Here is a 63,392-nt window from a genome sequence, read left to right on the forward strand (position 1 = left end):
AGCAATATATAACATCCAGAGCCTTAATATAGTAAATCCCTCAGGTAAACACTGATAGCGCTGTCAGCATTTTCGTCTTGTTTGTACCCTTAGCGCTGTTAGCACCGTCAGCTACGAGCCGGCGGCTCAGACGTCGCCCTGTTGAGAGCTGTTGAGATGCAATCGAAACGCTGCCAATCTCGTATTAGGCCCCTTTAATGCCAACAAATAGAATTTTCTGTCTATCCTTAATGCATTTTGTATGTATGGTATGGGTGATACATGGGCATTGTGGAAAGTACCACTGAAAAAACTAACACTTGGACACTGATGGGGAGTGAAGCAGTCAAGTAAAAACTGCAGAAGTTTACATTTTATGATGACAAATACAAGCAAAAGCAGGTTAACATTGTGTAAATTTGTGTTTTTTGTACAGTGCAGGTTGGAGTTAGTTGAACATCTTTCCTGTATACATCCTCTTTGCTCTACACTTCAGAATAGTTGCAGCTGCACAACTCCTTGGTTTTAATGTCAGAAATGTAATTTTCCTGTCCAGCCTTAATGTATGATGTATATATTACATGCTATGGGTAATAATTGGGCATTGTGGAAGGTACGAGGTCAGAGTTCACAATTGATCCTCTCACTCCTGGCAGGTGCAGCTCACAGGAGTGAGAGGAGGCGGCCCCTCGTCTCCCGCACCTCTTCACGCTGCTCAGCGAGAGAAAGGGAGGAGTGTAAATGAGTGCACTCCAGAAAGCCATCACCTGCTCCCTCCACCCTAAAATCCCCACTAACTCTGCCAGACAGAGATATCCAACAACCCCAGCTCAAATTCCTCCAACTCCGGTTAATGACAGAGACAGAGAGAGAGAGAGAGAGAGAGAGAGAGAGAGAGAGAGAGAGAGAGAGAGAGAGAGAGAGAGAGACTGACAGACAGAGAGAGAGAGGGAGGGAAAGGGAGGGAGGAAGAGAAGGGGAATTAAGAATTTTAACTATCAGCATCCATGCCGTGATTTAGTTTTTTCACCTGTTTTGTTGTTCCGAGTATGAACGCATTCATCGGCAGCAAAATGTACATTTGTCATGCCTATAGAGGGAACTGGAAGGGGCATTGAGTTTGTGCGCACAGAGAGCCCAAGGGTGAGGTTGTGTATTGATGGGTGCCCCTCCCAGCTTCTCCCAGATTCCCCCTCTATTGTGACTTTGAGTGAATGTATCCTCTTGCTAAGGGCACTGGAATGTCTTCTCAACTCGTGTGATGGATGGGGCCTTGTTTTGCACTCCTCCGCCCCTCCCTCTGAATCCCTCTTTCTCTCCCTCAGCCTTTGACTCTTTCATCGCATCCTTTTATTCGGCACCAATAAAAGTCAGTGATTCTTCATCAGCCGTTGTGCAGATCTGAGGGCCGCTGTTATTTTTCATCAGGAGTGTGTCACACATCACCATTCAGCCCCTCCGTCACACAAATTCAGACACTGGCACAGAGGCAGAAGCAGGTGGAGATACACCATCAATGAATTATTCAAATGAGACACTGGGCATATCCTTTAAATTAAATTTAAATACTTGGTTAATGTTGTTGCGTGGGTCTCTATTGCCATTTATGCACGAGGGTGATATACGGTTTTAGCTTGAACGAGTTCTAATAGTAGGAGTAGTAAAAAAGATATACTACGATTAACAACAGTGACAATAAAATAATAATAAAATAACAATGAATACAGATCACAAAGAGACAAATCTCTCCAAAATGGCATACACAATAATCAAACCGTAATGCATCATATTCCACTGTTCAGTAATTACAAGGCACCAAACTACAATATAGGGGCATAACTATTCAATTCAAGATTTTACTTAAGTAAAGAGAATAAAAGTATTAACTGCAAAATATACTAAAGAGTATTAAAGTAAAAGTACTTGTTGGCCAGAATGTTCCCTTTAACAGTTATATCATTGCAATATTATTGCTGACTCTTTCACACGTAAGCAGCATATTAATGTTCCAGTTGGTGGAGGTGGAGCACATTTGAGCTACTTTATATGCTGTTGGGTAGTTTAAGTACGGTACCTCAAATTGTACTTAAGTACAGTACTTGAGTAAATGTACTACTTTCCACCACTGCCCCGGGTCATTTGAATGTATCACATCACCCTGACTATAATATAATATCTACCTGAAGAATAATACCATCAAACAAAGTAAAGACAGTTTTGAAAGGATTTCTTTGAACATTCTCTTTAAAATTGCACATCCAGAGACACACTTGACATTATTCAAATAATTTCCATTTAGCTTTATGCATTACAACCCAGTGCAGCACTTCCTGTTTCATCATAACATATTTACTCACTCTGCCATTCACCATGAAAGTATGAAGGCACCAGATGTTTGCAGGGAACCTGTATCCCTTGTCGCGTATCATCCCAAGAAGACAGCGAGAGTGTCTCTAAAAAAGTATTATTCAACGGAGTGTTACATAAGAAGCTCCAAACAGGAGTCAGTGCCTCGCAGATGAATCATCAGCTCAGTCATCATGTCAAACAACGATGCTCTGGTACTTACAGCACTTTATGACATTTTACACAATCTAAAAAGACTCATGCACACCTAAATACAAGCAGAAGTATCACTTAGACAAATATGAACACATTTCACTCTCAGCTTTATGCGTGGACACGCAGAAATGTCAATACTGATAGCACGTAAGCAACCCATTGTGGTTATTGTCAAATAAAATGTATCAGGTTTAGATTCAGTTATGGTACGTTGATCACAAGTACAGAGTACTTCAAAAACATAAAACATTTTTGAGAGGGAAAAATGTAGATTGTAGATGTAGTCAACATATTAGAGACCACAGACAAATAAATCCTGTAACCGTACTTGAAATATTGCATCATAGATAATATGATGATATTGCAATCACATACCTGTCGTTAGTTGGAATAACAATATTTATAGTTTATCTGATGAATTAAGCTTATTTATTACAGAAAGGGAAACTTATGTGATTGTAATCTTTTCATTCATTTTACAGACAGATTTGCAGATTTTGGCGTCTCAGTGTTTAAAATGAAGCGATGAATTTCGTCAGCTGATCGGCTTTGAGAGGTACGCATCTCTATCAAATGCTGCCATCCACTTTCATGTGGCTTGTGAGTCCATGCAGCCAGCTCCACTCGAGTAGATGCAATGGAAGATGTTACGACACTGTCTGACTTATTAGGCCTCGATCACCTTTGAAGTCATTAGTATTTTAAGATGTTTCTAATATTCTGTTCAGCGTCATAAATTCCCCTCAATAGCTCAATTTTAACTCCATAGCCTGTTCCAGTAGATAATGGCTCTGACTGAAGACGGCTCTGGTCTTTGCACTCGTCACCCTGCCGCCACTATCCTTCCGCATTATGAACCGATTCAGTGTGGGAGGTGCAAGCCCATTCAGGACCTTAAAGACGAGGCAAGCGTCTGCAAAATGTTTAAAACGAACGAAATTAAATAAATTGTAAATCTTTTCAACTACTTGTGTAATAATTACAGCGATTGGGCTTTCGGTCAAGTGTTTTTACTGTCTTTTTGTAAAGGGACTCACTTGGTTTCAGAGTTGTCATGCTTGCTTGTGACCAGCTATACAACAGTTTGGAATGTGGGAAAAGATCACAGCATGCATAAAGAGTTTGGCTGCTTCTGAAGTTATGTATCTTATATGCCTAAAGTTAGCCAGGATGAATTTGACAGTACCGGCAACCCTTTCAGCAGGCTTTTTAAATGACAGATTTCCTTCCATATCATTTGAAATCGGACACCAGCTTGAGCTCTTCTCCTTTCACAAAAACATCAGGTTGGTGAATCTATGTTTCCTTGTAAAGGATCAATCTGTCATTTGAAACAAAAGTGAATGTGATTGGATGACTTGGGACAACAATTAGAGCAGAAAGTAAAATCTGTCCGGACTCTGCAAGATGTGTGATGATGACACATAATTCAACAATAAAAGAGGCACTTTTAAAGTTCTATTATTATTTTAAACAAATGTTTATCACATATCAATAATACCTCTTCCTGCTTGGTAATACTACATGTTGAGATGAACAGCTGCACGTCCAGGTGTAATGTGGGCTGTTATTATTCCAGCACTATGATACAAAAATGTAGGCATGCAGCCACACCAGTTGCAACTTTTTTTGGTGTGTATGAAAAAAAAGTCACAGCGAGTGAAAAACGTACACACACACCAAGCAAGAAAGACAAAATGAGACAATGACATTTGGTGTCAGGGATGATGAGGTAAACTGCTTATTAATGTATAACCTGCACCGGCAGGAGAAGATCATGATGGAGAAGCCAGCCCCTATTTAATTAAAGGTCCATAAACCACAGAAAGAATTGGCCGATGTGGCAGGTCAAACTAAGTCAGATTAAGATTTCACATGAATGATTCTCTTCTCTGTAAAGTTGTGAGGTGAGTGAAGTTTGAGGTTGTTTAGCAGCAAGTGAATAAACACACTGAAGTCTTAAGAGATGCAAGTTTACTCAAAGAGTGTCAACTAAAAAAATGTATTTTCATAATGTGGCACATTTACACATGAATCCATGCATTTGTGATGAAATAACTTTAAAGTATATTCATATCTGATTATAATTCTATTGTAGGCTTTAACCTTATTGGAAATGTCGTGTTTTTTACGACTTAATACTGATTATACGGCTCTTTAGTTGTCTGTTTTGAATCAAGGAAATTAGCAACCAACAACATCAAAGAGGCCTTACAACCAGATATTACAGAGAATTATATGAATTGTTAATCTTGGAAGTAATATCTTACCATCACATTTATTTTATTTATATGTTGTGTGTCAAAGTGAAAAGAAATATATTTCTTTTCCCATTTTCTGATATGAAAGCACAACATGGCCTACTTACTGTACACGGATCACAAAGAACTAACCTTCACTAGTGTCTCATTGTATTTTTACCAGCGCCCTCTGCAGGCCAGCCACGAACACTGAACAGTGTCGCCTAAAACGTTTCTCACTATTTGTTGGCCATTTAATAAAAGTTTCCTTAGAGATAACAATTAAAGAAAGATTTTTAATCCGGTCTTGAAATGTAAACGCAAGACTAAAAAACGTCAACGATGTTTAAATAAGTGGCGGGATGGATAGCTTACGTATATGACAATGAAGTATATAAATATAATCTATTTAAATCTTCAGAATAAGGGTATGAATTTTAGGGGGGGAAATTATTTTTAAAAGAATCCCTTAAACAAAAATGTAATCCTTAGAATTACATTTTTAAATATAGCCACAATCAGCTTCTGTGCATTATTTTATTTCCTAAAATAACATTTCTTAGAATGCAGCTGCTACATGATGCATTATGTCCTGGTGAGCTCAATTGCAGTTCAGCATTTTAAGTTGTAACTGCTCTGTCGAGTCTTTTCTTTATTGGTGTTGAAAGCAACGCAGCAGCATTAAATCTGGAACAATGGACTCATATTAGTTTTATTGTGCCGCCATCCTCCTCTTGCTCCCACTTCACATCGTTTTGCTAACGGTTGGAGGAACGACAGAGGAAAGGGATGACGGATTGCTCATCTTGCCGTCTCCGCTTCAGGTGCAGAGGATGTTAACTGTGCGCACGAGTTCAGGATCTCTGGTGTTGTTTTGTCACAGTGATGTCGGAGGGTCACATGGAGGCAGGGAGCCATCAACAGAGATTTAGTATCGCCTCCCAGCAGCTGCCTCTGTTGCCTCGGGCTAGAACGGTCGCTCTCGCCTCAAACTTCAAATAGCTTTCTGCTTTTTGGCATCATTTTCTAAACTTTTAATGTCTAAAAAAAACAATCTGGATTTCCACACATTTTTTTTTACTGTGTAATTTAACTTACTCACTTCAATTTAGATTTGTTTCTTCCTGCTTTTGAATTGTTCACCTGTTCTCACATTTGCACAATCTGGCATTATTGTGATGGTTTCAGAATAATATATTTTATTGATGTGCATTGTACACTATTGTTTTTTAAAATATTACTCACATAAAAATACACTATGCTGTAGTGGTATTCTTAATGTAAGATCAATAAAGTAAATATCCATCACTTTGTAGATAATTTATCCTTGGTCTAAATATTTTCAGTGACTTGAATAATCATAAAACATAATTTGGGATTTTATATATATATATATATATATATAATATATTATATATATATATATATATTAAATGTACTAAATGTTTTATTAAATCTTCCATTTCATCGCCGCAATGTTCGGGGCTGTGATTGCGAACATTTAAATCTATATTTCTAATTTCTACAGATACTGTTTGTGGAAAATAGTTTCAAATTAAAACATGAATCAAACAAAGAACTAAACAAATGGCAATAAAGTATCTGAATATTATTAGGACGCAATTAGCTTTTGTTTTAGAGGAATATTAACATGTGAAATGTGATTTCTCTGGTTTACACAGACAGTATATTGTAATTGAGCACAAATTCTAATTCTTAAATAAATAAAAAGAATCCTCTTGGTGACAGTAATGTTATTAATAGTTGTTTATTTACAATGTTGTCATTTAAAGATGATATTGTCTAAATTACTGTTTAAACCTAACCTTTTCCTAACCGACATTTCAGGTGTAACACTTCACTTCACACTTCAGTTGTTTAGGAGGATGACTGACGGCAGGCATATCTTACAGATGTTATAAATGACGTGTGTACGTGTGTGTGTGTGTGTGTGTGTGTATGTGTGTGTGTGTGTGTGTGTGTGTGTGTGTGTGTGTGTGTGTGTGTGTGTGTGATTGTGTATGAGGCAAAAATCTTAATGTCCATGTTTTTAATCAGTCCTAGTATAACCTCTTGAAGCACGGAAAATGGCAGAGGCATTAAAAACATAAAAGGGAAAAAGGGCAGTAATGAATTTAGAGGAAAATGGACATTAATGGTATTAGCATTACTCATGTTCCATGTAACAAATTATTGAAAATTTGACAAGCACACCAAATTATCTCCTCATGGCTGACGGGAGTGTGGTGAAGTCCTCTCTACCTGCTGAGGAAAGACAATTTCAGCTCATTTTACTATTTTTAACAATAGAACCAACCCATTAAGACAAATTAATGTCATTATCAAGTCTCTATGAAAATGACAAATACCACCGTTTCGAGCAGCTTTAGAGGCTATTGACAATAATGAAATTCGCTGTACAGGTACTGAAAAGAAACACTCCAAGTAATTATTTTCTAGTAGCTTGTTTGTCTGCCATCCGTTCATTTGCTTTCAGCTCAATTATCTGACTCTGTGAGCATGTGGAGGCGCATAGTGCTCTGCGGCCCACAGAGCGAGGGCCCTAATTGGGCAATTACCGTTCTGTTTCGGGGCTTTTAGCTCCAGTGGAGAGTGGAGGGAGACCGCGGTGTGTAAAATCATGAGGACCTTACGTGCACAAAACCACACATATACACTGTTTAAACAAAAACAAAACCCCGCGTCCTCTATACACACAACACAGACCTATACGGTGCAGCTTCAGCGCAGCTCGTGCAACAAACACTAAAAACAGAAAAGTGACACAAGCCGCATGCCAAAACACCGTCCTTTCAGTGACACATAATGCAGGCGCAACACCGAATTATGTGTAACTTTTCAAACACCTCATGTACATATGCATTCTTACAGGTCAACAGTGGGTACCACTTTAAAGTGTAGTGCATCATCACCAAGCTGGAAACTACAAGACTCATTTCACAGCTTAATAATCAGGCTTCAGCGATGCTTTTGCCATTCGCAATAACTTCAAGTGCAAGTAAAGAAAAGTCAAGAAACTTTGTGATGGATTCCTCTGTCGCCACGTCTAAAACCTGCACAACTTTTTGGACACCAGAGAAACACAGAGAGCGACAAAATGAAAGGAAAGACCTGACTTAATGAGCAGGGAAACAGAACGAATGCAGACGGTTCCACGCAGGATACGAGGGGTCAGGAATCAGATGATGTCTCCTTCACAGTCTTCAGATCTCAACCCAACTGAACACCCATGTGTTGGTTAGCACTCTCCACAAAACACAGAAACACCAAATGAGGGGAATATCTTTTGGAAGAATAGTGTTCATCCCCCTACAGACTTCGAGAACGCTTTAAGAAGACATGTTTCCTTTAATCGTGTTCCCCTTTTACTCTGTTACAAAAGCAACCGAGCCAAACAGAGGACTGTAGGGTGGATTCAGTTGGAATCTTCCTGTGCCAGAGTCTATTGCGACAGGAAAATGACCACAAAAATCGGTCTGAAAGACGGCACAAATGTCTTTGAGTTATAAAAAAGTGAAGCTATAGCTTCTCCTGTAGCAACATGTCAACTGGAGATTGATGGGGCGAACAGAAACATTACATCTGACTGAAAGTGGTAATCCAGATGATCAGACCAGAGAGACTCTGCAGTTTTGTTCAGAATCTGCATTTCTCTAAAGTTCTAAAATAAACAGCTGGAAATGTCATCAGCGGCTCCTGGGCTGTTTTGGAAGGAAATAAAAAGCGATTTGATTGTATTTCACTTTCTCATCAAACCAAATATTGTTGGGACTATAAATATACAGTTTGATATTATCAAATGACATTCTGGGTGTAAGCTGGCCTCATGTTTGTGACGCTCATCCATAGTAATGTGCAAAAAACAGCAGCAAATTCTAGACTTTAAACATGTGAGATAAAAGTTGGCACCCTGACCCCCCCTTCCCTCCCCACCTCACCCTCCTCCTCACTAATTTTCATATTATCCCTGCGCTGTGCGCTCTCCCCCTCACTTTAACATTCTGTCACGCGCTCCCTGGATCATGTAGCTTGTGTTAATTAAACCCTCTTTCAGATCATTTTCTTGCTCAAGTGGCCTCAGTGCAGCACCCATTAGGCAGAAAGCTCTGTTATCTGAATTTCCAAATGTAGCTCAACATTTATTAAAGTGAAATTCATCCAGTAATTGCCCGCCTCGGTATGCCCCATGTCTCCCTCTTACCTCCAGGGCCACCTGCTCAGAGACACCTCCAACTATTTACCAGCATGACGCAGGGTAATTAGACCTCTCCGACCCCGTCCACTAAGAGCGGTAATTGCGTTAATAAAAAAAAATTAACAGCAACAGCATGAGGATCATTCGGTAAAAATACCCGGTAATGAAGCATTAGCCTTGATTTTATTTGGATTAAAAACAGCTGTAGGCATTTAAAGGTTACAATGTCTCCTAAAAAAAATATCAGAGGAGAAAGTTGTTTTTTCCCCCATAAAATCTCTGCAGCAGACGAAATAAAATTTTACCACAAATATTTAAGATTTCCTCACAACTCTGCAACGATGGTACTTTTTCACGTGAAAATGTTTTTCAGACGTATAAACGTCTGCTTTAGCAGAAAGTAGGGAGCAAACAATGCATGCAGGTGCACAAATGAATTGATGATGTGGCCTTTAACTTGGCATGGTGTGTCTATCGACACCGTTTGGTTATCAACAGCCTGCACATTATTTATTTTGAAGGAACTCGTCCGAACCTGCTCCACATTATCCAATGTTCAAAAAACCTGATCATGTCATCGGCCCACTTTTCAGGATGACTAAATAAAATCACTTCCTGTAGTAATAGCATGTATCTACAGTGGCAACTTCATATGCACTCACACCAGTTTAACCATTTCACAGAAGGTTCAGTGTCACTCTGTTTCATAGACTCAGGAATTTGTTGATTTCATTTGTTGTTTCGGCCTATTTTCTTTTCTCACTATGCACTGTATTATGGCAGAAATGTGTATTATCAGGGACTGATGTAACTATGGGTTTAGTGGTGTTTGATGTAACTAATTGGTGTTCAACTTAACATCAGTAAACTTGGACCAAAGCTATATGGTCTGTTATGTAAAGCCTCTTTTACTGCACTTTGATGGATGATGATCAGTTGTTTGCTAACAGTTTTGAGTAATATAACATGATTATCTTACAAGTGCCACTAAGACAATATGGTGCTTCATGATAGGCTGTAAGTTATTTTGATTATTTCACATAAGTGTTACACGTCTAAATGTAATCTGAGTTAAAACCAGATTGTGTCATGAAGCATTGTACATGTAAATAAGTAAATTCATCACTAGTTGTATTAGGCTAGAATAAAGTACGAATGACTTCATGAGAAACTACCAAGTTTGATCAGCACTTCATCAACTTGCCAGACTGTGAGAGATGTTTTAAGATCATCATCTATATAGTGACATCCAATGGACAAATAGTGCAACTGCAGTCACTCTGGGACAAACCTGATCACCGAGAGAATATGCCGCCAGTCTGTTAAACTATTAGTAATAACTCCACACTGATGCACTCACAGCGCTGCCTGAGTTGCTTTTGACTGCACCTCCAATCTGTTACTGTTATTACAAAGTTAGAGGAGCAAAAAGCTATGCAGGATTTTGTCAAAACCTATTTATTGCACTGTAGCATTTCAAAAAAAGATGAATTTCCAGCTAACTTTTTCAGAATAAGCTCTGGTCATTTACAAGTCTGGTGGCATTAACACGTTGTGGTAAAAATCTCCTCTTTGAATGTGTTCTCGCTACGTTAAGCTCGCTCTTGGTAAAACTAAGCTGCATGTCCTCCTGGTTAAATCCTGTTCTCTGCATGACCATCTAAGGTCTCTGAGAGTTCAGATGGGACACATTTTCTCTAATTACCTGGTAATGAAGCATACCTGAAGCTAGATAACTCGAGCAGCCTTTTTAAACTCAGATACAATCAAGACTAATGCTTCATTAGCATATGAAGGTATTGTACATAATGATCCTCACACTTCATTTAACATCAGTCCTGCAGCTCTCGACAGGCTGCCTGTGGTTTCTCACGTCAAACTGAAACCCCCAGTGCTCACTCATCAATGCTCCACACAGTTTATAAGACAGTCATTCACTTTCCTCTGTCATATCACAGGAATTCGTTACAGTTTCAAGACACAGGAGAGGCAGAGGGAGAAAAGAAATTGGGGGATTAATACGAGACAAAAGGTCACCAGTCAGGCAAAGATGTACCAGGACATAAGTCTTTTAGGTGTTCCTAAAAAGGAGAGAGCAGAAGAAAAGGTTTTGGGTGAGCCATGCTTTTAGTTTTTATGGTCCAAGCCGCCCGAGTACCCAGAGATTAGCTGAAAGTGTTTTTTATTATGCCACTGCACCGGCGACAGCCGTGGCCGGAGGCATTATGTTTTTAGGTCGTCCGTCGTTCCATCCGTTCCAGTGAACGCGATATCCCACAAAACACGTTTTTTGACCATAACTCAGGAATTCCTTAGCGAATTATGACAATCTCACAGAAATGTCTAATAGATAAAATGATGACGTGATGACATTTTGGACAGACATGGATGTTAAACTGCAACTTGACTGGTTGGCGGAGACATACGACCACGAGGCGGCAATTCCAGTATTATTATATACTTGTTTTCAACATTTCATCTATCATTTCACTTTTATCATTTAGTTTTTTCTTGTGCATTGGTCTTACAATGATTTACCGTTCATCTCTGAACTGCCTAATTATCAGCTTGTCGGTACCTGCAGAGAAATTTGAATTGCACTAACTTGTATAAAAGGCGCTATACAAGTAAAGTTTGTTGAGTTGACGTTTTGTCCAGTCCATCGCCAGGACACAGTGGCTCTGACCATGCAAGTGTTTTGGTGCCGTTGGTGGCTCCGGATAATATATCAGGTAACCAAACCTGCATCTCATTAAATCTTTTTATCTATTATTTATGAACTATCTTGAGAAGGTCATCTGCTTGTCGTGGTCCCTTTATCATGAACATCTTTAAAAAGTTACAAACAAGATTAATGCGAGATCAATGACAGTTCGATTCTCATTTTGTCTGTGGGAAATGTATCTCTTTTCATGCGTGTCTTTGTTGAGGAACAGCACTGTCCCCCCTGTTCAGTTTCTTTGGTGAAATGGTTGAATAGAGAGCTGGGCCGTGGCCTCACTCATTACCAACTGGCTCCGTTAGTATTTACAGCATCATGGCAGGTCGACCTCACAGTATTCATGTGGCTTCACACCTCAGACCCATTCACTGTTGGAAAACAAACACAGGCCGCATTGGCCCCCGATAAAGAGCCGCTTCCTCTGAAAAGATACAGAAGGTTTTGTGGCTTGACTCGTCTTTTCTGTTGGTGTGTTGCAACAATGTGGGATGCAGCAGAATCCAAACGCTAATTGGGAAATGAGGAACATCGCCTTTCCCATGTTGAATGCTCTTTCGGGCATCTTTTTATTTCTGATCGGTCAACCGTGCACAATCATCCACCTGCTACCTCTAAATGATGGACTTTTTTCTTTTCAAAGATTCTTATTAAAAGAATTCAAAAGTTTTTTTTTTTTTTAAAGATGTGCACTTTGTGCCCAACGGCTCGGAAAGCACCGCGAGGCCACTGGGGTGCTGGATTGTTGTGTATGGCGGCCTATAAAAAATGTAAACACTTTAGTGAATGCTCTTTAATACAGAGTTGCTTTGATATGAAAAAAGATCACAATTTAAATCAGTCTAGGCAATTTAGCAAGTGATACAGAACATGGAACAAATGCAGCATTATGCTTGACGTCTAACATTTGAAAGTAATCCTTGTAGCGCTGTGATTAAAGTATCTTGTTACTAAAGAATCCCAAAAATGTGTAATTCAACTAATTAAAAAATAATCTGAATTTAAAAATAGTCTCAATATAGCAAGCTACAGTTAATCATAATGGAAATATTTCAGTTGATTTATGGCTGTACTGAGAACATAATTAATTCTGATGCTCTCTGAGCCTCAAACCAAACTTCTTAACAAGCTTCAACCTACACTTTCTACAAACTATGAAGCACAACTCTGGAGGAGAGACTCAGTGAGAAGACACCTGTGTGACGAGCAGGTGATGGCGCTTCATTTAAAAACAGTTGTTAACGCACTCCACTCCACTGCTTGAAGCTGAGGTTAAAGCCAAAGAAGAAAGCAAAGATTAGACGACCTTTGTGTCGAGCAGCATTAAACATATTTATCTTTTGCTGTTCATTTGACTGTGAAATCTTTGGAATCACTGTTTCTAAAGACCAATGAGTGAGGCTTGTCATTCAACACGCCTCACGGAAAGTTTACCGACATTTGGAGTTCCGAAAAAGTGGCAAAATCGCAGCCCGGCGTATTATCAACTGTAAATGATAAAAATAAGATAACGTGTTTAAATGTTTGTATTTCAAAACATCCAAGTTAAATTAACAATAGCCTCTTCATTCAAGCCTCTAAAAAGGGGCTTTTTTCCTTTGAAGGCCAGGCTGAGAGAAACAATTCTGTCAGACCCCCAGCCCCAGCAAAGGCCTACAAAGGGCCATTTCTGAAAGGACGAGGAGTTCTGAGAAATAATGGAAAAGCAAATGTTGAGAAATGAGAGCTTAGAAGACTAGAAATTGTTATAGAATCTGTAGGGATAGTATTAAATGCCATTCCCAGGAGAGAACATGAAAACAAAAGGCCAGCAGAGAGGGGCATCGGCTGAGGTCAAATTGTGTCAACCTGAGTTACGTTCAGATGAGCGCACTGAAGTTGACCTGTGTACCAAGTGTAAGCCTGCACCGGGCTGTTTAAAAAGCCCGCTTTCATTCCACTCCCTTGATGTCATTATATCTCCAGTGGGCCATGTGCCTTTAGTTTACAGCCTCCTGGTTTAACGACATTTTTTTTTTTTTTCTAAGCCATCCATCGGTGAAAGCGTCCCCAAATTGGCCGCATTTGTGAAATGGCACATTTGTGATCTGGCAACAAATTAGGCCATTCATAAATTTGGAACAATGAGAAGAATTCCTGTGTTTGGACTATACGTCTCAATGGCCTGTTTCAGTGAAAGGGCGCAGACATAAATGACTGCGTATGGAACAGTTTAGATTGCTATTACAATCTGTAAAAACAAACCTTGTTACATGTCTTATCATCTTTATAAACGGAGTCTGCATTCGCAGGCAACGCAACAAGGTTTTGGTATTAGAAGCATTCTGGTTTCCGAGTAGCATTGACCAACTCGAGCGGGCTTTGGTTGAATGCAGGTAAACAGTCCGTGTAAAGAGGCCGAATGCATTGTCCGAAATTTAATCTGGGAACCCACCAGCTATTGTCCGACGATGATTTAGCTCCTTATTGGTTTAAAATGTAAACTGGCACTTTTTAAAACAATCCGGTCGTACACATCGTCTCTCAACCCCAACTCTAGTCTCGCGTCTCAAGTTGCTAAGTTGTCCGACAATGTTTTTCTTATTCTTTTAATGTTTAATTAAGATGCTATTGGTGTTCAATAAAGAGCCACAATAACTGTCTGTCTAACTCCTGGCAGACAGAGGTTGCACCTGTGATAATTAAACTGTTGACATGTCATTATTCTAATGGGCATGTATAGAAATGCCAAACACTCTCCGCTACTGTGATTTATCGCTACCGTGGCCTGAATAAGAGAAGACAGACGCATGCCTAGAATATTTGGCAGGAGCTTCAGAGACAAAGATGAATCATTTTCTGGTTTTATAAGACATTATGATGGCATGTGTTGAAGTGAAGGATATCATCTCATAGTCAAATTCAGCTGACTGAATGTGTCAACCCAGCCTCAGAGTTTATTCTCAGGCCAAAGAAATTCAACATTTTCACATTTTTCACAGATAGTTTGCTTTGCTCATGTTGCAGGAAATCAAATTATTATCACATATAATCACTTTTACTGTCGATCAGAGAACCGTATGCTGAACGGCCAAAGATTTGTCCTGTTTTTGTCCCCATCTCAAACTTTCACTAATACCAATTTAGCTGTTAAGTGCAGGAGGTATAATGTATTGTGGTTCACACATTGACCGAATCCCTCTTTGCCAAGTGTTTCATGCCTTAACAAATAAGCCACAGAACATATATACATTTATATTCATAACTCCAGTAGCTGAGGTTTACATACACTCACAGATTATCTTAAATACCAACGATTCAAGACAGACCTTTCATTGCATCAAGACAAGTACAGGAGTCTACTCAAAATTCAGTGGGACTCTATTGTGTATTCTATTAGTCTAAAAAACGTCTTGCAAAACAATGTATAATTTAAGCACCTCAATTTCCAAAGAGTAAATTAAATTCCATGAATGTATAATAAAAGTAGAAAGAAGAACTGTATTGACTCTTAGCCATTTGAGTTACTGTATTAATATATTTTTCTGAATCAACATGTAGTACAAGAAGATAGGAAGTGATGGTATAATAAAGGAACACTTCCACCTGATAATGATGCCCAATTCATGAAGTTAGATATCCACCTTGTGGTTAGAAAGCAGTACTACACCATTTACTGTTTGTTGAGGCTGCATGTCAGCATGTGGACATATTTTTGCATATTTATCACTCCTACAAACTGAGTTCTTGGTGAATATTGCCAACAAATATCATCAAAAAAATATTTATCAGTGGCTGCCATCTTGTATTGTCGTCAATGGATCTAAATACCCAATTCAACAAGGAAGATATTAAATTATGACTGTATAAATGTTACTGTTGCCTCATAGGCAAAACAGAGCAGCAACACATCTTCAATCACAGTTAGTTTGCAACACTGATCTATTCTGCTGGAGTGCAGGAAATTAGACTTTCAAGTCTGCATGTCTCTCATATTAATGTGAAAAAACGGACAGCATTAAATGCTAATGAAGCACATCGATAAAGATGGTGGCTCCTGCTCTTTGCTTTGATGTCATGTCTTGTACCATTTGTAATTTGGTTCATACATGTTAATGGCTACACGATCTGCAGTGACACACTCAAAGCAATCGTCGCCTCTTGAGGGGAACAAACATTTCATTTGTTCGTCCTCAGAGACAGGATTAGGGAAACATTTTGGCTCTTGGGCTCAGGAAACCCAGGATTTCACACTTAGTCTGAAAACATGGCGGCTGTTCCAGATTCCTTAAATTGACATTTTGATCAGACGAAAGCAGAGTCTTGTTTGTTTTACGACTGAGTGAACACAAAAGTTACTCAAGTTTACTTTCCTACACCAATCTAAGTTGGGCATTAAATACTCACTCGCCTCTCTTTATGTCTCTATTAGAATTGAAGTGCTTGAAACTCTCAGAGGCCTCGCGTGGCTGCACTTCATGGCCTCGTCTGCTTTGCAGAGATACTGTCCTTTCTTACTACCGCACAACACACACGATGAGATTCCTCGGCGCACACAGTCACACAGGCTTTTAGACACTCATTAGCCCCTACTAATACAATAAGTGTCGCCTTCTATTACATGCTGCTGGGTTGGATATCAGGATTGGAAACCCACCAAATCTCCACACAAGGGTCGCTACCCCCTCATGCACGGTATTGTCTTTCAGCCACAATGTCGAATTGTTTTCTCTTAGCTCTTTCAAGTCTAAAAATGTTGCATAAATGTGGAAACTGAATATAGATACATGCACAAACTGAAAATGATATACATTACATACAAACAATCTTACAGACTATCTTTGAAGCGGAAAGTTTGCACATTCCTTCGTCGTGTGGATCTTCATGTGAACTTTGGGTTTTGTTTCAGCAGCAGGCAGCTGTTTAAGGATCCACCGCACCCCCCCCCCCCCCCGCCCCATTCAAGCCCTTTGTCTCGCAAATGAACAGCACATGCAGAGTTGTAACAAATCTTTATTAAGACTCCTAATTCTCTGTGCCGTCACCAGACCAAGGCTGTGCGCTCACGTGAAGCGCGGCTGAACGCAGCACGGTGCTAAATGTTGTTGGACAGGGACCGGCGTTTTTTTCTGGGCTTTCACAAAACAGGGTGCAAGGAACATTCGCCCACAATCTTCAAATACAAAAAGGGTTTAAATCAGTGAAGCTAAAATATTCTATTGGCTGTATAAATTGCTGTGCTGAAAATATGGTGTGAAATTGGGTTGGTTTCTGCACATTTTACATTCAAATAGCCATTTGAGTAACTAAACTGTCTTGTTTCGAGAAAATATGGCGTTTGACTAAACATGACAATACATTACTTTCACATTTTTCATTGGTGGTGTTGGATCTTAACGACAAACACGCTATTTCACTTCTACAGCCTCTAGGAGAATCAGATCAATAGTTTTCATGCACATGTTAACCCTGAAGAAGACTTGCGACAGATGAGTCGAAAATAAGCGTGACATGTGTTTGAACAGGCGAAGCCCCGCAACACTGACATTTGACAAGATGATGGGGCGTAGGCAATCATTATTGTCTCCGCTTAAGCAAGCAGTAAATATTCAGGGCTGATTTCTGTGAAAGCAAAAGCCATAATACAAATCAGCCTGAACAGATTTTCATTAATGATGGAGGTGCTTGAATAGATCGCGATCACAGTCAAACACGGCGGGCCGGTAAAGTGAGATGTAGTGATTAAATGTGCAAATAGCCTTGTGGATCCATACTAAAGACATTAAGACAACTGTTCGTCTAATTTTACAATGGTTTCAACAATAACTTCATGATTTAAACTGCAGGTGTCCGAGTTCACGGATTCTTTCCTTTAGCCACTTGTACTCGTCTGCACACCCCAACAGACCTTCGACCTCGGTCCTTCCTGCCTGACAAAGGTGCCAACGATGGGGAGTTAGGCATGGGGAGGAACATGCCAAGGAGGTGCAACCCTCCTCCCCTCCCCCCTCCACCCACCCTCCAGAACCATTTGGACCACAGGGAATGGGTTAATCACATTAGAGGCCCAGAAGAGAGATGGGAAGTAGACAGTACCGTGACAGCCGGGGTAGCACTGGCACGACTAATCCCGTTAGGCCGAGGAAAAAGGGGGACGCCATCGCGCCTACAAGGCTGAGAAAGAAAAAAACATTTTCCCAGGAATGAGTTCACCTGTATGGTAACACAGAGAAGTTGGCCTGTTGATGCCTATTAGAAGAAACAATTGCACTTGGCACATACAAATGTTTTTTTCATGCTGGGCACCACTTTATTGTCAGCGCGTCAAAAATAAAACAACCCAGCAGCAGACAGTGGCATCGCATGAGATCCTCTTTCATGCCACGGTGAAGCAGCCCCTTTCAAGCCGGTGCTATCAGTCTCCCAAACAGTGAGAAGATGGGGAGGGGTGCTGTAAGAAGGATAGGGCTTACTTCATCTGCCATTGTAAGTGCACCCGAGTTCAACCTTAATGTAAACCTTTGCAGGCAGGATATGAATAGGATGCTCTCTATAAAAATATATCCTGCTGGTTAATCCGGCAGATGGCCACAGCGGCGGACACCACAAGCGCGGCGGGCCACTGCAGGGGTAACGGGGAACGTCCGATCAGCAGCCACTCGTCAGCCTGGGGAGATGTGGAATCAAGATGCTTCACTCCCCTTAGCAACGCTGGGAAACAGAGCCGTCAGTTTGGATCCATCAAGTTTCTACTTAATCTCGTCCGCCACTTTTTTCTCTCCATTTTCGCTTCTTTTTTTTTTGCATCTTCCCCTTTTGTTGTGGGGATTAAGCCAAGTGGTAAAACAGTGATTTAATGATCTTTCCATGGCTATGTGCACCACTTAAACCATGAGACAAACAAGCTGAGGCATTCTAAGAGTCACCCCCTCTAAAGGCGGCTGCTAAGGAACTGTGAGGCTTTTGATACGGCCTTAAGCTCTGGCTGATTATTTTTCCCACTGTCGTGCGATGTGCTGCGCTCTGCTATGGGAAAATTGAAGGTTTTGTGTTTTGTAAAGGCCCATTGTAAACAAGATGAGAAGAAAACAGTTGGATAATTATTTGATGATCGCTTTAGAATAACAAGTTATGGTGAATTTGAATGATTTGTTTATGCAGAAGAGAAGCGCTTGTGTTTTATTATCACAATAGAAAATAATTTGAAAATGAGATGCATAAAACTATTTTTGCAGACACAGTTGTGGTTAATTATTTCAATTAATTGAATACACTTTAGTGATAAACAAACAATACATGTGATACAGTTGAAAGCCCCCGAAAAAAGCTCGGAAGTGGGCATTGAATTGTTATTATTAATATCATTATTGTAGGCAAGTCCAAGAATGAACTTTGAGGCTTAGCTTTCAGGCCACAAGGATGAGAAGTTCTAAAACGATAAGTGCACAGGATGAAATAACAACAGTTATTGAGATAACATGAAAGAGCAAACTCCCTCTGCTTATGAAGACCATGTGAAATGGTTGAAAGCTCTGACCAAAGCTAGGACCTTGATTTGGAATTGTTGAGTCATATTCCAAAATACCACAGGAAAATGTGTTTAAATGGAATTATATTCACATAAAGTTTTATAAACGTGTTTATGGATTATTCGGTTCTTTCAAAGGTTCATGTCTTACCTGTGACATCTGGTTGTCTGAGGTGGAGAGTAAGACTCAAGTGTTGCTCCGTAACTTCATCGCTCACATGGCTGATCAGCAGCAGGATCTATTCAATGAAGAAACATATTCATTAAACCTCTTCGTGAAAGCCTCATATGGGTAGCCTAACAAATCAATGAAATAAACACATTACATAGACCGATGGGGCAGCTCCTGTCAAAATATAAAAGGTATTTATAGAGATATGAATCCTATTGGGCTGCTTACAACTGTCTTTAATGGCATACTTAGTCATGTTCACAATCATCTAAAAGGATATATAACTCACAGATAAACTGCTCATTCGCTTGTTATACCAGCAATAACCAAAAGATGGCACCAAGTGAAAAGTGAAGGTGAAGAGTATCAGCTACAGAAGACTAATACTGTAAGTTTGGCACCTAATGACAGATGCAGTAAACAGATAAATAAATACTACAGCGCTGTGTCATTTTGTGACTTAACTTTCCTTTTCAGTGAAGTTTAAGTTTAAAGGAGTGCTCCAACCATTTAGTATTTCCATAAAGTTAGGTGACTCACAAAGAACATATAGAAAAAAATGTCAAAATCAAAACAGAGGAGGCTGAGATGCCCTGACTTGTAGTCCGTAGTATGGATCAAGCACAAACAATGCTCCAAACTACACTTCCCAGAATGCAATTCATACCGTGAACCTTAATTACATTATATGCCATCATCTGGGTTATTTTTTCAGATTCTGGAGAGCTCCCTCCAGAGCCACAGAAGACATACAGGTACTCTCTGTGGCAAGTAAACTAAACTTTAACTGAACTTTAATAAATTGCCGGTAAACGAGCATCAGGGCTGTGATGGAGACCTATAACTCCAAAGACTAAAGCTGAATGAAGCGTTTCAATGTTCCATGACCGCCAGACATGTATACCTCAAGTAAAGGGAACCTGATTCCCTTCTTCACCTGTGGGTGCTCGTCTGATTATTCCCACTTTGCCAATGCATCTCTTTAAAAGTAACTCTGGATTTCAACAAAGAAACTCCACAACACTTTCGTTTGATACAGACAGACAGCGCTGAATGAGATTATAATTCCAACCGTAAAGCTAAACATGGAAGAAAAACGTGAGTGTTAAGGATTTACACTGATGCTCATGACACAGCTCAGTGTGTGCGAGTACGAGGCTCACTCACTGGGTAATAACTGACAAGGCATTGGCAGTGATCGGTATGGAGTAGGACTAGAAAGCCATAATAGGAGGACAAATATCAGAGGAGAGGCCGTCTGGGCGTCTGTGTGTAATGGATGATAGAGGTGTTCGTGTTTGGGCCGGTGCGCAGTAAGTGGGTAAGCTGGTGGTGTGATACCAGCAAGGTCAATGATGGTGATAATGGGGAGGGTAAGCACTGTATTGGGGTTAATACTTCTGAGCTGGCCAAGAGATTATGGCACTGTATAAAATATGGAAGACCCCTCAGGGAAATGCTTCGCTCCCATTGCTCAACAGCCAACTGACGTCATCAGGAGTACATGTACCAAAACAAAACAGTCAGAAATGGAGAATATCCGAAGGGTTTTTTCACCACGACACTGACATTCTGTAATCAGTTGTGTTGTATGATACGTGTACTGTGTGTACGTTAAAATAAAGCTTTGGAGCTATAATCCAACGTGAGGATGCTCTTCTGTTTCTTTCACTCTATTTAATGAGAAACGTATGCAAGTCGTTTTCTGCATCCTGATTCAAGTCACAAGCTCGAAATGGCAACAAAAAGTCATCAAAAGCTTTTTTATCGCTCCAGTTGAAGCTTGTCTTCATGGATCCCTGCCTTTTCATAGTTGAACATTGAATGTGCTTTTTTTGCAGAGAGTTCGACAAATAGATGCCTCTCTCATGCCTGTATGCTAAAGTTAAAGTTGGAGCCGGTTAGTTGATCTTAAGGAGCGGTGGAAACAGCTAGCCTGGCTCTTCTCCAGAACAGCCTCCAGCAAAGTCTCAGAGAAGCCTAAATCTGTGTACAACTTTTTCTTGTTTTCTAACTTTTATTTTGGTGGGTTGTACACTTCTTGTTTTCATCCACTGTCCCTTCCACCCCTCTTCCCTCCCTTTCTCCTTCCTGTAACGCACTTTCTAATTTATGTGAAAATTGCGATGTAAGTTAACTTGAGCCTAAAGCCCATCACCAATGGAGATGACATCCAGATAGTTGCATTAAACAATGTCTCTGTGAAACAAGCAATACTGTAACTGTAACGTAATGAGTTATTGTATCAGGGCGTACTGAGATTTAAGCCCTCATATCTGGGTTACATAGGCCCTCCCACAATCCAGATGATGCTGTGAGAAAAGAGCAAATCAAATGCTGAGTGTTGTCCCAGCTGCAACTGACATACTGATGTATATTAACTGAACATTTTTCGGTTTGGTCCGACAAAATAAGGAATTTTAAGACTTCATGTTAGGCTGTGGAAAAATTGTGAAGGGCATTTTCCCTATTTAGAGACTTTTGCAGGCTTTATTTGATTAATTGTTACTATAAGAAATAACCATGTCAACATCAAATTCATAGAAGGCCACAAAAGACTTATATTCATAAAAAGAATCGGACTAATACATCCAGGAATAAAACACTGGCTGTCAGACGGCTGGCATGATGACTGTGATTGGATGAAGGGAGTAAATCTGCTAACCAAATCCCTTAAGGCTCAAGCTGTGATTTGGACCAGAGAGATTTGTTTTCGGAGTGAACTCCGCCCTGCAGAGATGACTAAAGGCAACGTCCAACACACGACTGCAGCAGGCCAGCCAAGGGTTTGTTTATTTTGGATAAAACAGCATGGATCCGACTTGTACTGCTCCCTCCCGGCGTGCTGACGTAAAAATAAACGTACGTCGAGCCTACTGACCCACCGGCCACTCTATGGTAGGTAAACGTGAGATACAATATATAGTGGTGTAATAATAGTGGGTTTATTTATAGCATCTTCTGGTGTCGCTGACCTATTAGATAAATCATGTTTCTGTTTCCGTGCATGATTGAGTTACCTGCTGTTAGACTGTCAAGAAGAACAAACTGCTTCAAAATGACACGAGAGCTGAGAGGAGTGTCGCGCCAGCGTGTTGGTAGTGGCAAAGTGCGGTGAATGCTCACGCGGGGAATTATGGGAAATTGACGCTGTACATTTTATTTGTATGGCGCTTTAAAATGTACTCAAATACACGTTACATGATAAAAACAGATACAATAGAAGTAAATACAATATAAACAACTTAATTTCATTTTCATAACAATTCAGCATATTCATAAATTCCGTTTTTGTGTGATGGGGAGGAGCATATATAACTTTAATAATTTTAATTGACCTTTTGGGGGGAATAATTAGGCTATTCAAAGAGTATATTTCAAACATGTTTTGGGGGGGGGGGATCTTTAATTTGTCAGTTTGTTCAGTTAACCTGCACATAGTTGATAGCGAAAGCAGGTTTTGGCTGTGGAGCTGTGGAGCACTTGATTTGCTTGTAAAATATATTTCTTATTTCTGCCATTGCTACATTTCAAATGGGGAACAAACTGCTTGTTCGTCTTCAATTAATAGACGGATTGAAACTGTCTGACACTGATGCCACTGAATGTCAACGTACACTGCTGTCCTAGAAACCAAGAAAATCACCCCAAATTTATATTCAGATTAATTGTTGTTAAAATGCTAGAACGTGAACTTAATTTTGGTTAAATGGCTCCAAACTCTCACTGCCAAATGATGCAGCTCCATATGTAAATAAACATTCAGGGTTTCTGTCTGACTTGTTTGCCATGGTGCACAAAGTATGGTAATTATGGTAAGTTGATGTTCTTATTGTTAATAGTGTGCTGGCTCTTCTCAACCTGTAATTATTGGCAATCACTCAATCTCTTGTTTTAAGTCCATTTAATACAGGAGTGTAAAGTGACTTGCACATTAATTGAAAAACTGTCACATCTGTAGTCTTTACACTTCTATTATCACAAAGTCAATCAAAACAGCTGAGATGAGCATGTTTAATCTTTGTTTTTAAATGGCCAATAACATACAATAGCTGTACCACTTTGATAAGTGGTGATAAATTGTGACATTCAAATGCAAATGTAACAAAAATCAGGAAAGGTTTAACATTGAAGCCGTCCATTACACTTTTTAAACCGAATATGATAAAAAAAAAATGATAACAGTGTGCTGACTTTCATGTTAATTTCAGTGAGATAAAATAGACAATTACAACAGTACCGGTATTTAAAGAATATACTATTTATACATTTTATTTGTGTTTGACACCCATGAAATTACAGAGAAAGTACAGAAAATCATGAACGACACAGTATCAGTTGCATGCATTAACCGGGATTCAAAGCCTAATGCATTGGTCACATTAACATGAATATATTTAGACACCTCGTTTGACACACTTGATGACAGCTTTATGAAGACAGTTTAATGTGTCCGTAGTTGTAGCCTGCAGGTCGTACTGTACACAATGAGCTGTCCTCTGTCCTCCAGCAGGTGCTGTGGCCGAGATGTGAGAGGTGGTCATGCCTTTGCTCAAGAGAAACATTCAGCCTCGGCACCTGTGCCACGGCAGAGTGCCTGATGGGATTGGCAACGAGCTGGAATGTGTCACCAACAACACGCTGTCCGCCATCATCCGCCAGCTCAGTAGTCTGAGTAAGATCACAGTTGAACTCATATTCAGTGTGTATCGCAGCATGTTCAGATGCTTCTTTAGTGTGAGATCATTACAGGAGGGAAGCTGCTTTTGAACAAATCAACTCAAAGGAGCATAAAACAAGTTCTTCACTGCGTTAAGAGTGCTTACATTTCCTTGATCCTTGGAAGGTGATTATCAGAAAACAAAATACCGTATGACAGTTTTTAACTTTTAGCTTCTAACAAGCCAAAACAGCACGCAAATAATTAATCATTTTGTTGATATGTGTATATATATATATATAAGCATTGGTTTGCTTATGCGTTAAGGGTTACAGTTTGTGCAATGAAATAGGTGAAACAAATGTGGAGGGAAAGACTATTTTGGGAAGCAAATTTACTCCTAGACATCTGGCCCATGAATGTTCTGATTTGTGTGTGAGTGTGTGTGGATTTAGTGAAGTTACAGGAGCTTAGAGCTTACCGTAAAGCTTTGTACAGACAGATAAGATGGAGAGTGGGTGGGCGGAGACACAAACATAGGCAGTCTATTGGTAGCTTCCACATTAAGTGGATCAGAGCTGTTTGACGTGTGCCATTAGTGCTGTTGTGTTTGCGGGGACCAAACACTGAATGTGTATAATCCAGAGAACTAGAGAGCATTCAGAAATGTACAAACATATAAGATGTATATTTTCCTGTGTCATGCTGCACTTATTTATTTACCTCAGGTTTGAAACACCTTTCTATGTCTTGGCAGCTTCCTTAACCTTCACTGCTGGTTCTTTGCCCCCTTTTGTTTTGCAGGTAATCATGCAGAAAATGTTTTCGGGGAGCTTTTTAACGAGGCCAACACTTTTTACGTGCGCGCCAACTCACTCCAGGACCGCATCGACCGCTTGGCCGTCAAGGTCACCCAGCTGGACTCCAGCGTGGAGGAGGGTTAGTTCTGTCTGTTGACTTATTTTCATTGTCACATGCACTGTACTCAAGTTTAACCGCCTGTCTTACTGTTTCGTAGTCTCTCTTCAGGACATTAACCTGAGGAAGGCATTCAAAAGCTCCACTGTCCAGGACCAGCAGGTTTTGTCCAAGGGCAGCACTCCTAACTCAGTGGCTGAGATGTACAACAGCAGCGACAGGCCTCCTCCCCTCAGCGACCTCACTGCCTACAGGTGCTGCATGCAGCTGCAACATCTGAACCATGAACATTTTCAGTTGTCTCATTGTTTTTTTTATTTGAATACAGAGACGATTCCACCGATGCCATGAAATTCTACTCAGACCCGTCGTACTTTTTTGACTTGTGGAGGGAAAAAATGCTTCAGGACACGGAGGACAAGAGGAAAGAAAGGAGGCGGCAACGGGTGAGAGCTCACCTTTGCCCACTGCTTTATTTTCATGTATATATTTGGCGAGTGGGGTTTTCATCTCATTTGCTGTCCCTTCATCCATCTTTCCCAGGAACAGAAGAGATGTGTGGAAAGCAGCACCCTTCAGCGCGAGGCGAAGAAGGTGAGAAAGGCCCGAAACCGCAGGCAGGAGTGGAACATGATGGCATTCGACAAGGAGCTTCGTCCGGATCACCGCCGTCCGCAGAGTCTTCGGCGAGCGGCATCATCCGAGGGCTCGCTCTCCCCAGACGGCAGGTTAGTGCTTATTGTCTGACATAGAGTAGAGATGCAACCGAGGGAATTTATGTTTTTAAACGTCACAAACTGCACTCTCTGTGTCCTGTCAGTCTTTTAAACATCAAAGAAAGGTAACATGTATCTTCAAAAAAAACCTTTGAAAAGATGTACTATATGCAGAAATATGATAATCAAAACTAAATCTAGAACACTGGAAATTGTAGCGAAAATCTAAGACAAAGATTGGGAGGATTAAATATACAGTGTACTTTAGCAGGAGGGGTAAATCCTTTTTTCGTGAATAGGACCTTGTGGCTCAAATAGCAATAGTTTCTGTCGTGTAAAGCTTGAATTTTTATTTGATAACAACAAATACACCATCTGGATATTTCATTGTTTATCCAGGCCTGACCTCCTGGGATACCCCGTCCCTCCAGTGCCCGCCGCTGCTTGTAATCACGCTAAGTCACGTGATTACGTGCCTGGGAACGCACACCCCTCACCACCTGTGGAGCACGAATACCACAGCATCGATGTCAACTACAAGAGGGTAACCTATGCCACAGCAGCAGACCGAATGAACAGTCCAACACTTCCACCTGCAGATTACAAGTATGTCTTTGTTGCATAAGCAGGGAAAGAATGAAATATAATATCTCTTTTCCACTGCAACATAATCCTCTTTCTTTCGCCGTCGACCAGCTCTCTCTCCTCGCCTCCTGCCCCGGGCCCACCCATCCCATCAGCCCAGACAGCCTTTGGTTTTCCTCTGGGTACGCAGCCACCAACACCACATAATGGAGTTATGCACGTATGCCCAGGCTACCCGCTCCCACCTGTGCCTCCTCCAGGGTCGCACATGTTCCCCCCTCCTCCACCACTGCCTCTCCAGGCTGCATCCTCACACCTAGCAGGACGCAGCGAAGGTGGCAGAGCTCAGACTAAACCCGTGAGGGATGGGAGAAGTGACCTGCTGTCCGCCATCCGCATGGGTGAGTTGGGGTATTGGCATTGTTTCTGTACTATATATGTTCTGTGTGGGACAGGCGGACAATGTGTGATCTTGTGTGCCCTTATTAGGCATCCAGCTGAAGAAAGTGCAAGAGCAGCAGGAACAGCAGAACAAGCGGGAGCCGGTGGGGAACGACGTGGCCACCATCCTGTCTCGGCGCATTGCGGTGGAGTACAGCGACTCTGATGAGGACTCTGAGCTGGACGAAAACGAGTGGTCGGACTGACCAAGCACCAAGGACATGTGGCATCTAGCTGAGGTTTTGCTTCACTGGATCTTCAATGCAACTAAAGCAAAACTGTGAATTACTCTCTTTGGCTCCACCTAGTGGACTCTACATGCCAACCCACTGCAGCCAGAGCACAGTTACTTTATCTTGCATTATTAATGTGCTGATTCACCTTCAGAAGTTATGACTTTGGCGTTCAGATGAAATGTCCTCACCTGGTAAACTGACACCTTGAACACACCGTACTCACTGATGAAATGTGCAGTAGACCCTAACACTGATGTCCCAGTGCGAGGCCTTTTTCACTGAAGACATTCTGACGTTGCAGTAGGAAAAGCACAGGTATAAATTATTAAATGATTGGCTGCATTCCATTAAGCTGCTTCAGTATCAAGATCCTGGTAATGTGCACGCCGACTCATTGTCACACCGTCATGGCTTACTGCGATACTTGAAAAGAACAGAGCCATCATTGAAGTGATAAGTTGTACTTTTCTTAACATGACATGTCGAAATGTCTATGATGGAAAAGGGCCTATTATTTATAAATGAATGCAGCAAAATATGAAGTAAAACATTGAAGGATTTCAGTATGTATTTTCATAATTTTATGAAAGTACACATCTGTGATAATATTTTTGACTAAATGTAACCCTCCCTATATTATGTGAATGTTTGACGAGTAATTCCATGCAACATATTGTAATTGCTACCTCAATCTGTCACCATTCCACTACCCACGGGATGTATCATGACCGGTCTGAATACAGTTTTGTTCTGCCATTCAATTGTTATTTATTGTGATGAGTCTTTGAAAATGTTGACATATCAAAATTCAGTATCAGCTAGAAAATCATGTTGTGATTGTCTCCTCCTTTACTATTGTCTTCTTCCTCTATAGTAGCTATATTTATAGTATAACCTGGATAGTATAACAAATCATAGTGTTGTTTGTATTCATTAGAAGATATGCAAACGATTTATTATTTTTCTAATATGAACATACGTGTCTGAAATGAAGTTGAATTAAATTGAAAGTTAACATTGTGGGTGTGTGCACATGGCAAACATTTTTTTAGACGTCAATCAGCATCTGACAGTGTTATCTTGAAGCTGTTGTGAATTTCATGTTAAAAATCACAGTTGTAGTTGATAATCCCGACAGAGATGACACTCAATGATTGAATAAAATCCTGTATGAATCACCATGTGACTAGGTATTTGTGTGACATGTTATGAAGTAGTTAAAGTGAAGTGTATGGTTGTTACCCAGGTAAAACACGTAGCCTAAAAGCTAAAACATAAATGAAGTTGCAAATATATTGTTGTCGTACCTTGGTTCATTCATTTAGATCCAGCAGAGGACAGTAATGCGGCTGGTGGAGGTTTAAACCGGCGGAACTTATCGTCGACTGGGAAACTGTTGAGCTTCGGACGCCATTTTGGCTCCAGCCAATTTAGTACAGAGCAAACCAGCGGAGCCACAATGGAGATGTTTTCTTCCCGTGACAGTCCGGTGCCTGGCAGGTGATTACCACAGTGAAGCTCCTCCTCTGCTACGTTAACGACAAACCTGGAGAACGACACATTAAGACGCGGTAAGATATTTATGTTTACTGTATAATATGCGGTTTTAACGTTTCCTGCAAATGTAGGACCAAATGTTACGCGAATGATCGTCACTTTAGTTCAACCTCTAACGTTATGTGATGATGATGAGGATAGCTTGTGTTTGCTAGCTAGTAGCCTGAACTAGACGCGCACACGCACAAATCAGCTTTGCTCTTAATGTTACGTGTCTGAAGTGACAACCATTATGACACCAACTGGCTAGCTAGCATGTCATCAGCGATGAACAGTGACTAACGTTAACTCAACCTTATCTTTAATCCTGGGTGAAGAGGAAAACACTCAACTGAGTTAGCTTTTGACCTTCCACTGACTGTCATTCATCCTGTGGAGAGCACTGTGCTGCAACTCTGTAAAGTGTAATGGTAGTGCATGCTGTGTGTGTTAAAGATGTGTCTGCTGAGTGTATTCAGTTTATATTGGAAGCATCCGTGTCTCATACTAGTTCCTCTGTTTTATTTTTGCAGGACAGAAACTATCAAGATGGATACCTCAAACCTTCCCAAGATCCAGGATGAGGATCGAGAAAGCGAGTTTGGATTTGTGCATGGAGTTTCTGGACCAGGTCTGCTTTAATGTCCCTTTTCTTGAAGTGGATAGATTGCATTGTTTTGCATTTAATTGTCCAAAAGCCAGGTGCTATTTTGAATTATTAAAAAAAAGAAATCGGACTAACTATTGACATAGAATATTAGGATGTTTGAAGATTTTCAGCATAATTCACATTCCAACAGATTCGTTCATGGTCTATATATATTTTTTTCAATTCTTTATTTGGAGGATAGTTGAGAATATTTCTTGCAGTTACAGCTAGCACTAGAAGTGCTATAAAACCCATTATTCCTTTCTTAAACAATATGCATCCTATAACATTTTTCAACAACTATTTAAATTCTGAAAGAGGGATTTACATGAACAAAATGTACATTAACATGTTGGGAGACAATCCAGTAGGTTATCTTATTGTACTCAACAACTAAGGATCTGTAAATGTGTGTCACTGTATAAATGTCTGTATTTCTTTAACAGTGGTGACAGCTACTGCGATGGCCGGAGCAGCCATGTACGAGTTGGTTCGCGTCGGTCACAGTGAGCTGGTGGGAGAAATCATCCGTTTAGAGGGAGACATGGCAACTATCCAGGTCTACGAGGAGACTTGTATCCTCTCTGCTGCCATGTTGCCTACCTCTGTTATACACGTAGCAAATCATGAGCTTCCTTAAAACTAGATTCACTTAATTCATGTTAAAAAAAGACACATTTTAGAGCTACTTTCCTCGTGTTAAAAGTGCTTGCGGTTTGTGTGGTTTACCTTAACTTGATGCCACAGCCGGTGTGTCTGTCGGTGACCCTGTCCTTCGGACGGGGAAACCCCTCTCTGTAGAGCTTGGACCGGGAATCATGGGCTCCATCTTTGACGGTATTCAGCGTCCACTGAAGGACATCAATGACCTTACTCAAAGCATCTATATCCCAAGAGGAGTGAACATCGGTGCTCTCAACAGAGACCTGAAATGGGAATTTTCCCCCGGCCAGAATCTTCGGGTAAGATAAATAGTCAAGAGTGTGAATGTCTCTCCTCCTGTAAATGTTCTGGCTAATTGCACACAATCTCCTCCCTAGGTCGGCAGTCACGTGACAGGTGGCGATATCTACGGCATGGTGTTCGAGAACTCTCTAATAAAGCACAAAATGATGCTTCCACCGCGCAACAGAGGCACCGTCACCTACCTAGCCCCCCCTGGAAACTACGACATCTCTGTGAGTCAAAAGACAAAAGACGCTTGTTTGTTGGATCAAAATGTATGTGTGACTCATTTAATTTTTTTGATCTCGCTGCATTCAGGATGTGGTTTTGGAGCTCGAATTTGAGAGCGTGAAGGAGAAGTTCACCATGATGCAGGTGTGGCCGGTACGACAGATTCGCCCAGTCACTGAGAAGCTACCGGCTAATCATCCGCTGCTGACGGGTCAGAGAGTTCTGGACGCACTTTTCCCGTGAGTAGTTGAACTACTTTTATTTTATATTGTGTCATTTAAAATATTTGAGCCGCAAATTGAACCGCATGATCTCCGTGCTGTACAGATGCGTGCAGGGCGGCACCACTGCTATACCCGGCGCCTTCGGATGTGGAAAGACGGTGATCTCGCAGTCGCTGTCCAAGTATTCCAACAGTGACGTCATTGTCTATGTTGGCTGCGGAGAGCGTGGAAATGAAATGTCTGAAGTGCTGCGAGATTTCCCCGCGGTAGGTGGAAGAAAGAAAAGTTTCGATTTGTCATATCCGTGATTTTTAAATAAGAATAAATGAGTAAAAAGAAAGATGATTTTAAAATTTGTTTAGCGCAAAGATGTCAGCGGTCATATTGTATTATGTTAACACTGCTCTTACCCAACAGCTTACTATGGAGGTTGATGGCAAGACTGAGAGCATCATGAAGAGAACAGCACTGGTCGCTAATACATCCAACATGCCTGTGGCTGCCAGAGAGGCCTCAATTTACACCGGTACCAAACATTCACTTTATAGAGAACAGTCTCAATGTTTAAACCCGAGTGCAAGTGGACGTTTGTGCCAAATTTGAAGAAATTTGCACAAAGCATTCCTGAGAAATGTGTTCACGTGAATGGACCGAACTTGAAAACCGAATGCCTCCGTCCACGGCTGGCACACACGGCTGGCCTGTCACTTTATAAGCAGTGTGGAAACGCTTCTTTCCTGTTTGGAGAATCCAATTTGTAAACCGAATGCATTTACCTCTGCAGGGATCACGCTGTCGGAATACTTCAGAGACATGGGCTATCATGTGAGCATGATGGCCGACTCGACGTCTCGATGGGCCGAAGCTCTGAGAGAAATCTCTGGAAGATTAGCTGAAATGCCTGCTGGTAAGTTCACCATGGAAGTGATTGATTTGTATGTATTTGCGAGGACGCTGTGGGACAGTTTGTGTCCGTCTTTGTCTGCAGACAGCGGGTATCCTGCTTACCTGGGCGCCAGGCTCGCCTCCTTCTACGAGCGCGCTGGACGTGTGAAGTGTCTGGGAAATCCAGAGAGAGAAGGCAGCGTCAGCATCGTAGGAGCGTGAGTGGACTTTCATATAAGCAGGGGAAATTAGGTCATTTCACAGCATCTGTTATACAACTTTAAATCAAGTTGAAGTTGGTGCCCTAAATCTTCTATTTGATATGATTGTTCAATTTGCTTTGTGATAAGCTTTACATATATTTTTAGTTCCTTTTTCATGGGAGTAAGAAAAGTAGGCAGCCTAACAGAACAACCCTAGAAGTGCAAGGTGCCTTATTTATATATTATACAGCAATTATTAGACTGACTTTTCCTTAAATACTGTGCTTTCCTGTTAGTGTGTCGCCCCCTGGTGGAGATTTCTCAGACCCTGTCACTTCAGCCACATTAGGTATTGTTCAGGTAAGCACTGAGTATTGGCTCCTTACATTTAATCTTGCAGTCATTCTTAGCGTGTGTCAATCTTCTTTGTTGTTGGGGTTTTTTTTAGGTGTTTTGGGGATTGGACAAGAAGCTGGCTCAGAGAAAGCACTTCCCTTCAGTAAACTGGCTGATTAGCTACAGCAAGTACACACGAGCTCTGGATGAATACTATGACAAACATTTCCCCGAGTTTGTTCCTCTTCGTACGAAAGCCAAAGAGATTCTTCAGGAGGAGGAGGACCTGGCTGAGATTGTGCAGCTTGTTGGCAAGGTGAGGTTTAGGATTATAAAACACGGTTAACCCTGAAATTCATTTCCAACCGTTTTCTCCAGACGCGCACATTTTTACTGCCGGATAATCGCTGCATTTGATGTGTGAAATCTGTGTTTGATAGAAGAGGCTTCTGCTAGAGCTGTATAGTTAATGATGCATAGTGTTGGTATGCTAACCCGGTTAATCAACAACTCCTGAAAGGAAATAACTTGGACTGATCCTCGTGATCTTGTCTTGCTCACAGGCTTCTCTTGCAGAAAGCGATAAGATCACTCTGGAAGTTGCAAAGCTCATTAAGGATGACTTCCTGCAGCAGAACGGTTACACCCCCTACGACAGGTGAAGACAAAACATCTTTTCCATCCAGCGGGCTTGAAATGGCTCTCCCATCCAAGTGATTTCTGTGGAAACGATGAAAAACAAATTGGTGGATATTTTCCTGTCACTTGATGATTACATACACTGTGAGCTTCACACGTTCTCCTCTCCCCACACACAGGTTCTGCCCCTTCTACAAAACTGTTGGCATCCTCTCAAACATGATCTCTTTTTACGACATGGCCCGACACGCGGTGGAGTCCACGGCACAGAGTGACAACAAAATCACCTGGGCCATGATCAAGGAGCACATGGGAGAGATCCTGTACAAAATCAGCTCCATGAAGTTCAAGGTGCGGTTGCGTGAAGGGTTTTATTTTACGTCTGTGTCTAGATTTCATCGGCCAAGATAAATAACTTTTACTCTCTGTTCAATTCTTCAGGACCCCGTTAAGGATGGCGAAGTTAAGATCAAAGCCGAATTCGCCCAGCTGGTGGAGGACATGCAGAACGCCTTCAGGACTCTGGAGGAATGAGCTTCCATACCAGTCAGCTCCTCTCCCAAAATATCCAAACCCCAGTGCAGTGCAACATAGTGCCCGTGTTCGTAATGTCTGCCTCAGTCATGTGAACTCTTTTATTCCTCGGTGTTTACGTCTTCTTAAAACATTCCTGCACAAATCTCTTTTTCATTTAGTTGATTTTAGACTCGTCTACTTCAAAAAACACAGTGCTGGAATCCTCTAAGACACCCGAAACTAGGGTTTACTCAGCGACTGTAGCAACATGCAAACATTGTGGTTAAAATCAGTGGGCCCCAATCAGGAGCTTTACTTGCACTCAACCAATGGCTGCATCAAAGAGTGGACAGGGATGTTTCTTTTCTCCCAGATTTAACGTGATCAATACATATTATCAATCAAATGGGAACATGCACGAAGGCAAAGGGACGGATGCACTGCGTATCGGGGGGGGTTAAAGGCATTCTTCCACCTCTCTTACCGCTTAAGTATGTAATGTTGTGGACAAAATACTTGATAATATTTGCAAAAATGTGAATGAATGAGTCCGTTAGTTGTGTTGTATCAGATGTCTCGCTATTATATTCGTGGTACGTTGCTGTCTCCTGAAATAAATGTTTAAAAAACAAATGACAAGTACATTGTGTCATTAAGATTTATTTATCATGTTCATGGGAAGTTTGGTGAGTTTGTGAAATTTTCAATCTTTAATTTACAGAGCAACTCCACTCCTCTGATAGGCCGCTCTATAAAGCAGAGTATAAACACATTTGATTACAAATAGTAGTAATCTTAAACTGATGGGAACAGGAAAGAGATATAAAGTCTACGTTTACCTTTTGAAACAGTTGAACAAGAGTCGGAATCAACCTTTGACTGCTGCAACTCATGACCACACAGATGTTCAGTGACTGGCCTCTAGGTGGCACACACACACGTTTGAATGCTTTAACCCTTTGATACACAAGCTATGCAAACCCCTTCTAAGGCACAACATGGGTCAAAAATGACCCGTATTGACCTACAATGTTATTTCATGCACGGCTGAGGGGTTCTTTGCTATATTTTTGGAAATCAACACATTTCATCATTTAATATTCAAAGTATTCATTAAATATCTTGTTTTTGATTGCCACGAATCCTTATTTAAATGTTTCCTTTCTTAATTTATGAACTAAAATAGTTTTTGTATTACTATATCAAGTTTGTGATAAAAATTAAAATAAGAATAGAATGATTTTGTTAAATTATAATTTTAGCAGTGATTTGGACCAAAGAATTACACATTTAATATATGAAATGTTTACTTTGTCACACTCACACATAACATACACCATACACACTGATATTGAACTTAAACCACCCCCTCTCACATACACCTAAACCACGCCCCTCACACACACCTAAACCACGCCCCCAACACGCACTTAAACCACGCCCCTAATCACACACTTAATTAAAACTCCGTCAGGTCACTTTTGACCCATGTTGTGTATCAAAGGGTTAAGGAGACTTTCTGACTGACTAACCTCATGAAACCTTATTTCTCGCATATGTTCTTCTGAATGTAATGGACCCGGTATTAAAAACAAAAAGTCAAACTCATAATGGTCTCAATCGCTAGTTTTAAAGTCTTCTTGAATACAGCATGATGTTTGTTTAGTAAATGATGGTCCTATTTAGAGTAAAGCAATAAAGCAGGATATGCTTAGGGCGGGGCTACCTCGTGATTGACAGGTCACTACCAGAGCCGTGTACGGCGTCTCTACGTCACTCCTTCGCATTCCAAACACTTCGGTTCACTGGTTGCAAAAAAAACAAGATGGCCAGATAGCTCTAAAACCGCAGTCCACAAACCGATGGGTGACGTCGCAACGGCAACGTCCACTTCTTAAATACAGTCTGTTTTCAACAAATCCCGTCCACTTGAAATCAAAACCAAAAATATCACAATCTATTCTGAAATAACCCAAACTGCTTGAACTTCAGCAGAAAGTTGGGTGTTCATGAAATCCCTCAAAAGAAGCAAACTGAGAAGGCCTTTAACTTGGAAAACTCAAGTAATGTCACTCTACTAAAACATGTGGAGGATGATGCGCACAGCAAAGAGCAGAGACAAGGCCCAGTTTCATCAAACATGACAGCAAGAGACATTTCCCCTTGTTCACTACATCCACTCGTTGGCGTCTGTTATCATTTGCCGATGTGTTCAGCACGTACTTAGTTCAGCCTGACTCCCAGCATTAATTCCTCCAAAATAGATTAGAGATGCTATCTTGGGTTCCGGCCTCCATCCAGACTAATGGACGCATAACCCACAAGAGCAAGAGCAGCATCTTTTTTTTTTCCTGCATTGATTCAGTCCATCCAGACTCCCACTGGTGGACATTAAGAGACTTCTGTGGTCTCAGGATTCATAGCTTACAATGCACCTGGCTCTCTTTCTCTCTTGTAAAGACTGACCGACGGACAGTGTGTGTGTAAATATTTACAGAACTGAAAGTTAAATAGAATAACAAAATTCTCCTCTGTGTATTCATTGACTATAATGTCTCTAATATGAGCAAACAGACTCTTGTGTGTAATGAAAATAAAATAGCTATTCACTGACGCAGCACGGTACATACTGAATACAAGCTCTCTGCTCAAGTGTTCATGAGCAAGAATTGAAATCTAAATTCCTGACGCTTGCTCAGTTGTACCCGACCCTGTGCTGCAGGGGGGGGGGGGGGGGGGGGGGGGCAAGAGAAAACAAAACTTCCCTGCAGAGATCACTTATCACATTGTCACTGTTACTATCGCAGTGTTGTCACAAATGTCACACGAAGAGTGTAATGTATAGAAACCCCTCTGATCACACACACACACACACATACACGCGCGCACACACACACACACACGCACACACACACTCTTCAAGAGAGTGTGTGTGCAGCGAGGTCGGGTTGCTAGTGGGAGGAAATGTGATCCCTGAGGGTGGGGCGGCCCTTTGGATCATCGCTCACTTCCCCCCCCCCCCCCCCCCCGCCCCCCACCTCAGTGATTTACAGAAGGAGTGTGGTGACAAGGGCTCATCTTTTACTCATTTCCCTCTTCATCGTTTGCAGAAGATAACTGTTACCTGGAGAGAGTAAATTGGACTTTTCCAGCCCACGTGTGTTGATGGTTTTGGGGTTTTTTTGTTGCAGAGACTAAAGGTAAGTTAAGGGAGAACATATTTCATCTTGGCTTTGTAAAGGTGGATTTTCCTATTAAACACAACTGGAACATTAAATAAGTCATTGTGATCATCACTAGCTCATGCAGTCTGATATTTAGTCGGACAAAAACTGTTATATTAGGAAACTAGGATAAGACAAACAATCAAAAGTTGACTGAAGTGTATATTTTGTATTCTTAATATTTACTCAGTTCATTTCTGCATAGATCCAGATCAGGCTCTGTATGACAAAATGAAATAAGAACTCACGCAGACAATAACTCAAGTACATCTTGAGGACTTGGGTTTGCTGACCCAGAAAGTTAGTCTCTGTGGACACTGTGGCCTTGTTTCAACAAATTACACTAGAAGCTCTTGGGGACTGAGAATCCTCTGATTTTGGACTTCATTAATTTCTATAAAAACAGAAGGTCTTGTAGTAAGTAACAGGTTGAGTCCATTAAAAGTTGATATAACCTGTATAGTACTGTATTGTGAGCTGTGTGTGTGAGTGTGTGTGTGTGGGGGTGGGGGTGGGGGGGGGGATTCAGTGAGTGTGTGTTTAGATCCCAACTGCAGAATATAAGATATAAGAACATATTGTAATCAATATGTTGTTCTGAGGATTGCTATTCGTTGTGGTATGGTTGTACTTTTTCATATGCAGTAAGTTACACCTTTTCAACATTTTCCCTTCATCAATGTTCTGTCAATGTGAAGTTTATTATTCAAGAGTACAGAGTTTAAATTGACGGCCTTTTGTGTTGAAATGACAGCTTATAAACGTCAAAGTCATCTTTAGCAAGCCATTATGAAATGGGAGAAGTTAAAGCCTCCAGAGCCAGATGATCCTATGTGTTGCTGTGAGTGTGATGTGGACCAGTACGGATGTTGCTGTGACTGTGACGATCTGGATGAAGCCTTTAACAGGTATGAAGGGCTAAAGAAAAAGGGTCAGTAGTAAAATGTACTGGAAAGTAAAATAAGTCTAGAAAAGTTCAGTATGTCTTTTAAAGTCTGCTCTAAGTAACATTTTCTTTATCGTGTATGACCAAGAAAGACAGATACCACTCAAAATTAAGCTACAATCAGCAGCTGGCTTGTGTTTTTTCTCTGGGCCCCCTTAATTAAAGAGTCTGACACCTGAGATTTCCTCATGAATAAAAAACAAACAAATATAATCTTTTTTTATGCCATTACAACTTCACTGTAAATCTTACATTTAAAAAAAAGCAGTTCATACTTTTACTACTACTTATGTGAAAGCAGCATGATCATTTGATTTTAGAGTGTGTTGAAAAAAGAAAAACAATTACTGATATTCATGATCACAAATGTTTGCAGTTATGACTTGATGACCACTGTCCTCTACAGGTGGTTGAAAGACGGACCCCCTAAAGGTGGATGTCAGTCTCCTGTACGTGGGGCCATCGTTGGCAAACTAGAGATCTCTATGATCCCGGTCCTGGTGTTGCTACCTCTGCTGCTGCGGGTTGCAGCGCTGCACTACCTGCTGGGTATCATCATCCTGACAGCTCTGCCCGGCCTGGTGCTGTGGTACTACTACGCCACGCACAGGAAGAAGAGACGCACCCTCTTCTTCCTCACCCTCGCCCTCTTCTCCCTGTTCTACATGTATTACCTCTTCATCACAGAGATTTTACCTCGTGGAGACGTCAGCCAGCTGCAGCAGTGCGCTGTGACCGCTGGGGTGATTCTCACTGTAGCGTGTCTTATTCACACCAAGAGGGGCCCAGGAGTGGTGGCCACTCCCCTACATGAAGCACACGGTCACTGTCAGGAGGCTAACAAGGACTCCGCACAACATAATGGATCCATCCAATCAGCAGCATCCTCGGGGATTGCAGCAAAGTTGCAGACAACTAAAGAGGCACTGACAGCAAAATGGAGCACCTGTCCTGTGTGCAAAATAATGCGCCCCCCACGGGCCGGACACTGCCGAACCTGTGGATCATGTGTCCGGCGTCTGGACCACCACTGTATCTGGTGGGTTGGACACAACATATGTATTTATATTCCTTGCGTGGCCAGTGAATCACTTCTAAGTCATTGATACTTTTTCTGTATTGTGCATTCACGACAGGTCATGAAACTGAAGATGGAAGGTTGATGAGATAACTGCCCTGTGATTGCTCAACAACGACGATATCTTTAGCAAAAGCTCAACTTTTCTCCTGTTTTCTTCCACGCAGAGAAACTAGGGCGGGTTTAAATTCAACATTAGACCATTTGATTACACAAACATTTGCAAATTCAGTTGCACTTTTTACAGGCCACACTTCTAATACCAGCTCCAAACCTCCAAGCTCCAAATCTTGCTATTGCATCATTTTACATACAACAGTAGGTGTAAATAGCCACAATATCAGGCAGTGTGTTGCTGCTTTGATCTCTAAACTGGTACATTGTGTTGTGTCTCTGTGTTGCGTCTGTATGCGTTGAGGTGTTGTAGGATAAACAGCTGTGTTGGACAGGCAAACCATCGCAGTTTCCTGCTGACCCTGTCTGTGTTCCTGTTGACCTCTTTATATGGCATCAGTGTGGTGCTATGCAGCCTCTGTCCTCGACAGCATCTAATGACGGCTCTCCTCTACTGCCCCGGCGTCTACAGTCAGTCCAGGTACAGCACTCATTCATCTTCTGTCTCCATCACAACTGCAAGCATCCCCTGCTACACACGCTCAATCCAGTAAATTACTGTCTGTTTGAAACACCTGTAGTCGATTTACACTGACATGCTCCACCCAAAGGACAACATCTAGACCTGCAGGTATCTTCTATCATACAGGATTTACATCACATGATTGCAACAATACTTGAAATACATTCCAAACATTAGGTCATAAATTATATTTCTGTAAAGCTACATTCACTCTTTCTTCATCTCTACAGCATGGCCCTTTGCTTCACCTGTGCTTGGTACAGCAGCATTGTCACGGCTGGACTTCTTTTTCTGTTGGTGGTACAAGTTCTGAATATCAGCTTCAATGTGACGGAGCGGGAGGCTCAGCTGGCTCTCAGGAACAAAACGGGCCAGAGCCGCCTGTGGGGACTCGTCATCGACACGGGAGAGTATTCACGTGGCTTCTATCAAAACTGGGTTGAGTTCCTCACCATGGCAGATGCCTCGGTTTCTCCTCGCGCCAGCCTCACTGACATATAGTTTCCCTTTGTACTCTCCATTCACATCATGATAACAGACTGTTTAAACAGCATGCTTGAAGAATTACATCTCATGTGTTACTTAGGATATATCAGCTGATATCTTCCGATGCTTATTGCATTCAAGCCTCTTCATACCATACTTTACAAAACTATTGTAACTCTAAGGTGCTGATGACTGCTTAAAAACTACACGTTGATAATTGTTTTTGGGTTGGATGTTGTTGCACAATTTATTTAAGGAAATAAATAACATACAGGCAGCCACAAAGGCTCTTCCATATTACTGTATGTATTTTCTCCACCTGCAGAATGTGATCATCTATTTAAGCTGTCTGACTGAATTCAAAGTGTTTTGACCGCATGCCATTTAAACAATGAAAGAAACAAGGTCAAGCAAATGAAGAACAACAGCACGCTTTCGGCTCCGTGTCTCAGGTATCTATCTGCCTTTGGACGCCTCCCTGTGGAGATCCTCTGAGTCAAACTGGGAGAAATGCCATGTAATGCCTCCCAGCACTTTAATCAAAGCTGTTCATTCAGCTTTCGATAAAACAAAACCGGCATGGGAAATCTGGCACAGACAGATAGAGCCCTGCATCTGACCCCTGTGGTGTGCAGTCATAACTTCCTGGAGCAGCGTCAGTAATTCTTTACTGTTATGACTGATGCAATCTGTATTAACTTAATATTCTCCTCTGCATTGCTCTGTGTTATTGATTTTTCTCTAACGTAATGGTTTTTGTCCGATAGTGCCAGTGGTGCTCCTTTTAGACCGTCCCGACCTGCACATTTTAAGACACGCTGGGTTTGTTTCTGGAAATAATCAATTACAGATATTATTAATTTATATTAAGCTGAAGGCCACAATCCATAATGTATAACATTTAATGTGCATAAGTAAATCTATTCACTCGCATAATAAACAGCAAACGGAACAGTGTATGTACTCTCCTGTGTTTCACTCCATACACTTTTCCCATTATCAGTTCTCATAATGCACATGTTGGGTGGAGACATCGATTAAACTGCTCAAATCAATACATTCCCTCCATTTAAATCCCTCAGTTCATCAACTCCTTATGTTTACAGCAGAGGCTCTGGAGTCTGGTCTGGTGCCACCCTCAGGCCAGTCTGAACATTTCCCCCGACAAGTGCTGCCGACGTTAAGAACAGGAAGCTGTCTGTTTTTTATCCTCCCTCAACCACTGTTGATTTCAGGAGTGTACAAAGCATTGCAGGATGCCTATTGTTCATCTGATGTCTAGATGTACAGCTGTTTCCAGCAGTTTAAATATTTTACATTACTATGACCTGCCTATAATACATCTCTGTCAAGTCCACAATCATTTGACATGATGCAGCTGGTCCTGACTGCCAGGACGATATGTAACAAGAGGATTAGCTTCTGAAGCTTTGATCGATTAAAACAAATAATTTGGTACAAGTTTTGCTCTCTATTTAAATTTCTTGTGTAACCCTGTGAATAACTTTTGCTGAGACTCACTAGATATCCTATTCAGTGCTTAATTGTGTACATTTATAGAATAGAAGTTGCACTCCCAAGTTGAAGCCTCTCCACTAGCATCACCATGACATTTTACACATTCATGCTGCTCCAGACAAGACAAGGCCCAAAGGAAACACTCTTTTCATTTTGGTCACTCTGAACTTTCCTCTCCCGCCTCGGGTTACAAGGTTCATTTCATGTTATCATACGACAAGGTTGTGGAACAAAATGCAGTTTGTAGTCCTACTTTCCTGCACAAGAAAACACAGAAACTATTATAGGATGAATTAAGAAGTATCACAGCCTGAGGAAAGAAGCTACTTCTATACCTCTTGCCAGATGGCAGCAGGGTGAACCGGCTGTGGCTGGAATGGGTATAGAGTGGTCTCACCGACGTCACGATCTCCTTAGTTACGAGGTCTGTCCGCCTGGTTGGAATACATACAGATCCTACATGGCGGCGAGTAAACAAGGAAGTGCGGCGAAAATACCATACTTTGAATCACTGGACAGTGCATCAAAGGTTCGCTAACTGGCCAAATTGAAGGTTATTTGTAATTTGGATCCCTATGCGATGAGTGCAGATCGTTTCAGTGCCGATCCTACTTATCTTCCATCGGTAAACTACGCCAACATCTACACGTATCTCGTGAACACCCCCAGTCCTTACACAAGTAGAATATGGGATGTGTGGTTCTATAAAATGGTATAGAATTTGCAGGGTTGAGAAGTCCGGCAGTCCAGTATAATATCTCACTTTTTTATCTCATCATTATTTTCGAAAAATTCTGAATCAAACATGGATCGTTCATCGGAAAGTTCCTTTTTCAAATTCTGATTTTCCGAGAGTAGGCGCTGCATCTCAGCTTGCATTGCTGCAATCGTGGCCCCACGAGGTCTGTCTGGTTGGCTTGGTTATTCTTATCCTCGTCCTCGTCCTCATCCTCTGCTGCTGGTGGGCTGTCATATGCATGATCCGACGTTAAACTCATATCAAGCAATGCTGAGGCTGCATCTATGTGTTTCGCCTGTTGTACATGCTCGACACGTCTCTGGTACCGACTGCTGTCATGGGCCGATGACGCTTCGGTAACCTTCTCATGTCCAAGTTTAATTTATATTTCCTTTATTAAATACTGTTCACAAACGAATTTGTAAATAAAATCACTGACCACTTATAAAGTGGTCCGCACATACTCTAGTGTACGCCAAATTCCATTCCTTTATATCTCGAGAGATGCGTGACAGACATTTCTCGCGACGTCGCTTGGATAGCTCCTTCGTGTCATTTCCTTGATGTGTAATGACCGCTGGCAAATGAAAGAATGATTTCTTGTCTATCAGCTCTGCTCCCACAATCAAAGACAGCACAAAAGTTCACCATGATCGATAGGTTGTGCGACTCAGCCGTGCATGCCAGTGGCTTTGTGTGTACTCCAACATGGCCGACAGCTAAACTGTGACGTCACACGAGACTACTCTATTGTCTTTTAATATCCTTTAAGCTCTTTGCAGGCACCTCTTGTCACCAATGTCACTGATGGTCAGTAGATGGGTACCAACGATTCTGGGTGGTTTTAATCAACTGCTGTAGATCCCTTCTGTGTTGGGACCTGCTCATCCAGTTTGTAATGTTTTCAGTCAGGATGCTTGCTATTGCTCCTCTGTAAAAGTCGACAAGAACTTGGCACAAGAATTTTACCTTATTTCCAACTTCATCCAGAAGAAATCTCATGATCTTAACAAAACAGATTCAGCACATTAATAAAGTCTTGACTTTAATAAAACTGAAGGATTTCTCATTTTGCACATTTTGCCAACATGGCATTTATTAAGCTATTAAGCTAGGCAAGCTATTAAGCTCATCATGGTCCCCAAAGCAAAAGCCTCTAAAGTTTTAGAGAGTAACACCCTGAGTGCACAACTCCAGGCTGCTCAGAGAAGCACTAAGACCTGGCATGAAGAACCTCAGGGGGGGTCAGGTAAGTATTGCTGTCACAATCCCTGACCCCATGATAGGCCTCGTCCCTGACATAGTCAGACAAGTCCTGCCCCAAAGGCTTGATGAGGCTCGACTGAGTGGACAAGCCACTACAGTCACCTTGAAGACCACTGCTAGGAGCTTAGCAGCGTCTAGTGGTGTAGTTCTTCATCACACCACCAGGGACAGCGACCAGCGCAGGGTCTGCATATCCTTCAGCTTGAGTCTCTTGCGAACGACATAGAACGCTTTGATCCAGAAAATCATGAGTCATGGCATCAGAAGACATTTCACCCTAAAAAGAGAATTAGGTTCAAACTAAATCTTAAGTCCCAAACCCACTCCGGAACAGCAAGTTTAGACCCAGAGATGAAGAGTCTTAGACACCAACATGTGACGGAGGCGGTAAAGCGCTTTTACCACACTCCAGACACTGCTGGACGACCCGAAGCCACTAAACCTTGCCAGCCGTGGGCTAGTTCCAGACGGACAAGTCGCCGTCACCCAGAAACATAGACAACCGATGCCAATGCCCCTCCCAGAGCCTGCTCCTGACTCTAGTCCACTCAGTCCGCCTGCATGCTTACAACTGCCAAAATCTGCCACCCAAAACCATGTCCCAAACCAGAAGTCTTCCCTTTGTTCGCTGAAAAACGCTCAGAACAGACACGCACGACACTCTGACCTCCCCCTTGCAATCAACCAGCCTGCAACGGAACAGGGGACACCCTGGGTACCCCAGAACAATTGGCCCCCAATTTCACAACCTTGCGCGGTGAATAATAGTAGAGCAGATTTGACCGACCAGCAAGCACGAGATCCAGCCCTTCCAACCATTCGACAGTCGAAGTTGAAACCCACGCGAAAAGGGTCCCGACAACTACCGCTGTTCGACTCGGAAGAGCTGCGAGCTCGCCATTATGTACAACCAAACTGTAAAATGAAAAAGGGTTTATTGGTACACACCTCTAGGGGACAGGAACCGGTCTGTTGGGCCATCCCAGCAGACCCAGGGGGGTGATAGTGTAGAAATATGCTAACGGTATTTACAGGCATTAAACATATTATGTATGTGCTCATTTGCAATGGTGTTGCGTGTGTCATAGAGCAAAGGTTTGAATCTCCGGTTGAGGCACTCACGCGCTTCCTGTACAAAGAAGACGCTGTGACACACAGGTGGTTTAGCTTAAACTCGTAACTACATGTGTTGTGAAGCGGGTTAGTCCGTGAGATATTGTGTAGCAACCTGCAGGAACAGCACCTTCTCTGTCATGAGAACGACTGGACTCCCACACACAGTGGCCCCAACCCTGGCGTGTGTGTGTGTGAAGATAACGCGTCCCTGTGCAGGACAAGGTCAACACCTCATGAAAATGAATAAAGAAAGAGGGAAAGGATTAGGCAGGGCTCACAAAACACTGAGAGGAGAGATGCGTGGACTGAGCCCTGACTTTGTGTCTGTTGCGAGGGATACTGAATCAATTCTTGTGTTTTGTGAAACCATAGATCTGTTTTTTATGCTTTGATGCTTGACTTAATAAATTGTTAATACTTATAGATCGTCTACCGTCTTCTGTTCATCGAATGTAATTCCAATCAAACGATCTGCGTGGGGTCCTTCTGAAGGTGTAGTCTTTTGGAGTCAGATTATACGGTGTGCTTTTTGCCCGAGGGTAAATCCCCAACAGCTTGGTGACCCCGACGTGATTGGTTATCGATGAGCAAGTTTTTATTTTTGAGGCGACGATGTTTTCGACCCACGGCTCCGGGACCAGCGGCTTCTGGCGCCATCTACAACTGAAAGGTAAGCAGAACTTGTTGTCATATGACCAAATACTGCTGATTGAAAACACGAAATTTAGTGATGTTACGTTACGATGTCTGAAAAGTCCTGGTAAACCGATAAAAAGTGTAAGCATCATTAACAAAACCTCTGGGAGGTCGGATCTGAGATCCGAGATGGGGTTGGAGTCCCGCGTCTAATTGTTGGGGTTGGAGTCCCGCATCCAATTGTCTGCGCAGTCTGCGTAGTGCGGAAGAAGTTTGTAACTATTGTCACAAACAAGGACACTGGAAGGTCAACTGTCATTTGTTGAAGCCTCAGCCTAATCGGGCTGTATATGGTTCTCATGCTGAAGGCGTTGGGCTAGCCGCATCCGTCGCTCAAGTCAACACTCCTGGCTATTTTTGCTTGCAAGTAAAAGACTCTGATCCGGAGAGTTTGGATCCCTACCGGCCATTTATCCATGAAGGTGTAGTGTCGTTGGTAGGAAGTGAGATGAAGGTGCCAGTGACAATTCTAAGGGACACAGGGGCGGTGGACTCTTTCATTCTGTCAGGAGTACTTGCCTTGTCCGGGGAGTCTGATACAGGGGACCTTGTTCCTGTTCGTGGTATGAGTTTGGATGTCATGTTGGTTCCCGTACACAAAGTAGTGCTCTGTTGTAGTTTGTTCCAGGGTGAGGCTAAGCTGGCGGTGCGCCCAGCATTCCCAGTCCAGGGCATTGCTGTTATCCTGGGAAACGATCTGGTTGGTGCACGTGTCTGGGCAGATGTACCTCCGCCTGTGGTACAACCTGTGCCACTGCTGAGTGTAGACCCACGTGAACGTGATGTCCCTGAAGTGTTCACGGCCTGCGCGGTAATGCCTACTAGGGCAGCTATAAAACCTGTGTCTCAGTCAGAGAAGGGAAATGTGGCAGCGAAATTCTCGCTGCCTCTGTCTAACCTTTCTCTGTCTAACTTTTCTCTGTCAACAGCTCTCAGTGATCTGCTTGCAGAGCAGCAGGCTGACCCCTCCCTGAAGAAGCTGTTTCAACAGGTTCAACAGAGTTTCAGACTGAGGGAGAGCGACTTATTTAGACACATATGAAGGTCAGCGAAGTGTGGGTGACTTTATCCTTATCAAAAAGTTCACTTTAAGGTATCAAGGTCAATACGGCATTCTCAGATAAAAACTAGACACACATTAAATGAATAGAGACGTGATGATACACAGCTATTCCTCACGTTGAGCAACAGCAACATCCTATTGTTGATGGTATTTGGTTTGTTTAGGTCATGAGGAGGGGAAAGTATTTACACTCTTTAAACCCACAAAAGAGACACTAAAGTTTCCCTGGAAAGCATTTCAATTCACATCATCATGGTGTTGTATGATTCCCAAACTAATCTGCAAGGGCATTTGTGTTGTCTCTGTGTTTTTCTTACGCTCGCAATTGCTGACAGATGAATTTGATTCTGTGGTCTCTGCCACAGAAAGCACTGGAAGGCGGCCACTGCTTTGTTAACTGCATTTTTTTTACAGCTCATGCTCACAAATTGCATTATCAAATACTGTCCAACTCAGAAATGTGACAGACGGGATATAATCTCCACCCGAATTCGTATTCAGGTTATATAGTTTGTGCTGCATTCTGTCTGTCATGTGGTTGATTGAGTTCTGCCCTGGCAAAGCTTACCTTGGGGCGGTGAAACTGTATGTGTGCTACAAACACACATACAGTTTCCCAGAATCCCAGCTCTAGGGTTTTTGTCTGTGTGTGTGTGTGTGTGCTGGCTGACAGGGAAAAAGGTAATTTTGGTTTGTGAACAGTTTGTGAACGGGTTTGTGAACAGCAGCGCCATCATGAACATGGGCACCGTGATGGTGATCCCAACTGCTGATGGGGAACTGGAACTTTCCTTCGCCCATCTCAAGTGAGTGTGAGAGGAGGGAGAGAACAGAAAGGAGGTTAAAAACTACGGTGCTCATCTCACATTTCAATGTTTTCTTTTGCAGCTCCGACGGCTCTTGTTGGAGACAGAACGACTTAGCTAAGAAGACTGATGTGCCTGGGAAGTTCACATACATAAGTGAGCATGAGTGCACCCACACATGCGCGCACAAACACACACACACACACACACATAGAGGCATGCGTGAAACAATAATTTCTGCCATCACATGATCTCTTTCGCCCTCCCTTTGTCAGCCTTTGGGGAAATGAAAGAGATGTACGTGGTCGATGTGAAGTATGATGAGTACGCACTGATTCACACCAAGACCAAGGGGAGTAATCCCACCGAGTTCAACGAACTATATGGTAATGTTCTCATTAGCCATGACGCTACCCTCTGTCCTATGAATGTAATCTTCAGTACAGTACTAATATCATGTGGTCTGACAGGCCGTGCCGTGGACCTCAGTGCTGACCTGCTGGAGACGTTCAGGCAGTTCTCCTTGGAGACCGGCATCCTGCCTGAAAATATTGCTTTCCTGCCCAAAAATGGTACGTTTCATATCAATAGAGAGGTTTTATGTTGAAAACAACCTCTGATTAAGAGAGATGTTTTGCCCTACTCTCCTTACTTTGCTTTTTTCATCCCTCTTTAGCCGAGTGCCCAGCTGCTTAGTGGTCTGCCACCGGTCATTGTCAAAAGGCTGTCTGAAGACTTCAACGTTGATGAATATTTTACATCAATAGAGATCACTGCTGTGAAGTCAGTTCAGTTCATCTTCCCTGCTCTCTCTGACGTTGTATGAAGAAAATCTTCCAACACAACAAAACATGATGTAAAGCCTGGTTTCAATACACAATACTTTTCCTTTAAAGCATTAAAATGCTCTGCAGTCAGTAATGTGTCGGCTATGTTTCTTCCACAAGAAAAGTAAAATCCATCCACATACATACATACATACACATACATATACACATACATATACACATACATATACACACATACATACATACATACACATACATATATACATATACGTACATATATACATACACATACACATACATAGACACACATACATATATATACATATATACATATACATACATAAAGATATATATACATATACATAGCTATACATATACATATATACATATATGTATATGTATATATGTACATGTACATATATATACATGTACATATATACATATATACGTACATATATACATACATATATACATATATACGTACATATATACATGTATACATATACACATATATACATACACATATATATATACGTACACATATATATATATACGTACACATATAAGTACACATATATATATATATATATATATGTACATATACGTACATATATACATATATGTACATATATACATATATACGTACATATATACATACATATATACATATATACGTACATATATACATGTACACATATGTACATATATACATACACATATATATATACGTACACATATATATATATACGTACACATATAAGTACACATATATATATATATATATATGTACATATATACATATACGTACATATATACATATATGTACATATATACATATATACGTACATATATACATACATATATACATATATACGTACATATATACATGTATACATATACACATATATACATATACATATATACACACATATATAAACATATACATACACATATATATATAAACATATACATACACATATATATACATACATATATATATATACATTTAGACCCAGAGATGAAGAGTCTTACACACCAACATGTGACGGAGGCGGTAAAGCGCTTTTACCACACTCCAGACACTGCTGGACGACCCGAAGCCACTAAACATTGCCAGCCGTGGGCTAGTTCCAGACGGACAAGTCGCCGTCACCCAGAAACATAGACAACCGATGCCAATGGCCCTCCTAGAGCCTGCTCCTGACTCTAGTCCACTCAGTCCGCCTGCATGCTTACAACTGCCAAAATCTGCCACCCAAAACCATGTCCCAAACCAGAAGTCTTCCCTTTGTTCGCTGAAAAACGCTCAGAACAGACACGCACGACACTCTGACCGCCCCCTTGCAATCAACCAGCCTGCAACGGAACAGGGGACACCCTGGGTACCCCAGAACAATTGGCCCCCAATTTCACAACCTTGCGCGGTGAATAATATAGCAGATTTGACCGCCCAGCAAGCACGAGATCCAGCCCTTCCAACCATTCGACAGTCGAAATTGAAACCCACGCGAAAAGGGTCCCGACAACTACCGCTGTTCGACTCGGAAGAGCTGCGAGCTCGCCATTATGTACAACCAAACTGTAAAATGAAAAAGGGTTTATTGGTACACACCTCTAGGGGACAGGAACCGGTCTGTTGGGCCATCCCAGCAGACCCAGGGGGGTGATAGTGTATGCTAACGGTATTTACAGGCATCAAACATATTATGTGTGTGCTCATTTGCAATGGTGTTGCGTGTGTCATAGAGCAAAGGTTTGAATCTCCGGTTGAGGCACTCACGCGCTTCCCGTACAAAGAAGACGCTGTGACACACAGGTGGTTTAGCTTAAACTCGTAACTACATGTGTTGTGAAGCGGGTTAGTCCGTGAGATATTGTGTAGCAACCTGCAGGAACAGCACCTTCTCTGTCATGAGAACGACTGGACTCCCACACACAGTGGCCCCAACCCTGGCGTGTGTGTGTGTGAAGATAACGCGTCCCTGTGCAGGACAAGGTCAACACCTCATGAAAATGAATAAAGAAAGAGGGAAAGGATTAGGCAGGGCTCACAAAACACTGAGAGGAGAGATGCGTGGACTGAGCCCTGACTTTGTGTCTGTTGCGAGGGATACTGAATCAATTCTTGTGTTTTGTGAAACCATAGATCTGTTTTTTATGCTTTGATGCTTGACTTAATAAATTGTTAATACTTATAGATCGTCTACCGTCTTCTGTTCATCGAATATAATTCCAATCAAACGATCTGCGTGGGGTCCTTCTGAAGGTGTAGTCTTTTGGAGTCAGATTATACGGTGTGCTTTTTGCCCGAGGGTAAATCCCCAACAGCTTGGTGACCCCGACGTGATTGGTTATCGATGAGCAAGTTTTTATTTTTGAGGCGACGATGTTTTCGACCCACGGCTCCGGGACCAGCGGCTTCTGGCGCCATCTACAACTGAAAGGTAAGCAGAACTTGTTGTCATATGACCAAATACTGCTGATTGAAAACACGAAATTTAGTGATGTTACGTTACGATGTCTGAAAAGTCCTGGTAAACCGATAAAAAGTGTAAGCATCATTAACAAAACCTCTCGGAGGTCGGATCTGAGATCCGAGACGGGGTTGGAGTGCCGCGTCTAATTGTCCGGGTTGGAGTCCCGAGATGGGGTTGGAGTCCCGCGTCTAATTGTTGGGGTTGGAGTCCCGAGACGGGGTTGGAGTCCCGCGTCTAATTGTCCGGGTTGGAGTCCCGAGACGGGGTTGGAGTCCAGCGTCTAATTGTTGGGGTTGGAGTCCCGCGTCTAATTGTCCGGGTTGGAGTCCCGAGACGGGGTTGGAGTCCCGCGTCTAATTGTTGGGGTTGGAGTCCCGCGTCTAATTGTCCGGGTTGGAGTCCCGAGACGGGGTTGGAGTCCCGCGTCTAATTGTTGGGGTTGGAGTCCCGCGTCTAATTGTCCGGGTTGGAGTCCCGAGACGGGGTTGGAGTCCCGCGTCTAATTGTCCGGGTTGGAGTCACGAGACGGGTTGGAGTCCCGCGTCTAATTGTCCGGGTTGGAGTCCCGAGACGGGGTTGGAGTCCCGCGTCTAATTGTTGGAGTTGGAGTCACGAGACGGGGTTGGAGTCCCGCATCCAATTGTCTGCGTAGTCTGCGTAGTGCGGAAGAAGTTCGTAACTATTGTCACAAACGAGGACACTGGAAGGTCAACTGTCATTTGTTGAAGCCTCAGCCTAATCGGGCTGCATATGGTTCTCATGCTGAAGGCGTTGGGCTAGCCGCACCCATCGCTCAAGTCAACACTCCTGGCTATTTTTGCTTGCAAGTAAAAGACTCTGATCCCGAGAGTTTGGATCCCTACCGGCCATTTATCCATGAAGGTGTAGTGTCGTTGGTAGGAAGTGAGATGAAGGTGCCAGTGACAATTCTAAGGGACACAGGGGCGGTGGACTCTTTCATTCTGTCAGGAGTACTTGCCTTGTCCGGGGAGTCTGATACAGGGGACCTTGTTCCTGTTCGTGGTATGAGTTTGGATGTCATGTTGGTTCCCGTACACAAAGTAGTGCTCTGTTGTAGTTTGTTCCAGGGTGAGGCTAAGCTGGCGGTGCGCCCAGCATTCCCAGTCCAGGGCATTGCTGTCATCCTGGGAAACGATCTGGTTGGTGCACGTGTCTGGGCAGATGTACCTCCGCCTGTGGTACAACCTGTGCCACTGCTGAGTGTAGACCCACGTGAACGTGATGTCCCTGAAGTGTTCACGGCCTGCGCGGTAATGCCGACTAGGGCAGCTATAAAACCTGTGTCTCAGTCAGAGAAGGGAAATGTGGCAGCGAAATTCTCGCTGCCTCTGTCTAACCTTTCTCTGTCTAACTTTTCTCTGTCAACAGCTCTCAGTGATCTGCTTGCAGAGCAGCAGGCTGACCCCTCCCTGAAGAAGCTGTTACAACAGGTTCAACAGAGTTTCAGACTGAGGGAGAGCGACTTATTTAGACACATATGAAGGTCAGTGAAGTGTGGGTGACTTTATCCTTATCAAAAAGTTCACTTTAAGGTATCAAGGTCAATACGGCATTCTCAGATAAAAACTAGACACACATTAAATGAATAGAGACGTGATGATACACAGCTATTCCTCACGTTGAGCAACAGCAACATCCTATTGTTGATGGTATTTGGTTTGTTTAGGTCATGAGGAGGGGAAAGTATTTACACTCTTTAAACCCACAAAAGAGACACTAAAGTTTCCCTGGAAAGCATTTCAATTCACATCATCATGGTGTTGTATGATTCCCAAACTAATCTGCAAGGGCATTTGTGTTGTCTCTGTGTTTTTCTTACGCTCGCAACTGCTGACAGATGAATTTGATTCTGTGGTCTCTGCCACAGAAAGCAGCCACTGCTTTGTTAACTGCATTTTTTTTACAGCTCATGCTCACAAATTGCATTATCAAATACTGTCCAACTCAGAAATGTGACAGACGGGATATAATCTCCACCCGAATTCTTATTCAGGTTATATAGTTTGTGCTGCATTCTGTCTGTCATGTGGTTGATTGAGTTCTGCCCTGGCAAAGCTTACCTTGGGGCGGTGAAACTGTATGTGTGCTACAAACATACATACAGTTTCCCAGAATCCCAGCTCTACGGTTTTTGTCTGTGTGTGTGTGTGTGTGTGTGCTGGCTGACAGGGAAAAAGGTAATCTCACTCTCCGCTATATAAAGGGTTGTCAGCAGAACTTCAACAACAGATCTTCCTCCACGCTCTCCTTCATCATCGTTTCTGCGACTGCTCCTCAGTAGCTATGACTTTCCCGCTGACGCTGCTGGGAGCTCTGCTCTGCTCCCTGACGGTTTCTTCTGAGGTCGTACCCAAGGCAGACTTCCATGTACAGGAGGTAAGACACCTAAATGGGTGACTATGAGACTTAGTCACAATATTGATTCATGCTGCCTGTTAAATTCCTGCTCCCAACCGGCTAAAAAGGATTTGGCAAGAAAGTGACATGATTATTAAATTGTCAAAGGAAGTTATTTGATGGCATGCACAAGATTTGCTAGAATATGTAAAACAAGGAGTATTTGACTTTGACTTGTATATCCCTCCAGGACAGTTTGTTTGACAGCTATGTACTTGAGTTTGTTGTGTATTTGTCACGTTTGCAATAAGTAAGTGACATTTAGGGGGAATAATGAGGAACCAACTTTTCTAAACCTGCCATCACATTGTTGTTCACTAACTGAAGTTGTTTGTGATGACGGATGACCACTTGAAAAGACAATTGAAGTTGAATGTGCCTCTTGCTACTAAATTCAGACCACCGTGAGCGTTCCTCTCTAGATGGTGTTAACGTTTGTCTCATGTCCGCAGATAGCAGGGAAGTGGTACCTTCTTGGATATGCCTCTAACGCCGAGGGGTTTGTGAACCTCAAAGCAGTCTTGAAGATGGGCACCGCGATGGTGATCCCAACTGCTGATGGGGGAATGGAACTTTCCGTCGCCTATCTCAAGTGAGTGTGAGAGGAGGGAGAGAACAGAAAGGAGGTTAAAAACTACGGTGCTCATCTCACATTTCAATGTTTTCTTTTGCAGCTCCGACGGCTCTTGTTGGAGACAGAACGACTTAGCTAAGAAGACTGATGTGCCTGGGAAGTTCACATACATAAGTGAGCATGAGTGCACCCACACATGCGCGCACAAACACACACACACACACACACATAGAGGCATGCGTGAAACAATAATTTCTGCCATCACATGATCTCTTTCGCCCTCCCTTTGTCAGCCTTTGGGGAAATGAAAGAGATGTACGTGGTCGATGTGAAGTATGATGAGTACGCACTGATTCACACCAAGACCAAGGGGAGTAATCCCACCGAGTTCAACGAACTATATGGTAATGTTCTCATTAGCCATGACGCTACCCTCTGTCCTATGAATGTAATCTTCAGTACAGTACTAATATCATGTGGTCTGACAGGCCGTGCCGTGGACCTCAGTGCTGACCTGCTGGAGACGTTCAGGCAGTTCTCCTTGGAGACCGGCATCCTGCCTGAAAATATTGCTTTCCTGCCCAAAAATGGTACGTTTCATATCAATAGAGAGGTTTTATGTTGAAAACAACCTCTGATTAAGAGAGATGTTTTGCCCTACTCTCCTTACTTTGCTTTTTTCATCCCTCTTTAGCCGAGTGCCCAGCTGGTTAGTGGTCTGCCACCGGTCATTGTCAAAAGGCTGTCTGAAGACTTCAACGTTGATGAATATTTTACATCAATAGAGATCACTGCTGTGAAGTCAGTTCAGTTCATCTTCCCTGCTCTCTCTGACGTTGTATGAAGAAAATCTTCCAACACAACAAAACATGATGTAAAGCCTGGTTTCAATACACAATACTTTTCCTTTAAAGCATTAAAATGCTCTGCAGTCAGTAATGTGTCGGCTATGTTTCTTCCACAAGAAAAGTAAAATCCATCCACATACATACATACATACACATACATACATATATACACATACACATACATATACACATACATATACACACATACATACATACACATACATATATACATATACGTACATATATACATACACATACACATACATAGACACACATACATATATATACATATATACATATACATACATAAAGATATATATACATATACATAGCTATACATATACATATATACATATATGTATATGTATATATGTACATGTACATATATATACATGTACATATATATACATGTACACATATGTACATATATACATACACATATATATATACGTACACATATATATATATACGTACACATATAAGTACATATATATATATATATATATATATATATATATGTACATATATACATATACGTACATATATACATATATGTACATATATACATATATACGTACATATATACATGTATACATATACACATATATACATATACATATATACACACATATATAAACATATACATACACATATATATATAAACATATACATACACATATATATACATACATATACATATATATATATATACATTTAGACCCAGAGATGAAGAGTCTTACACACCAACATGTGACGGAGGCGGTAAAGCGCTTTTACCACACTCCAGACACTGCTGGACGACCCGAAGCCACTAAACCTTGCCAGCCGTGGTTCTAGTTCCAGACGGACAAGTCGCCGTCACCCAGAAACATAGACAACCGATGCCAATGCCCCTCCTAGAGCCTGCTCCTGACTCTAGTCCACTCAGTCCGCCTGCATGCTTACAACTGCCAAAATCTGCCACCCAAAACCATGTCCCAAACCAGAAGTCTTCCCTTTGTTCGCTGAAAAACGCTCAGAACAGACACGCACGACACTCTGACCTCCCCCTTGCAATCAACCAGCCTGCAACGGAACAGGGGACACCCTGGGTACCCCAGAACAATTGGCCCCCAATTTCACAACCTTGCGCGGTGAATAATAGTAGAGCAGATTTGACCGCCCAGCAAGCACGAGATCCAGCCCTTCCAACCATTCGACAGTCGAAGTTGAAACCCACGCGAAAAGGGTCCCGACAACTACCGCTGTTCGACTCGGAAGAGCTGCGAGCTCGCCATTATGTACAACCAAACTGTAAAATGAAAAAGGGTTTATTGGTACACACCTCTAGGGGACAGGAACCGGTCTGTTGGGCCATCCCAGCAGACCCAGGGGGGTGATAGTGTATGCTAACGGTATTTACAGGCATCAAACATATTATGTGTGTGCTCATTTGCAATGGTGTTGCGTGTGTCATAGAGCAAAGGTTTGAATCTCCGGTTGAGGCACTCACGCGCTTCCTGTACAAAGAAGACGCTGTGACACACAGGTGGTTTAGCTTAAACTCGTAACTACATGTGTTGTGAAGCGGGTTAGTCCGTGAGATATTGTGTAGCAACCTGCAGGAACAGCACCTTCTCTGTCATGAGAACGACTGGACTCCCACACACAGTGGCCCCAACCCTGGCGTGTGTGTGTGTGAAGATAACGCGTCCCTGTGCAGGACAAGGTCAACACCTCATGAAAATGAATAAAGAAAGAGGGAAAGGATTAGGCAGGGCTCACAAAACACTGAGAGGAGAGATGCGTGGACTGAGCCCTGACTTTGTGTCTGTTGCGAGGGATACTGAATCAATTCTTGTGTTTTGTGAAACCATAGATCTGTTTTTTATGCTTTGATGCTTGACTTAATAAATTGTTAATACTTATAGATCGTCTACCGTCTTCTGTTCATCGAATATAATTCCAATCAAACGATCTGCGTGGGGTCCTTCTGAAGGTGTAGTCTTTTGGAGTCAGATTATACGGTGGGCTTTTTGCCCGAGGGTAAATCCCCAACAGCTTGGTGACCCCGACGTGATTGGTTATCGATGAGCAAGTTTTTATTTTTGAGACGACGATGTTTTCGACCCACGGCTCCGGGACCAGCCTCTTCTGGCGCCATCTACAACTGAAAGGTAAGCAGAACTTGTTGTCATATGACCAAATACTGCTGATTGAAAACACGAAATTTAGTGATGTTACGTTACGATGTCTGAAAAGTCCTGGTAAACCGATAAAAAGTGTAAGCATCATTAACAAAACCTCTGGGAGGTCGGATCTGAGATCCGAGACGGGGTTGGAGTCCCGCGTCTAATTGTCCGGGTTGGAGTCCCGCGACGGGGTTGGAGTCCCGCGTCTAATTGTTGGGGTTGGAGTCCCGAGACGGGGTTGGAGTGCCGCGTCTAATTGTCCGGGTTGGAGTCCCGAGACGGGGTTGGAGTCCTGCGTCTAATTGTTAGGGTTGGAGTCCCGCGTCTAATTGTACGGGTTGGAGTCCCGAGATGGGGTTGGAGTCCCGCGTCTAATTGTTGGGGTTGGAGTCCCGCGTCTAATTGTCCGGGTTGGAGTCCCGAGACGGGGTTGGAGTCCCGCGTCTAATTGTTGGGGTTGGAGTCCCGCGTCTAATTGTCCGGGTTGGAGTCCCGAGATGGGGTTGGAGTCCCGCGTCTAATTGTCCGGGTTGGAGTCCCGAGATGGGGTTGGAGTCCCACGTCTAATTGTCCGGGTTGGAGTCCCGAGACGGGGTTGGAGTCCCGCGTCTAATTGTTGGGGTTGGAGTCCCGCGTCTAATTGTCCGGGTTGGAGTCCCGAGATGGGGTTGGAGTCCCGCGTCTAATTTTCCGGGTTGGAGTCCCGAGACGGGGTTGGAGTCCCGCGTCTAATTGTTGGGGTTGGAGTCCCGCGTCTAATTGTCCGGGTTGGAGTCCCGAGACGGGGTTGGAGTCCCGCGTCTAATTGTCCGGGTTGGAGTCCCGAGATGGGGTTGGAGTCCCGCATCCAATTGTCTCCGTAGTCTGCGTAGTGCGGAAGAAGTTTGTAACTATTGTCACAAACGAGGACACTGGAAGGTCAACTGTCATTTGTTGAATGCTCAGCCTAATCGGGCTGTATATGGTTCTCATGCTGAAGGCGTTGGGCTAGCCGCACCCGTCGCTCAAGTCAACACTCCTGGCTATTTTTGCTTGCAAGTAAAAGACTCTGATCCGGAGAGTTTGGATCCCTACCGGCCATTTATCCATGAAGGTGTAGTGTCGTTGGTAGGAAGTGAGATGAAAGTGCCAGTGACAATTCTAAGGGACACAGGGGCGGTGGACTCTTTCATTCTGTCAGGAGTACTTGCCTTGTCCGGGGAGTCTGATACAGGGGACCTTGTTCCTGTTCGTGGTATGAGTTTGGATGTCATGTTGGTTCCCGTACACAAAGTAGTGCTCTGTTGTAGTTTGTTCCAGGGTGAGGCTAAGCTGGCGGTGCGCCCAGCATTCCCAGTCCAGGGCATTGCTGTCATCCTGGGAAACGATCTGGTTGGTGCACGTGTCTGGGCAGATGTACCTCCGCCTGTGGTACAACCTGTGCCACTGCTGAGTGTAGACCCACGTGAACGTGATGTCCCTGAAGTGTTCACGGCCTGCGCGGTAATGCCTACTAGGGCAGCTATAAAACCTGTGTCTCAGTCAGAGAAGGGAAATGTGGCAGCGAAATTCTCGCTGCCTCTGTCTAACCTTTCTCTGTCTAACTTTTCTCTGTCAACAGCTCTCAGTGATCTGCTTGCAGAGCAGCAGGCTGACCCCTCCCTGAAGAAGCTGTTTCAACAGGTTGAACAGAGTTTCAGACTGAGGGAGAGCGACTTATTTAGACACATATGAAGGTCAGTGAAGTGTGGGTGACTTTATCCTTATCAAAAAGTTCACTTTAAGGTATCAAGGTCAATACGGCATTCTCAGATAAAAACTAGACACACATTAAATGAATAGAGACGTGATGATACACAGCTATTCCTCACGTTGAGCAACAGCAACATCCTATTGTTGATGGTATTTGGTTTGTTTAGGTCATGAGGAGGGGAAAGTATTTACACTCTTTAAACCCACAAAAGAGACACTAAAGTTTCCCTGGAAAGCATTTCAATTCACATCATCATGGTGTTGTATGATTCCCAAACTAATCTGCAAGGGCATTTGTGTTGTCTCTGTGTTTTTCTTACGCTCGCAACTGCTGACAGATAAATTTGATTCTGTGGTCTCTGCCACAGAAAGCACTGGAAGGCGGCCACTGCTTTGTTAACTGCATTTTTTTTACAGCTCATGCTCACAAATTGCATTATCAAATACTGTCCAACTCAGAAATGTGACAGACGGGATATAATCTCCACCCGAATTCGTATTCAGGTTATATAGTTTGTGCTGCATTCTGTCTGTCATGTGGTTGATTGAGTTCTGCCCTGGCAAAGCTTACCATGGGGCGGTGAAACTGTATGTGTGCTACAAACACACATACAGTTTCCCAGAATCCCAGCTCTAGGGTTTTTGTCTGTGTGTGTGTGTGTGTGTGCTGGCTGACAGGGAAAAAGGTAATCTCACTCTCCGCTATATAAAGGGTTGTCAGCAGAACTTCAACAACAGATCTTCCTCCACGCTCTCCTTCATCATCGTTTCTGCGACTGCTCCTCAGTAGCTATGACTTTCCCGCTGACGCTGCTGGGAGCTCTGCTCTGCTCCCTGACGGTTTCTTCTGAGGTCGTACCCAAGGCAGACTTCCATGTACAGGAGGTAAGACACCTAAATGGGTGACTATGAGACTTAGTCACAATATTGATTCATGCTGCCTGTTAAATTCCTGCTCCCAACCGGCTAAAAAGGATTTGGCAAGAAAGTGACATGATTATTAAATTGTCAAAGGAAGTTATTTGATGGCATGCACAAGATTTGCTAGAATATGTAAAACAAGGAGTATTTGACTTTGACTTGTATATCCCTCCAGGACAGTTTGTTTGACAGCTATGTACTTGAGTTTGTTGTGTATTTGTCACGTTTGCAATAAGTAAGTGACATTTAGGGGGAATAATGAGGAACCAACTTTTCTAAACCTGCCATCACATTGTTGTTCACTAACTGAAGTTGTTTGTGATGACGGATGACCACTTGAAAAGACAATTGAAGTTGAATGTGCCTCTTGCTACTAAATTCAGACCACCGTGAGCGTTCCTCTCTAGATGGTGTTAACGTTTGTCTCGTGTCCGCAGATAGCAGGGAAGTGGTACCTTCTTGGAATTGCCACTAACACCGAGGGGCATTTGGACGACAGAGGCGGCATGAACATGGGCACCGTGATGGTGATCCCAACTGCTGATGGGGAACTGGAACTTTCCTTCGCCCATCTCAAGTTAGTGTGAGAGGAGGGAGAGAACAGAAAGGAGGTTAAAAACGACGGTGCTCATCTCACATTTCAATGTTTTCTTTTGCAGCTCCGACGGCTCTTGTAGGAGAATGAACAACGTAGCTAAGAAGACTGATGTGCCTGGGAAGTTCACATACATAAGTGAGCATGAGTGCACCCACACATGCGCGCACAAACACACACACACACACACACACACACAGAGGCATGCGTGAAACAATAATTTCTGCCATCACATGATCTCTTTCACCCTCCCTTTGTCAGGATGGGGGGAAATGAGAGAGATCTACGTGGTCGATATGAAGTATGACGAGTATGCACTGATTTACACCACGAGCAAGGGGAGTAATCCCACCGTGTTCAACAAACTATATGGTAATGTTCTCATTAGCCATGACGCTACCCTCTGTCCTATGAATGTAATCTTCAGTACAGTACTAATATCATGTGGTCTGACAGGCCGTGCCGTGGACCTCAGTGCTGACCTGCTGGAGACGTTCAGGCAGTTCTCCTTGGAGACCGGCATCCTGCCTGAAAATATTAATTTCCTGCCCAAAAATGGTACGTTTCATATCAATAGAGAGGTTTTATGTTGAAAACAACCTCTGATTAAGAGAGATGTTTTGCCCTACTCTCCTTACTTTGCTTTTTTCATCCCTCTTTAGCCGAGTGCCCAGCTGCTTAGTGTTCTGCCACCGGTCATTGTCAAAAGGCTGTCTGAAGACTTCAACGTTGATGAATATTTTACATCAATAGAGATCACTGCTGTGAAGTCAGTTCAGTTCATCTTCCCTGCTCTCTCTGACGTTGTATGAAGAAAATCTTCCAACGCAACAAAACATGATGTAAAGCCTGGTTTCAATACACAATACTTTTCCTTTAAAGAATTAAAATGCTCTGCAGTCAGTAATGTGTCGGCTATGTTTCTTCCACAAGAAAAGTAAAATCCATCCCCATACATACATACATACATATATACATATACATATACACATACATATACACATACACATACATATACACATACATATACACACATACATACATACATACATACACATACATACATATATTACATATACATACATATATACATATACATACACATACATACATATATACATACACATACACATACATAGACACATACATATATATACATATATACATATACATACATATACATATATATATCTATACATATACATATATACATATATGTATACAAATACATATACATATATATATATCTATACATATACATATATACATATATGTATACAAATACATATACATATATACATATATGTATATGTATATATGTGTACATGTACATATATATACATGTACATATATATACATGTACACATATGTACATATATACATACACATATATATATACGTACACATATATATATACGTACACATATAAGTACATATTGTTGTGGAATATTTCTATGAAAAGTCGGGAGAAGAGTGTCAAAGTGTTATCAAATCAATGTCAAATGAAACAGAGTCTGGATGAACGATCAAGGTTGTAATAGTCAATTTATTTGCTTGCAAGCAAAGAGAACACTGTCCCACAGATACATCACGTCATCTGCAGGAGGTGCTCTGAATAACACAGTCAGATGCATGTTTTGCAAGCAAAGAGAACACAGTCTCACAGATACATCACCGTCATCTGTAAGAGGTGCTCTGACAACATAGTCAGATACATGGACCTTTATACTGCTTCCTTTGATTGGGTCACTGTGACCCAATCAAAGAGTTCAGTCACAAGAAATACAGAGTCTGAATAAGCCTGTTTTACCATCACACATCACATATACATACAGAGGGTCATGCCCTTCAGCTGATGCTCATCAGGAAGTACCGTAATCTAGACCTCTGTGTGTCGCCGTCTTTGAAGACAGAAACAATGCACAGGAAAACAGATAACAAGATAACAGATAACAAAACACCTGGATGCAAAACTGATAGAATCATCTACTCAAATAGGTTTTGTGCCTGCACTTTTAAAGACTTACATTCTTCAATCCTAAAGCATAAGACCATGACATATTTTTCCCATAACAATATATATATATATATATATATACGTACATATATACATATACGTACATATATACATATATATGTACATATATACATATATATGTACATATATACATATATACGTACATATATACATATATACGTACATATATACATGTATACATATACACATATATACATATACATATATACACACATATATAAACATATACATACACATATATATATAAACATATACATACACATATATATACATACATATATATATATACATTTAGACCCAGAGATGAAGAGTCTTAGACACCAACATGTGACGGAGGCGGTAAAGCGCTTTTACCACACTCCAGACACTGCTGGACGACCCAAAGCCACTAAACCTTGCCAGCCGTGGGCTAGTTCGAGACGGACAAGTCGCCGTCACCCAGAAACATAGACAACCGATGCCAATGCCCCTCCCAGAGCCTGCTCCTGACTCTAGTCCACTCAGTCCGCCTGCATGCTTACAACTGCCAAAATCTGCCACCCAAAACCATGTCCCAAACCAGAAGTCTTCCCTTTGTTCGCTGAAGAACGCTCAGAACAGACACGCACGACACTCTGACCTCCCCCTTGCAATCAACCAGCCTGCAACGGAACAGGGGACACCCTGGGTACCCCAGAACAATTGGCCCCCAATTTCACAACCTTGCGCGGTGAATAATAGTAGAGCAGATTTGACCGCCCAGCAAGCACGAGATCCAGCCCTTCCAACCATTCGACAGTCGAAGTTGAAACCCACGCGAAAAGGGTCCCGACAACTACCGCTGTTCGACTCGGAAGAGCTGCGAGCTCGCCATTATGTACAACCAAACTGTAAAATGAAAAAGGGTTTATTGGTACACACCTCTAGGGGACAGGAACCGGTCTGTTGGGCCATCCCAGCAGACCCAGGGGGGTGATAGTGTATGCTAACGGTATTTACAGGCATCAAACATATTATGTGTGTGCTCATTTGCAATGGTGTTGCGTGTGTCATAGAGCAAAGGTTTGAATCTCCGGTTGAGGCACTCACGCGCTTCCCGTACAAAGAAGACGCTGTGACACACAGGTGGTTTAGCTTAAACTCGTAACTACATGTGTTGTGAAGCGGGTTAGTCCGTGAGATATTGTGTAGCAACCTGCAGGAACAGCACCTTCTCTGTCATGAGAACGACTGGACTCCCACACACAGTGGCCCCAACCCTGGCGTGTGTGTGTGTGAAGATAACGCGTCCCTGTGCAGGACAAGGTCAACACCTCATGAAAATGAATAAAGAAAGAGGGAAAGGATTAGGCAGGGCTCACAAAACACTGAGAGGAGAGATGCGTGGACTGAGCCCTGACTTTGTGTCTGTTGCGAGGGATACTGAATCAATTCTTGTGTTTTGTGAAACCATAGATCTGTTTTTTATGCTTTGATGCTTGACTTAATAAATTGTTAATACTTATAGATCGTCTACCGTCTTCTGTTCATCGAATATAATTCCAATCAAACGATCTGCGTGGGGTCCTTCTGAAGGTGTAGTCTTTTGGAGTCAGATTATACGGTGTGCTTTTTGCACGAGGGTAAATCCCCAACAGCTTGGTGACCCCGACGTGATTGGTTATCGATGAGCAAGTTTTTATTTTTGAGGCGACGATGTTTTCGACCCACGGCTCCGGGACCAGCCTCTTCTGGCGCCATCTACAACTGAAAGGTAAGCAGAACTTGTTGTCATATGACCAAATACTGCTGATTGAAAACACGAAATTTAGTGATGTTACGTTACGATGTCTGAAAAGTCCTGGTAAACCGATAAAAAGTGTAAGCATCATTAACAAAACCTCTCGGAGGTCGGATCTGAGATCCGAGACGGGGTTGGAGTGCCGCGTCTAATTGTCCGGGTTGGAGTCCCGAGACGGGGTTGGAGTCCCGCGTCTAATTGTTGGGGTTGGAGTCCCGAGACAGGGTTGGAGTCCAGCGTCTAATTGTTGGGGTTGGAGTCCCGCGTCTAATTGTCCGGGTTGGAGTCCCGAGACGGGGTTGGAGTCCCGCGTCTAATTGTCCGGGTTGGAGTCCCGAGACGGGGTTGGAGTCCCGCGTCTAATTGTCCGGGTTGGAGTCAC

At 42.3% G+C, this 63,392-nt stretch overlaps 6 protein-coding genes across 7 annotated transcripts; all 6 read left to right on the plus strand.

Annotated features, from left to right (window-relative positions):
• Positions 1-23,937: 23,937 nt before the first annotated feature.
• wasf3a (WASP family member 3a) lies at positions 23,938-26,921 on the plus strand (the record flags this gene model as incomplete). The annotated part of the gene is made up of 8 exons (XM_079282922.1): positions 23,938-24,070; positions 24,860-24,994; positions 25,074-25,227; positions 25,302-25,419; positions 25,517-25,701; positions 26,089-26,295; positions 26,386-26,675; positions 26,764-26,921. 8 exons carry the CDS (start codon positions 23,938-23,940, stop codon positions 26,919-26,921), a joined length of 1,380 nt encoding a protein of 459 aa, XP_079139048.1.
• Positions 26,922-28,418: 1,497 nt separating this feature from the next.
• On the plus strand, positions 28,419-33,721 carry LOC306788549 (V-type proton ATPase catalytic subunit A-like). Of its 2 annotated transcripts, XM_079284115.1 has the most exons (15): positions 28,419-28,522; positions 29,021-29,118; positions 29,583-29,711; positions 29,884-30,098; positions 30,177-30,314; positions 30,400-30,551; positions 30,640-30,802; positions 30,954-31,062; positions 31,321-31,443; positions 31,525-31,639; positions 31,921-31,984; positions 32,073-32,276; positions 32,524-32,618; positions 32,779-32,950; positions 33,041-33,721. In XM_079284115.1, exons 2-15 carry the CDS (start codon positions 29,037-29,039, stop codon positions 33,131-33,133), a joined length of 1,854 nt encoding a protein of 617 aa, XP_079140241.1. In that variant the 5' UTR covers positions 28,419-28,522; positions 29,021-29,036; the 3' UTR covers positions 33,134-33,721. The 2 variants fall into 2 exon arrangements, with proteins under 2 accessions (XP_079140241.1, XP_079140240.1); XM_079284114.1 differs by having other exon boundaries at positions 31,321-31,639.
• A 3,407-nt stretch (positions 33,722-37,128) lies between these two features.
• LOC306787987 (palmitoyltransferase ZDHHC23-A-like) lies at positions 37,129-39,501 on the plus strand (the record flags this gene model as incomplete). The annotated part of the gene is made up of 4 exons (XM_079283316.1): positions 37,129-37,247; positions 37,692-38,324; positions 38,791-38,958; positions 39,231-39,501. 4 exons carry the CDS (start codon positions 37,129-37,131, stop codon positions 39,499-39,501), a joined length of 1,191 nt encoding a protein of 396 aa, XP_079139442.1.
• A 5,236-nt stretch (positions 39,502-44,737) lies between these two features.
• LOC306787989 (lipocalin-like) lies at positions 44,738-47,598 on the plus strand (the record flags this gene model as incomplete). Its single annotated transcript, XM_079283318.1, has 7 exons — positions 44,738-44,795; positions 45,751-45,812; positions 46,587-46,690; positions 46,773-46,846; positions 46,966-47,076; positions 47,161-47,262; positions 47,367-47,598. The coding sequence occupies 7 exons, from the start codon at positions 44,738-44,740 to the stop codon at positions 47,384-47,386; spliced, it is 531 nt and encodes a 176-aa protein (XP_079139444.1). The 3' UTR covers positions 47,387-47,598.
• Positions 47,599-52,191: 4,593 nt separating this feature from the next.
• On the plus strand, positions 52,192-53,876 carry LOC306788497 (lipocalin-like). The gene is made up of 6 exons (XM_079284044.1): positions 52,192-52,352; positions 52,826-52,965; positions 53,048-53,121; positions 53,241-53,351; positions 53,436-53,537; positions 53,642-53,876. Exons 1-6 carry the CDS (start codon positions 52,260-52,262, stop codon positions 53,659-53,661), a joined length of 540 nt encoding a protein of 179 aa, XP_079140170.1. The 5' UTR covers positions 52,192-52,259; the 3' UTR covers positions 53,662-53,876.
• Positions 53,877-58,442: 4,566 nt separating this feature from the next.
• Positions 58,443-60,116, plus strand: LOC306788587 (lipocalin-like). Its single transcript, XM_079284161.1, has 6 exons — positions 58,443-58,582; positions 59,056-59,195; positions 59,278-59,351; positions 59,475-59,585; positions 59,670-59,771; positions 59,876-60,116. The coding sequence occupies exons 1-6, from the start codon at positions 58,490-58,492 to the stop codon at positions 59,893-59,895; spliced, it is 540 nt and encodes a 179-aa protein (XP_079140287.1). The 5' UTR covers positions 58,443-58,489; the 3' UTR covers positions 59,896-60,116.
• Positions 60,117-63,392: the final 3,276 nt, after the last annotated feature.

This window comes from Melanostigma gelatinosum (assembly GCF_949748355.1).
Source record: "Melanostigma gelatinosum genome assembly, chromosome: 14".
In the NCBI taxonomy this organism is placed as follows: Eukaryota; Metazoa; Chordata; class Actinopteri; order Perciformes; family Zoarcidae; genus Melanostigma; species Melanostigma gelatinosum.

Coding starts and splice junctions, on each gene's coding strand:
- LOC306788549 (XM_079284114.1), top strand. CDS start 29,037: ATGGATACCTCAAACCTTCCCAAGATCCAGGATGAGGATCGAGAAAGC. Junction 29,712..29,883: donor CCAGGTCTACGAGGAGACTT/GTATCCTCTCTG, acceptor TTGATGCCACAG/CCGGTGTGTCTGTCGGTGAC. Junction 31,063..31,320: donor AGAGGCCTCAATTTACACCG/GTACCAAACATT, acceptor TTACCTCTGCAG/GGATCACGCTGTCGGAATAC.
- LOC306788497 (XM_079284044.1), top strand. CDS start 52,260: ATGACTTTCCCGCTGACGCTGCTGGGAGCTCTGCTCTGCTCCCTGACG. Junction 52,966..53,047: donor CTTTCCGTCGCCTATCTCAA/GTGAGTGTGAGA, acceptor TTTCTTTTGCAG/CTCCGACGGCTCTTGTTGGA. Junction 53,122..53,240: donor TGGGAAGTTCACATACATAA/GTGAGCATGAGT, acceptor TCCCTTTGTCAG/CCTTTGGGGAAATGAAAGAG.
- LOC306788587 (XM_079284161.1), top strand. CDS start 58,490: ATGACTTTCCCGCTGACGCTGCTGGGAGCTCTGCTCTGCTCCCTGACG. Junction 59,196..59,277: donor CTTTCCTTCGCCCATCTCAA/GTTAGTGTGAGA, acceptor TTTCTTTTGCAG/CTCCGACGGCTCTTGTAGGA. Junction 59,586..59,669: donor CGTGTTCAACAAACTATATG/GTAATGTTCTCA, acceptor GTGGTCTGACAG/GCCGTGCCGTGGACCTCAGT.